This window comes from Apodemus sylvaticus, chromosome 21 (assembly GCF_947179515.1).
Source record: "Apodemus sylvaticus chromosome 21, mApoSyl1.1, whole genome shotgun sequence".
NCBI classification, from domain to species: Eukaryota; Metazoa; Chordata; class Mammalia; order Rodentia; family Muridae; genus Apodemus; species Apodemus sylvaticus.
In genome coordinates, this window is record NC_067492.1 from 4,508,649 (window position 1) to 4,579,597 (window position 70,949).

A 70,949-nucleotide genomic window follows, 5' to 3' on the forward strand; every position below is an offset into this window, starting at 1 on the left:
GTAGAGGTCAGCAAGCAGCCCCATGGGGCAGGGAAGCCAGTCCTCCAGAGGGTGAGAAAGCCCAGGGGGGTTAGCATGCTTAGGATTTTGACTGGTATCACACTTCCTGAGTTAGAACTCAGAAAAGCAGGCAGGCTAAACTGAGAATCCCCAAGCGCTGTCCCACCCTGTTTTTAAGTGTGAGATTGAAGGACTAGAACTGTGGTTCTTGTGCTTACGCATGTGTGTGCACACGTTGCCCCCCCCCCCCCTTTCTGGTCACTGCTGCGCTTAGTAGTCAGAGGACTGTGGCCATGACCAGTGTCCCTGTGAGTATGTGGGCATGGATAGAAGACACAGGCAGTGCTGAAAGACACTGGATTTGTTGAGGGGCTCTCGGCTTTCCTCAGTGAGAAATTCTCAGCCCTTAGAGATAAAGGGGATTCTCTTTAATTAGCATATCACTGTAGCCTCTAGCTATTGCCTAAATAGGTCCAGAGAGTCAAGGATTAGTAGGGTTGGGCATTGTGGTTATCTTAGGGTGCTTTTCTTATCCCCACCCCAAAGAGCACCAACTATTCTTCCAGAGGTCATTAGTTCAATTCCCTGCAACCACATGGTGGCTCACAACCATCTGTGACAGGATCTGATGCCCTCTTCTGGTCTGAAGAGAGCAACCATGTACTCACATACATAAAGTAAATGAATAAAAAAATCTTTTAAAATAAGAAGTGTTGCTGTTTTGTCTATGTGAGAGTGTCCCTGAATCTTGAGTTGGAGATGCTGCCATGTTTGGCTGGACTTGAACCTGGGTCCTCTGGAAGAGAAGCCAATTTTCTTAACCGCTAAGCCACCTCTCCAGCCCTTCTTATTCTTAAAGCCTTCCTTATTCGCACATAACCGAGTATTTCCCAAGTAAGCTCAGTAATCATAATGTTAAAGCTTGCTGTGTCCTCTTCTCCAGTGAGCTCAGCTGTAAGTGTCTGAGCAGGCCTTACGGGGGCGGCATCTCTGGCCTGGTCGTCACAGACTCACTCGGGTATTAATTCATGCTACACACTCAGGGTTCATGCTACAGAGCGCTGAAGCCTCACGGTGAACATGAGGTTATAGAGACCGACAACCCAGCAGGCAGCTGGGATGACGGGGTGGGGGTGGGGGGGTGAGGGGGTGGAGAGTGGGAGGTGGGAGGGGGGGGACCAGGACGGAGCTGGAGTGCCCAGACGTCAGAGAGCAGGGCGGAGCCACGGGGGCCAGCAGTCTTCAGAGAGCTAGCAATGGATGAGAATGGAGAGGACTCTTTGTTATGCCTTTTTGGTTTGCTTTGGATTTTTGAGACTGAGTTTCTCACTCTGTAGCTAAAAATGACTTGGATGTCACTACATAGCTTAGGCTGGCCTCAAACTCAGAGTGAACCTCTTCCTTAGCCTCCTGAGTGATAGGATATTATGGGAATAAACCACTGTGCTCAGCCTTTTATTGGGTCTTAATACCTCCCTTGTTGGCTTCTGCTTCCTTCTAAGATCACTCCTGGAAAATAAACTCCTTAAGAGCTTGCTTCCCTCAAAACCCAACCTAAAGCCACCCCACCCCATCTACTGAACCCCACTCACTAGTCTTAGGAACAATTGGACAGAGGAGAGGGCTATTTAGAGGTGGTACAGGCCTTTAATCCCAGCACTCAGGAGGCCAAGGTAGACAGATCTCCGTGAGTTCAAAGCCAGTGAGAGCCTGTCTCAAAAAAAAAAAAAAAAAAAAAAGTTTATAGCACAAGGAAGGACAGCGGTGAAGCTCTGGGCCGCTCTGCTGAAGGACAGGCTAGCCCTGACGCTCAGCTTGGGATGCCTGCTCGGAGCTGCCCCAGAGGCCAGGTCAGGTCTTTGTGGATTGATCTCGTTTCCACGGCTGGGTGTCACCGTATAGAACAGGCTTGAGCTCACTCAGGCATCAACCTCCCAGTGCTGATATCACACGTGTGAGCCACTGTGCCTGGCTTAATGCTGCTACCTATACCCAGTCATCTTGCCTTTTGCAAAAAACGAGTCCACAATTAGAGAGCTGGCTCAGTCGGCAGAGCTTGCTATGTAAGCATAAGAACCTTAGCATGAGCCGTAGGACCTACCCAAGAACAGGTGCACTAAGGATTCCAGCAGTGTGGACACAGAAAGGGAGAGTCCTGGGGCTTGCTGCCCAGCCTGTCTAGCCAGATTTGCAAGTGCTAGACTCATAAAAGAACCTGTCTGCTGGGCAATGGTGGTGCCTACCTTTGATCCCAGCACTCAGGAGGCAGAGGCAGGCAGATCTCTGTGAGCTCAAGGCCAGCCTTCTCTATAGAGTGAATTCTGGGACAGGATACACAGAGAAACCCTACTTGGAAAAAATTAAAAAAAAAAAAACCCATCTAAAAAAAAAAAAAAGCATCAGAACACACTTGAGGTGACCTACAACCTACACACACACACACACACACACACACACAATTTTTAAATGGAACTATAATTTCACCGTGGAGATGGTGCTTTGTAATTTGAAACCACATCTTTACTTTGATATTTAGGAGCTGACCAGTATTCAGCCAGGGCCAGTCTGTGGAAATTCGGAAGTGTCCCCTCACTAGTGACCACAGAGCACACCTGTCTTCACCAGTTGTTGGCAGTGTTAAAAGAATTTATTTCAAATCTGTTTAAGAATGTGGTAAAACTCAAGTTTTCCAAAAAGTAATACAGGAAGTTCAACCAACCCCCCAAGGACCAGAAAAACACAGTGTTTGCAATTCAAAAAATACAAACGCTTGTGGGTAGCTGTACAAAAATTAGAAAAAAATTACTTTCCTTACCACTGCCTACCCCTCCGTGTTTTCAGTGAGACATAAACAGCCACAGGACCAAGAGCTGCCACCAAATACCAACCACTGGGGACAGAATCGATTCGGTAGGGAGAGTGGGGAAAGAAGGCAAGGAAAGGCGGGGGAAACAACGCTACACAGCTTTCTGTTTCTGTTAAATTCCTTCGCCAACATTATACAAACACCATTCATGCTCAGTGCGCCGTGCAGTGCAAAGGAGGCGATTCTACATCATGCATTCACGGTTTTTCTGTTGTGTCTACACCCCAGTCTCCGCTGGTGCTGAGAAACTGGGGTGCTTAGGAAGTCCAATCTCCTGGGGCTTGGGGTCGGAAAGGCCATTGCAGGCAACTCCCGTGGCTCCAGCAGCTGTCTCAGGGCCTGCGTAGCCTCTGCTCACCGCTGTGCCCAGTGGTGCCCAGGGTACCCCCCAGCCCTCTGACTCTGGGACCTTCCCCAGAGCTGAGTTGACCATGGGGCTCTCAGTGAGCATCACCACTAGAGGGAGGCATTTCACCCAGAGTCGGGTCTCAGCTCCTCCCCCTGAGTTCAGCCCAGTCCTTGGAAAAGGTCATGCTACCACCCTTCTTAGCTTATGCCAGGAAGTCCTGGCAGCAGTCAGTTGTCTAAAAATGACTTGTGACCAGCCATCCCCTCGAGGTCCTAATTCGGCTGTATGTCATAACACTCTCAGGTGACTTCCAAAGCCATCCCCACTGTTGGAAAACAAAAGTCAAATGCCATGGGGGCGGGCGGGGCGCAGGGGGGAGTCCTAGAGACCGGAACTGAAGGAATGGGAGGCAAAGGGCTGGCTAATTTGTGTGCTTGGCTTAGCGGATACCACATGCAGACGCCGTTAGCACTCAGGAGGTGGCTGCTGATAGGCTTGGCCCGTCCAAGGCCCTGGAACATTACACTAACTCAGGCTCTCCACTAACGGAATGCGCTTGCCGGGGTCACGTGAACTGTCCGAAATGCCAGGCAGCAGTGTGGAAAGTACTGCCCTGGTCACAGGAAGCTTAGGCAAAAATATTGTGGCTAGAGGACATAGTAACGATCACCGGGGCTAGATCCACTGAAGGCTGGTTTAACCTGGGCCTTATTGTTAAGACTGTGCCAGGATCCACACACTGCAGAGAGGAGGTAGGTTGGTATGACCAGCCCTGTTGCAAGGAGGGATACTGAGGCACAGAACAGTTAGGAGATCCATCCCATGCATACCATGAGCCAACGCCAAAGCCAGCTTAAGGGGTAAGCGGTGAGGGAGACTGCACGCTGGCCTCTGGCCATGCCTCAAGCCTCCTCTTTCCCTCAGTTTGCCTCTTCACCTCTTTCCCTCAACAGTCAGGACCCCTGTCAGTCAGGAGCCCATACCACACTGGCAGTGACAACTGGCTTTTCTTGGGGTACCAGAATTCCCAGGACTAGTGTGGTCTTTGAAAGTCTTTTAACAATATATGTAAGAATTATTTAACCCCTTGAAGCCCCAAATCCATTAAGGTGTCCCTGCTCCTGCCAGTAAACTGTGGCCTAGAAAAGGGACATTTTCCTTTGCAAGAACGGAGGAAGGAGCTGGCAGAAAGGTGAGCCCTTTGTTCTTCACCGAAGACCTGTGAAGAATTCTTAGGTTGGGTTGACACCAGGCTAATGGCTTTGGGACAGATCTACGTGACACTGGAAGGGGTACCCACCAACACTGTGAATGTTAACATCTAATGAATCGTCATGACCCAGATCCCAGGTTAGCCCCAAGGGGATCTGGATGTCTTTGGGTATTTAGGGTATTTAGGGTTGTCACACTAACTGGGGGTGCTCTTGGCATCCTGAGAGTAGAGACCAGGGGTGCTTAATGCTCTCCAACACTCAAGCCCCACCCAAAATCAGGAGACAAACAAAGCCCCAGGTTCACCCCCACAGTCCTCTGAAGGTATTCTTTGAGATCCCAAAATGGTTTCATCCTCCACCACCACCCCTGCCCCACACCCCCTCTGCAGAAGACCGTAGGGCGAAAGGCAAGCCCAGGCCACCTGCACTGACCCTTGTCGAGCCTTTCACTGTCAGAATGAAGGCTGGCATGCTGCCCTGGGGAAGGTCACACACACGGATGCTGACGTGAGAGGGGTTAGGGAGCCTTAAACGAAAGAAAGGGCTTAGGAATGTGGGCACCTCCATCTCTCACGGAGATGGCCCCATGTTTCAGGGCTCACCCTGCCACTAGCATATTGCTTTTCCGGCTCTGGATTCCTTTGGGCTACAAGGGCAGCTAAGGACATTTTGGAACCACAGAGCACATAAAGATCTGAAGGTACAGCCTGGACCACGTACAGTGTGAGACTGCCAAGGTTGGTACTTGTCTTCTAAAACGGGGGCTGTGTTCCCAGACAGGACGGAGGAGGGCAAGCCAGCTCAGTGGGCGCTGATGTCCTGCTGTGAGGGAGGAGGTGCCGTGTGAAGGGCAGTGCCAGTGGGTACTTGTCAGGACATTCATTCAGAAGGGACTGGCAGTCACAGGTGCACCCGAGAAGAGGCTCCAGAGCTGAACTTCTTTCTCGCAGACATTTGACAGACTTGCCCTGAGGTCCTTCTCCGCGGCTCACCAAGGCCTTACACTGATTCCGTTTATATAGAGAGGTGGCACCTCAGCTGCTAAGGACTCCGTGTGAGAGAACCCCACCATCCCAGGGCTTCGCCACCTTTCCAGTTGCCCCACCCCGCTCTACCCTCCTCCTTGCATTCTTGTCCCTGAAAGGTGCCCTGTGCAGAAGGCAGGGGAGAGGTGGCTGTGCAGGGCTGCCTGCGCTGTCCCCGCACCAGCCACCAGCGTATTGCTTCTGGGATCTAGGGAGCAAAGAGACAGCTAGCCCCACCCACTTACTCTGCTGTGGGGGGATGGGGAGCTGGCTCTGGCTTGCCCAACCCTCCTTAAAGAGGTCACCTGAGCTGGGTGTGGTGCTCACCTCTGTAATCCCAGTACTCAGGAGGCTGAGGCAGGAAGATTGCTGTGAGTTCAAGGCTAGCCTGAGCTGTATAGTGAATTCCAGGCCAGCCTGGGCTACAATGTGAGACCATGTCTCAAACAAAAGAAGAAAAAAGAGGAGGAGGAAGAAGAGGAGAAGGAGGAGGAAGAGGAAGATGAGAAGAGGAGAGGAGTAGGAGGAAGAAGTAAAAGAAAAGGAGGAAGAGGAGGAGGAAGAAAAGGAGGAGGAAGAGGAGGACGAGGAAAAGGAGGAGGAAGAGGAGGAGGAGGAAAAGGGGGAGGAAGAGGAGGAGGAAAGTGGCCTCCTGAAGATCTGGAGGCTCAGCGGTGGAGCTCTTTCCTGGCATGTGCGTTGGGCTCTCCGGCACCAAAAAAAAGGCCACCTGGGATTGTGGTCACTTTCTCATCTCCCCAAAGCCACCCACAGGTGCAGATATGCTCAAGTGACTCCCGCTTCCCAGGAAGGTGATTGGCCCGGGCTTTGAGACTGTAAAGACCCCCGTGGCCAGCCTTTCTGCCCCATTCTTACTCCAGGTTCTCCAGTTTCTCTCTTCCACCAGACAGCCAAACGCCTGGTCCAGCCCTGACCATGGTGACACGTGCCTTCTCGGGCCAGGAAGGCAGAGGTTCCTCCATGTTCTTCCCTTTGAAGTACCTGTCTCTCCTTCCGGAGCTATAGCTGTGGCCAAAGCTGTAGGAAAGGGACAACAGAAGCTGCCGAGCAACCGAAGACATGGCGGCCGGGGTTCCGAGGCTGCCCCAAGGCCTCTAGATGGAGTCCTGAGCTGGAGACCACTTAGCAGGAAGAGGCCAGAGAGGCCAAGGCTGTGCCTGCACAATGAAGATGGCCCCAGGGCCCGCTGGGGAGGCTGGCGAGTGCTGAACGGCTCCCGGTGACATCGGAGTATTTGAGGAAACAAGGACCATTAGAAAGGATTCTGAGGTAGGACTGGCAGGTCTGTGCAGCCCAGTGGTGGGGACTTGGGAACCGGTGCAGGGCCTGAGCACAGAGTCAGAAAGGAAGCACAGTTGGGGTCGGCGTGCAGGTACATCTGATAAAAACAGCCCAGCTGACAGGCAAGTCATTTCTCTGTGTAAAATGAAACGCCCATGAGATGAATTCTTCCCAAGGGACTGAGCAGGGTTGCTGCCAGGGAGAGCTGGAGATGGCAGGAGACGGGAGGTGAGCGCACGGAGACGGGAGGCAGGGCGGCTCCGTGTGGACACCCCGGCCAGGGCAGCGCTCCCTGGAAGGAAGACTTAGCCGCATTGCGGGGGAACCCCAGCTCATTGTGGGAAGAGAAGTTGTAGGGTGTCACCATCTAGTTTCAGCCTTTCTCTGGGGTCTCGTCTGTCTCATCATGACAGAGCCATCCGTTACCACCAGGGTCGCTTCTCGAGTTCATGGTGCTTCAAAGAGGGCATTGGGTGAAGCCGTAAGGGCTTACTGAGATGCAAGGGCTTCCCAGGAAGGCCCAGCCCAGGAAGGCGGTGCAGACATTTGTCCATCAATTTCTGTGGAAGTGGGTCCTAGAAAAAGCCACTGCTGTGCAAAGACCTGTCTCTGTCTTGGATTCCAGTGTTTCCATTCATAACTAAAAACTGAATGAATAAAATGTAATAGATTGTTACACATACACGTGTATGTGTGTGTGTGTGAGAGAGTGAGTGAGAGAGAGAGAGAGAGAGAGAGAGAGAGCGTGCACGTGGATAATACAGACCCTAAGGACGCCTTTCTAAAGGCGTCATTAGCAGTTCACTAATGATTAATGTCCTTTCCGAATTAGTTTGCAGTGTATTGAAAACCGCTCATCCCCAAGGCTCAAGGTCAGTTTCTTCCTGCAGAGGTCACAAGCTGCCAGCCTGGACTCCAAAAGGAGTAGAGTCCCAGCAATGGTTTACACGCAGGCATGGAGTAACACCATGGCAATACCGGTCTTAGAGTTGGCCTTCCTCTCTCCCTCTGGGGGGGAAAAACTTAAGAGGAAGTTAAAGTTTTCAAACAGATGTCAGAAAACATAAGACAGAAACAAAAGGTGTCAGCCTGGAGCACTGTCTTGCGGGCACCCTGGGGGCCAAAGCCTTGTGGCATGGAGGTGAAAGGCCACTCCTGACAGGCGGCCACAGTGTGGTGGTGTGGCTCGCATTCCATTCATTCTCAGTTCCCTCTAAAAAGCATCTTCAGATGTCCGCTGGCTGCTGGCACCCAGGACTGTCTGTTATGTCCTGGTCTTCCATGAGGCTCTCCATCGCGGCCAGCTAGGCAGCGGGAGCCACCAGGCTAGTTGCCCGACAGCTTTGGCCGTCCCAGGTTTGTTGGCACCTCCAGTCCCGTGTGCAGGGTGACCTGGAAAAGATGAAACCAGCATGGGTTGGCTCGGTGGCAGAGAGCTCGCACCGTAAGCACAAGCCCCTGGGTCCCGTCCCTACCACCGGAGGAAGAGGCAGGAAATGGAGGAGATAGAGGAGCGGGAAGAGGGGGCCGGAGAGGCTGCCTGGAGCACGAAGCACCGAGGTCACACCATGATCATGTCCTGGAGAACTCGTGCTATGGATTTTATTACTTATCTGTCCACCCCACATTGCTAAGGCCCATGGCGTCTTGTGCTTCCTGCCTCATAATGGGAGCTCCAGTGATGAGCAGCTGGGTTCACTGGCTGGAGCCGCGGAGCCCTGTGGCAAGGAGGCTCTGCTTCCTGCAGCTGAGTCTCTGCGCCTGCTGCTGTCTTTCCCAGCTCACACTGTGATCCTCAAATCCCCCTTTCAAGTAACCAACAAGGACCAGAGGCAAGGCAGTAAAGACATGGCAGGTCCCTTGATAGCTCCAGGGACAGAAAGAATCTGTTAGAAGGGAAGGATGCTCCTGGCTGGCGTGTGTCAGGAGCTCCTGTGCTCCCCATTTCCCCTGAAGCACTGAGCCCCCACTCCTTCCTGGAGCCCCATGGAGCCCATTTGCTCCAAGTGATCATAAGTACAGTCCTTAGCTCCCCAACCCCAACAGTGCTCATAGAGGCAGACAGACAGACAGATGGCCTATCTGACGAACGAGGTGGCCCATTATCATCACAGGACTCATTGTTCAGGAAGCAGGGATGTGGCGGGGACTGGGCGGGCCATCTGCGGCTCTGAGGGTACCTGCACGTTTCGGTTGAGGCTGAGGGCAGGCATGAAGACCCCGTCCACGTGGCTGAAGGCTGTGGGGCCCTGCTGTTGGCCATTGATGAAGAAGGTCAGGGTGTGCTTGTTCAGGTCCAGCAGCACACCCACGGTGGCTCCCTTGTGTACACCGCCCTCGGTCCTGGCAAGACAAGCCAGGAAAACCCGCCATCACACCCAGGTCATGATGGGACAGTGACTCAGGACACCCCAAAGGATGTTGAGGACACCTTCATTCAAACCTAGCCACCAAATGTGTGTGTGTGTGTGTGTGTGTGTGTGTGTGAGTCACAAGAGAAGACAGCCCTAAGAGACCAAGGCTATGCAGCCCTTCTTATCCACAGCATCTGAGACCTGCACACCAGGGAATGAGATTGTGGCTAAGTGGATCTCCCCTGAAACTACAGGGTACCAAGCATGGGCACAGAAGAGAACGAACGTGGTCATTTGTGGTCCTGTGATGATCCTGAGCGGATGGAGTCGCAGATACCAAGGCCCAGAGATATTTGGAAGGACATGCCCACCCCTTCCGTTCCCTTGCCCAGAACCATACCAGGAAACTGTCAGCACGAGGTGGGAGAGGCATGCAGAACTGCGAGAACAAGTTCTCTCTCTCAGCACTCCATGGGGGACCGCTCTAGCTTTTGGAATGCTTGACGAATGTCTGGCATTTCTGGGATGGTAAACTCTGTCTTTGAGTGTGGAGGAACTTTGAGTAATGGACCTGGAGGACTGTGCTTGAATCCTCTGTGCCCTTAGGCAGACTTTCCCTTCACTAGCTAAGGGCTCCCTTGACATTACCTTGTTCAGCCCTGGGAGGAAACCGAGTCCTCGGTTAGGACTGAGCCCGGGGCAGAAGTGAGAAGAGACCCTGACACGAATTCTTTACAAGGACCTGGTGGGCCAAGCAGGAGCATGTTGCGACTCAAGAGAGCAGGTGTCCTGGAGGTGCCTGGAGGCCAGATGGAAAAGCAACCAACAGTCTGGGATGTTGGTGCAATTCTAATGCTGGCCACCAGGTGGCAGTCGTGACAAGCCCGACCTGCCAGCTTTCAATGAACCCACCCCATAGGATCAAGGTCAGGTCTGGGAGCAGGGTCAGGCTTCTGAGGAAGCTTTTGCTTCACCCTGGAGACATGGGAGAAGTGCAAACAGATGTAGTTCCTCCCTCTGCTATCTTTTGGCGCCCTCGGTCCTCTGGTCCTCTCTTGGGAAGCCAAGGAGCTGGCTGGCAAGGGCTCCAGCGCATTTGGGGAATATGGCAGCTTCTGCCCTGGGCATTGCGGGGTTCCCACCATGGCGTCCTCCACTGGGGTCCTCTCTGAATCTCAAAATGCCTTTCATTCCCCCCTCCCATTTCTGAGCGAAGTCCCACTTAACCCTGAAGTCTAACCCTGCCTCATAACCTGCAACAGAAACAGGCTTTTATAAAGATTAAGGACGCTTGGGTAGCTTCCATGCACCCTACTGTGCCCAGCCCCCGATGCATGTCTGGCTTCCTCACTGCCCCCATCCGAATGTCTGGTACTGGGCTTGCTCAAGCTCACAGGTGTGGAACTGGTAGTCGAGGGTGGTCTTGGCCCCTCTGTGCGTTAGAGGTGGAGGGAGGCCACCTGGTCGGCCTCATCTCTTAGTCTGCAGTACCTGGCCAGACTGCTTTACTCAGTCAACCTGCAGTGCCTTGTAAGTTCCATGGACCAGCTTCAGAGCCTAGCTGCTGCCCCTCCCATAATCCTTTGGGGCAGAGAACATTACCAGTGAAAAGATAGTGGTCAGAAAGGGACCTGAGGGTCCTCAGGCAAGTTCCTGGCCAAACTAGACCTGGCTTTCCTGGGAGAAAAGCTGCGCTACTCATGGTGAAGAAATCAGAGCTGCTTGGAAGAGCAGAAAGAACACAGGAGCCCTGGGGCAGAGCCCAGTGAGGTCGGCTCCTGGAGGCTGCGGTTCTTGAGTCTTTCCCTGGGGTAGTGCCAGGGTCATTCCAGGCAAAGCAGCAGCCGTGACAATGGCTTCTGCTCCCTCTGCAGGAGACAAGTAATCCCATTAGCTCTGTGCAGTGACTCAGGCTTAGCTTGATGGTGGCAGAGAAAACTGGAACAAGATCGGGAGGAAAACCTCCATGGAAAGCCACTGTGAGGCCAGCCCAGGGACGGAGAGCCACTGCGCCAGACTGCCTGCCCCCCCCACCCCCACCATGCTATCAGGTGCTTTCAGTTATGCCACAGACAAATGGTTCACTTCTCCCAGTCTTTCTCCAACCCCCTGGACTGCAGAACAAAGTACCTAAAAATGGCTCCTCCCAGCCGGCACTTGGGAGGCAGAGGCAGACGGATTTCTGAGTTTGAGGCCAGCCTGGTTTACAGAGTTCATTCCAGGACAGCCAGGGCTACACAAGAAACCCTGCCTGGAAAAAGCCAAAATCAAAATAAATAAATAAATAAATAAATAAATAAATAAATAAAGGCTCCTGGCTCCTCCCACTGACCAACCGGACAGTGGGCTGATGTGGCGGGGCCCACTGAGAGTGAGCAGAGGTCCTGAAGTCAATTCCCAGCAACCACGTGATGGCTCATCCATCTGTACAGCTAGAGTGTACTCATACACATAAAATAAATGAGTAAGTCTTTTTTAAAAAAGGGCTCCTTCCCCAACACCTGGGGATAAGCAAAGGGTCTGCAGGATGCTTGTCTCCACCCCTGAATATGCAGGGGTGGGGGTGGGTGGGGGTGCGGGGCACACGCACCTGTTGGTGTGGGAGTTGCAGTGCATGAACCAGCTGCGGTTGCTGTCCACGTACATGGCCCAGGCCTTGTCGTCCTTGCCCAGCATTGTGTCCTTGACCACACTGGCCCTGGCCACCCCGAAGGCAGGGTCCGGGTGGTTGTCATACCGGTCCACGTGCAGCTCCCAGTAGTGCACGCCTTTGGAGAAGGCGGCTGTGCCTAGCACCACGCGGTCGTCATAGCTGCTGCAGGTGGCTGTCTGGTTGTCGTTGGATAAGATGATGTCCCGGTGGCCAGAGTTGGGGTCAAAAGTGAACCAGGCCACTGGGAAGGGAGAAGGCACAAAGAGCAAGCTCAAGAACCTCTCCATTTCTTCCTCCCTCTCCCCCCATTTTCCCCACAACACAAAACAAAATATTCTGTGTAACCAAGGTGACTGACGGTCTTATTTGCTTCTAAGAGTCAATTCATTGATGCCAATGGTCTATGTGGGACACACACTCACATATACATAGTCACACTCTGCTAATTAGTTTTTGTCAACTTGACAGAAATCTAGATTGTCTGGGAGGAGAGAACCTTGATTCAGAAAACGCCTCTATAAGATTTGCCCATAGGCAAGTCTATGGGGGTATGGTCCTGACTCATGATTGACAGGGCGGGCCTGTCCACTGTGGGCGGTGCTGACCCTAGGCAGGTGGTGCTGAGTTATATTAGAAAGTAGGTTGGGCAAGCCAGTAAGCAGCACCCCTCCGCGGCCTCTGTTTCAGTTCCTGCTCTTCTATCAGTGATGCTGTGCAGCCTGAGAGTTGTAAGATGACATAAATCCTTTCCTTCCCAGGGTGATTTTGGTCATAGTCTTTGTCACAGCAATAGAAACATCTCTCTCTCTCTCTCTCTCTCTCTCTCTCTCTCTCTCTCTCCTGCCCCTCCCCCCTTGCCTGCTCTGTGTTGCCCAAGTTTCCCTTCCACAGATGCAGCCTCGCTAAGGAGCAGACATGTAGGCTGATTGGCCCCACAGCCAGGTATATTTCCTGGGGCTCTGACTCCTACCATCTCCCCAGATGATCCAGGCACTGTTAGAAGTGACAGATGAAGTGGCTATCCGTGGCCTGTCTTGTAGGTAGGAGATTGAAACACAAAGGGGAGACGCATTGTGGCCAAGGCCCCAGTAAATGGTGGCACGGGCTTCTTCCCGCCCCGTCCCACCCCCAGGATATGGGCAGTGAGGCCGACTGAGGAGTGCTCACCATCAGAGGTCTGCAGGACCACAGTCTTGCTGTAGGGCCCAACACCAGAGGAGTTGAAGGCTTTGACTCTGGCGTTGTAGGTGCTGTTAAAGTGGAGCCCGTCGATAGTGCACAGGGTCTCCTTGCCAACGTACACTTCCTGAAGGAGCAAGGACACTCACTCAGCCTCAGAGCTTCCAGAAATTCCCGAGGTACACGTTGAGAGCAGAAGCGCCCCCACGCTAACTGGAGTACCAGATGAGAGAAGTTCCAACCTGTGCTGTCTACTTCATGGGGCCCAGGCTTTGCAGTCCTCTCAGATTGCTGGCCCCTCTGTCAGGGCACCAGGAAGATGGGGTTGCAGGGGTGAAGCTATCCTAGGATGTTCCCTGGAAGCGCTCTGCCTCCACCATCAGACTGTCAGAAGCCAAGGGGATGCCTGCAGTGTCCTGCCCCTGAGATATGCATCTCCTGCTCTGTGAGCCTGCCTCTGCTGGCACCAAGTGGATAGCCACGACAGGAGCCCGCCCAGCCACCCTGGTGTCAAAGCCAGAAAGTCAGGTTAAAACAGGGAGCCCAGCAGCCAGGCGGTGGTGGTGTGGCGCACGCCTGTAATCCCAGCACTCTGAGAGGCAGAGGCAGGAGGATTTCTAAGTTCTAGGCCAGCCTCCCAAGGGCCCAGGCTGGCACACCCTCTGTCTTTGTAGTCAAGGTGCTCGTCTTAGGGTAGCACCCTCACAGGCCGGTCCTGCAGGGGTCTCAAACAGCACAGGCCTCCCTGGAAACTGCCCCTGAAGGGCAGCAGCTGGCTCACCCGGAACTGCCCTCCGTCTCCGTCATCCAGCTCCAGGATGTAGCCGTCCGCGGGGCTGTGGGTGAAGGGCGGAGTCCTCCAGGCCAGGGTGACACTGTTGTTACGGGTGCAGCACTTCTCCAGCTGCAGCAGGGGTACCGGTGGCACTGTGACAGGGGTCATTCTGGTGAGAGCACAGAACCCTCCTGCAGGCCCCAGGCCGCCCCAACCCATCCGAACCCTGGGACCTGTGACCCGAGGAGGGAAGTCCTCCTTTCCGTCTGCCCACCGAGAGCCCTGGGGTTGGCTCCTGGGTCACATGGCACACCACATGACCTCAGCATGGTCCATACCCCCTAAGTTACAGGTTGTACAGTCATCTGTGTGGGTGGGCTCAGATGTCAGATGTCAGGAAACCAAGTGAGAGTCAGTCTGCAATTCACGCTCAACCTGGGAACGGAGGTCTGTGGCTCGGATTTAATGCCCCCTAAACGCCCGTGTCTCTCTCTCTCTCTCTCTCTCTCTCTCTCTCTCTGTGTGTGTGTGTGTGTGTGTGTGTGTGTGTGTACCATTAATATTCCAGGATGAAAGACATACACGCAGCCTTTACATTTTAATACGCCTTAAACGGCACAACGGCTGGGTAGCTGCCTTCCCTCCATGCTATTAGAGTCCACCTCCCACCGACAACTCAGTTACTACTTACTAATTTCTGTGTTCCATCTTGGCTGCTCTTGACCAGGCTGAGCAGCCCTGTGGACCACGTTCTCTTGGCCTTTATACATGGCGGCCCTGCTTCTCCCTCCCGCACGTTCTTCCATGGTGCTCTTTTCTCTCCTGCACACACTCCTAAGGCATGGCGGTAGCCTCTGCCCTGCACACTCCTAAGGCATGGTGTCTCCTCTCCCCACTTCCTCTAAGTCCCAAGTCCCGGAACCCTAAATCCTGCCTCTGTCTCTCCTCCACAGCTATTGGCTGCTGGAGTCTCTATTTACCAATCAGAATTAACCGGGTGGGGGGCAGGTTCCCCGAAGCTACTGCAGACCCTCTCCTGCAAACAGTTTTGGGGGCCCAATTAGCATTAGCATACAAGCAGCTGCACCTGTCTGTTAAAGGTTTGCTCTCCAGGACGGTCCACGCTTTTAAGGGGTGGGGACGAATGGTCACATCGGTGGCGGGCACGTGAAGGATTCACGTGAAGGATTTGTTAAGACCCTGGCTGCTTCTTCTTTCTCCTTCGGTGAGGGGCTGGGCTCTGTGGTGACTTGCTCGCCAAAGCAACGGGCCAATCACAGACTAACACTTTTGTCCTAAAATCTTGGTCTTGTATAAATTGATCATCTCAGGTGTGACATACAGGGGAGGAGCCAACAGCTCCGGCAGTTGGAACTTTGATGGAAGCTTTGCAAGATCTGGGGACCAGACATGTCACCAGGTGTGACCTCAGAGGGCTGGGTAGCCAACCCACGGACGAGGAATTGAATCGGGCATGCTCTGAGGTCACTAAAGCCAGACAGGAGAACCTGAAAACACCCAGTCCTGCTCAGGCTCAAGAGGGTCTAGATGGTGACACGGGCCATTCTGGCCTGATTTAGAAGGGAAGACGGCAAGACTTGATCAATAAACCTGCAAGTCTCATCCTCACTCAGAATGAACTCATTGTCTTTTCAGGGCTAGCTGATGCGGTGTGTGTGTGTGTGTGTGTGTGTGTGTGTGTGTGTGTGAGTCTCTGTCAAGGACAGGTAATTGATTTCAGCCTATCCCTCCATCTTTCGGCTGAGGGAGACCTTTGCCACCCGCTTATTCCTCCCACAGCCTAAAATTCAGACCTACACCCACAAGCTTCTTGCCCTGGAGACCCCAGTTTCCAGGACTACCCTGCCCAGCCACAGCTCCCCCATCCCCCCTGCCCCCCCCAGCCACAGCTCCCCCATCCCCCCTGCCCCCCCCAGCCACAGCTCCCCCATCCCCCCTGCCCCCCCCAGCCACAGCTCCCCCATCCCCCACCCCCACCCCACCCTGTGCCAGACACCTGCACCTTGCAACAGTGTCTCATTTACTCCTGGGCAGGTGGAAGTTCCAAACCTTACCCAGGTGCAGCTTGCACTGGAGTGAGCCTCAGGATGGCCTGAGGTCCCCGACACGGTTCCTTCCCCCACACAGCACTGCCTGCCTTCCCTTCTGAATGAGCCCTGGGCATCTTGGGGAAGATGGTGCCTAGGATAGGAGCCCAGTTCTGGCCACATTTGTTTTAAGCTCTGGGACTAGCCAAGCTGTTCAAACATCTCTGACCTTGGCTGTGGTTCCTGTTGGCTCCCTGACCCCGGCTCCCACGGTCCCCCACTTGTCCACACTCCTTTCCCTGTCCTCAGAGGATTGTGCCTGCCCTCGGCCACCTGCACAGGTCTTCCCTGCAGCCTCTCCTGCCCTCTTCCCTTCATCCTTTGCTTCCTTTCCTCTCTTCTCCCCTCCCTCCTCTTCTCCTCTCCCTCCTCTTCTCCCCTCCCTCCTCTTCTCCCCTCCCTCCTCTTCTCCCCTCCCTCCTCTTCTCCCCTCCCTCCTCTTCTCCCCTCCCTCCTCTTCTCCCCTCCCTCCTCTTCTCCCCTCTCTGCTCTTCTCCCCTCCCTCCTCTTCTCCCCTCCCTCCTCTTCTCCCCTCCCTCCTCTTCTTCCCTCCCTCCTCTTCTCCCCTCCCTCCTCTTCTCCCCTTCCCCTCTTTTCCCCTCCCTCCTCTTCTCCCCTTCCCTCTCTTCTCCCCTCCCTCCTCTTCTCCCCTTCCCTCTCTTCTCCCCTCCCTCCTCTTCTCCCCTTCCCTCTCTTTTCCCCTCCCTCCTCTTCTCCCCTTCCCTCTCTTCTCCCCTCCCTCCTCTTCTCCCCTTCCCTCTCTTTTCCCCTCCCTCCTCTTCTCCCCTCCCTCCTCTTCTCCCCCTTCCCTCTCTTCTCCCCTCCCTCCTCTTCTCCCCTTCCCTCTCTTTTCCCCTCCCTCCTCTTCTCCCCTTCCCTCTCTTCTCCCCTCCCTCCTCTTCTCCCCTTCCCTCTCTTTTCCCCTCCCTCCTCTTCTCCCCTCCCTCCTCTTCTCCCCCTTCCCTCTCTTCTCCCCTCCCTCCTCTTCTCCCCTTCCCTCTCTTCTCCCCTCTCTCCTTCTCCTTCCTCCCCTCCCTCTTCCCTCCTCCTCTTTCCTTCTCTCCTCCCTCCTCCTCTTTCCTCCTCTCCTCCTTCCTCCCCTACTTCCTCCCCTCCCTCCTCCTTTCCCTCCTCCCCTCCCTCTTCCCTCCTCTTCTCCCTCCTCCCCTCTCTCCTCTTTCTTCTGCTCCTCCCCTCCCTCCCCTCCTCCTCTTTCTTCCTCCCCTCCCTCCTCCTCTTCCTTCATCTCCTCCTCCCCTCCCTCCTCCTCTCCCTTCTCCCAACTTCCACTCTTCCCCCTCCTTTTTCCTTTTCTCCTTCCTCTTCCTCCCTGTTACTTTTCTCCTTGCCCCCTTCTCCTTTTCTTCCTCCTCTTCTTTTGCTCAGGTTACAGGAGGATGCTGCCCCTGTCCATTCTGCTTCCTACCCTTGATCCTTGGTCTACGAAAGGCAGCTCAAGTTCAGCCACCGCCCCCTAGCTTGGACCTAGGATCCTCATCCTTCCCTCTGCCACCCTGCATGACCGGGCCCCGCCACCACCATCCAGCTGCCCCCAGCCTGTGTACCCCCAGGGGAGGCAGCACCCCTGAGTGGGTCCGATCACGGTTCACCCCTACATTTCATCTGCACGAAATCCAGCTGGTGGATGGCTTGCAGCAGCGGCTCGCTGTCCAGAGTCAGGTCAAATTCCGCAGACACTTTGGGCTCCAGGGCACCTTTGACCCACTGCTCCTGTGAGGTCTGCACGCGCTTGATCAGGGCGTCTGAGATCTTAAAGGGAGCACAGACAGAAGGGTTGGGTCTGCAGAGGAAGAGCTGCCAGCCATTGTGGGGAAGGGCTCAGCTTTGTCTCCAGCTCAGTGGAGGGACGAGGAGGTGGACGAGCCTGGACCGTTGAGCCACGGCCAGGCTTAAGTGAACCCTGACCGCCTAGACAAGCTGTGTTGTCTCAGTCACAGCTCACCCACACAGGCATGGCGTGTGTGTGTGTGTGTGTGTGTGTGTGTGTGTGTGTGTGTGTTAGAGTTGGCAAACTCTACTATGAAGTCATGGTGGCTTTTCCGATATGCAAACATATCTGTCATACATCTGTCTGGCCAAGCCTCTCACTTTGCAAAGTGAGACACACTAGCCATCTGTTCCCGAGTGGGAAGGAAGTACTTCCCGTGTCCCCAGGTCCTGAGGCCCATGTCTTCCTGCTGTGTCTCCTTCCAGCCATTCCACAGCTTCCTCGGCAAGTCCTTGCCTGACTTCCTGTGTCACGCCTGTGGCTTTGCCTTCCTTTGATGCAAAATCCTGCTTTTGAGACCCGCATAGGTGTCCCCACAGAGCCATGATGCTATGCATATTCTTTTTCTCCTTGTCCTCCTCTTCTTTTTAGATTTATTTTTTCTCTTATGTATATGGATGCTGTGCCTGCATGTTTGTCTGTGCAGTGAGTGTGTGCCTGGTGCCCAAGGAGATTAGAAAAGAGCGAGAGTTCTCCTGAAACTGGAGTTAAGGATCATTGTGTATCAGCATGTGGATGCTTGGGACCAAACTCACATCTTCTGCAAGGACAACACATGTTCTCAAATGCTGAGCCATCTCTTCAGCCCCTCATGTGCCCTCTAGAGAGTAAGCATCAGAGCCACTACTCTCCCACAGGTAGCTTGACACATGACCATGTTTCCAGGAATGCATGTCCTCGACTTAGCCTAAATGCTGGAGCAATGGCTCCAACAAGACTGCACTCTCTCTGTGGGAAAATGGATTCTGCCCCTCACCTCTATGTGCAGTCTGTCCAGCTCATTTGGCATGGACCGTTCTCCCTCCACTGGGAGGAATACTGAAGTTTAGTGCCTAGAGATGAGGCCTGTCCACTTCTCCTTTATGGCTGATGCAGAATTAGGGGTTCCTGTTAGGGAAGGTCAGAGCTATGATGATAGCCCAGGTCTTCTGTCCTCACAGAGCAAAGGAGGAGCTGTTCAGGTCCCAGCCTGAGAGGGACAGAGCCTAGAGCTGGTTCAGGAAGGGCAGGGAGCATTGGGGGAAGGGTGTGGTCTGTGACAGTCCCCGGGGGGGGGGGCGGGGATGCCCACCTGCAGGAACCCGGAGGGGTCATCCTCCCTGATCACCTCCAGGCAGTACTCCATCAGGCCTGTGGACTGGCGTAGCTTCAGTGTGCAGTGATTGATCTGGTCCCAAACCATCTGCAGTGGAGGGGGTGGGAGGGAATGAGAGGGAGAGAGAGAGAGAGAGAGAGAGAGAGAGAGAGAGAGAGAGAGAGAGAGAGAGAAGAGCCCACTTGTAAGTAAAGACAGTCGGAAGGGCAGTGTTGAGCTACCCCACCCACAGCTGCCACTCTCCTCTGCTCGTGAGTTTTATAGTCATCCCTGAGGAATTAACAGGCCCACTTCCAATACAGCGAAGAATCCTGAGCTCTGGACAGCCATGCACACAAAGGGCATGATGGCCCCCATGATGCAGCCAGCCTCCTGTCTGTCTCGGACTTACCACTGATCAGGGATGGCTGGGGGGGGGGGTGTCTGTACCTGCTTCCTGGTACCCATGGTTCCTTTCCAACATACAACCTTTTCTCTTTAAAGTCCTGCTTTGTGAGCCAGGCCAGGTCCTCGGGAAGGCTGGGATGGATACTGAGTTTCACAGTTTGCAGCCACCCAAGACTACATAGCAAGTCCCTACCTCAAAAAAATCAGATACACTAAAATGGTATTTTCTGAGATGTGGATGTAGCTCTGTTGGTGAAGCGCTTCATCTAGCATGTCCGAAGCACCAAACAAACCTAGAATCATGGTACATACCTAGAATTCTAGCACTCAGAAGTGGAAGCAGGAGTTTCACTAGTTCAAGGTCATCCTCAGCTATGTATCAAGTTTAAGCCAGCCTGGGCTACCTGTTTGAGGCCAGCCTGGGCAACCTGAGACCCTCTCTAAATGGAAAACAAACAACAACAACAACAACAACAAAAAAAAAAAACCCCAAAAAATAGTGTTTGCTAATTGTGTTGGACGTCTCTACCACAGAGCTCCTTGGAACCACCCCAGGGCATTCTGAGCCTTTGCCCGAGCCAGGAACTTAATGTGTGACAAGGAACAGGACTCAGTGTTCCTTGGCAGAATCCAGCCTCACTCACTGCCAACTATAGGTGCATGAGATATCAGAGTCTGAAGGAGACAGAGCCGGAGACCTGAGCCAGGCCAGACTGTTTCTGTCGCTGTCCCATGAATTAGGCAAGATGAACGAGGATCCCCCAACCTCCCATCCTGCCCCTTAACAGACCCAAGAGTCCAGAGCAAATGGGAGAAGACAGGCTGATTTGAAGGCAGCAGGAAGCTGCAGAGCCCCTGTCTTTAGAGACTGCTGGAAACTCCCCTGCCTCCTGAGTGCATCTGGACCAGCCAACTCAGAGCCACACCCATGCAGCACTGCTTAATGCATCCTGTGTCGGGTGCCGACAGCACAGTAGGGACAGAGAAAGAGGTCCTCACCTTCAGCTTCTGCTCCCTCTCTTTGGTCACCTTGGTGAGCAGCTTGGCTTTCTGCCGAGTCAGCGCGTCCACCAGGGCGTCACACTGAGCCACCAGGCAGGCTTCGTAGTCCAGTCCGTTCTCCTAGGGAAGCAGAGGGCTGTGATGAGCCGCCGCCGGCCTCTGTGGTCCAGAGGAATCAGCGTGAACCCTGATTGTGCACCAGGGAGGGTTCCATGAACCGTGGCATGTCTGTATGGTGAGACAATCTGTGGTCTGTTCACAGAATGCTGAACGCCACGGGAAAGTGATAACGAAAGACAGATAAAGAGGAACAAGCCTGGGTGAGACCTGGCGCGCCTGTCATCCCAGCACCCGAGAGCTGAGGCAGGAGGACAGTGATCTGAAGGCTAGCCCAGAGACTTTGTCTTGAAAAATGAGGGGGAGGAGGAGGAAGAGGAGAAGGGAGAGAAAGAAAGAAAACAGGACATAAGTTGTTTACAGAATGATCCCATATAAAATGAGTGTCTGTGTCTGTGTGTGTGTGTGTGTGTGTGTGTGTGTGAGAGAGAGAGAGAGAGAGAGAGAGAGAGAGAGAGAGAGAGAGAGAGAAGTGTGGTCACCTCTCAGATGAGGGATTTGGTGGGCTTCTTCCCAGTTCTATCTCTATCTTCCGGACTCTAAAATCTCTGTAACAGACACTTTGCTTTTTGTAATCAGAAAAGGTAAATCAAGCAAAGTAGTGTGAGTCTGTTTGTCTGTCTGCCAGCCTGCCTCTGTTTCCAGACCTCTAGGATCTGGGTAGATAATGGTTCCTGGCTACAAGCTAAGTTGTCCCATGGGATCCATTCTGAATCATAAGCCCCAGGACCACGCAGTGTGGCTGTGTCTATACCCAGAAGTTAAAATGAGGCCATCAGGGTGGCCCCAGTCCAACCTGACTGGTGTCCTTATAAGAAGAAAAAAAAATCAGGACACAGACACACACAGAGGGACAACCACACGAGGACACAAAGAGCTGCCTGCCATCTGCCAGCCAAGCAGAGGCGCCTCGGGAGGAGCCGGCCAGTGACCTTCTGCTTTGCGGCCTCTGAACTGAAGCCATTTCTGTTGCCGGCTCTGCTCCATCTCTGATCTCTTGTGGTGGCGTCCAGAGAAAATGGATACATCTGTGTGCACGGAACATCAGACTTAAGTGATGTTGAGACTGCCTGTGGGGATCGGGCGGTGGGCATTACATGGCTATCATCCTAGCCCTTGAAAGGCTGAGGCAGGGGTATTGAGAGTCTGAGGCCAGCTTGGGTTTCTTTTTTTCTTTTTTTAAAAATTATTTATTTATTATATATAAGTACACTGTAGCTGTTTTCAGACACACCAGAAGAGGTCATCTGATCTCATTACAGATGTTTGTGAGCCACACCATGTGGTTGCTGGGATTTGAACTCAGGGCCTCCGGAAGAGCAGTCGGTGCTCTTAACAGTTGAGCCATCTCTCCAGCCCCAGCTTGGGACTCATAATGAGACCATATATGATATATGGTCTCACTATATATATGAGTGTATGTACTATAATACATATATAATATATATGTGTATATATGTATGTATATATTATATATGTATATATTTATGAATATATATGTATGTATGTATGTGTTATATATGTATGTATATATGTGTGTGTATATATTATATATATGTATAATACACACACACACACACACACACACACACACACACCTATATGATGAGGAAAGGTATAGGAGGATAAAGAAGAAGAAAGTATCAGGGCCCTCAGTCCTTTTCTCCAGCAAGGCCTGCAAATGCTCCGGGCCTCCCTCTGTGCAGGTTCAAGCAGAGCACAGGTTTGAACTCTCTCCCCCTTGTATACAGTTCACTGAAGCAAGACTCACTAATTTCTGTATGTTTGTCGGGCTCAGCATGAGGCATTGTGTAGACACTCAGATAACATATTTATTTAGGAAATGAGGTGTTTATATTTTGATTTGAATACACAGGCCTGCCTAAGTACCAATGGTGCTACCTGCATGTAAACAGGCTGAGAGTGGCCCCTTCAGCACCCACAACTGTACAACCAGACAGGTCAACCGTCTTAAAAAAATCATTGTGGATAACCATTTATTCCCAAGCCTTGCCCTCCTCCTTTCTGTGTTAGACAAACAGCCACACTGTCTGTCTAGCACCAGAGCCCACTGACCTGGATCTGCTGTAGTATGTTCTTGAGCTGAACCAGAAACTCTTTCGCTTCCTTGGCCTTATCTGAAACCCCATTTAAGGCCTGAGACAGCTGGGCCTGGAAAAGACATAATGGAGACGTTGGTTAGTATGGAAGGCGTGCCCCTGAATCAGTCAAGGTTGCAATCCGGTCCCACTGAGTTGTTTTCACTTAAAACACGGCCTCGACTGACTCACAGGCTAGATGATACATGGTTGCTTTCCCTTTGCTCTTGCTGTTGTTTCCTTGAGGGGCTGGGAGGGAAACTGGGGAGCTCAGGCATGCTGGGTAGATACTCTGCGTCACCGAGCTGCTGCCCCGACCAACACGTGTCTGTTTCCCAGCACACCTTGGTGAGTTACTTCAGTTTCATTTCTATTGCCATGATAAGATAACCCAACAACAAGCAATTTAAGGGAGAAAGCATTTGGCAATTCCAGGTTACAGCCTGTTAGTTGCTATAGGGAAGTTGAGGCAGGAACTCAGAACACCACCGCCACAGTTAGGAGCTCAGAGATTGATAAATGCATGGATCCGTGCTCACTTGCTTTTGTCTAGCTTCTTCCTCTTTTATACAGTTCAGGACTACTTGTCTAGGAAATGGTGCCACCCACAGTAGACTAACTCTTCTCAGGATAATTAGTTTAATCAAAACACCACCTGAGCAGAGGATCAGCCTCCAGGAACTTCCTTAGAAATACACTCCTCTATTCCATCCTAAAGACACTGGAGAGAAGCCCAAGACTCTGGGCCTAGCACTTCCTTCAGCAGCTTCTGCTTCTGACTCAGACTTTGCAGCCCATGCAGCTGTGGCCTCAAGAAACCTCTTATAAAGCAACATTGGAAGCAGATCTAGAGACACAGGATAACGCACAGAAAGCAGAAGCACCTCGTCACAAGAGCTCAAGCCAAGCGAAGGTGTGGGCTGTGGCCCTCTCAGAGAATTCTGGAAGCTGCCTTCGAGATATAAACCTGGCTTGGCATGGTGGCCCATGCCTAGGATTCATAGGATGAGGCTGGAGGATCACAAGTTCAAGACCAGCCTGGTATATATTGTGACACTGTCTCAGTAATAGCATAAGTTCATTAAAACAAAACAAAGAAAAGAACAAACAAACAAAACACAGGGCTCCAAGTAGAACAACTTTGGCAAACACCTTAAACCGACCATCAAGGAGATAAATGGCTCTTTAGTTATTTAACTGAGACCAGCTACATCTGGCCTGGAAACTGTCTGTCATGTCCTTCCTCACACTGTGTCCGCATGAGCAGCCACCTATGTCCTGCGGTCCCAAGACTAGTGACCCACTGGGCCACTGCAGGGGGTCAGTGGTCGGGCAGCTGCAGGGCAGGCTTTGAGGAGGACCAGTGCTGAGGCTTGAGTGCAGGTGTTTTGGAGGGTCACCATAGGAATCAAGACCAAATAGAGCTTACACCTGTAAGTCTACCACTCAGGAAGCTGAGACAGGAGAATAGCTATGAGTTCAATGCTAGTTTGGGTTACATGAGTTCCGGGCAGCCTGAGTTATAGAATAAGACACAGTTTCAACCAGCAGATCAACCAAATAAACAAACAAACAGAGGCAGCCAGTTTTGCACACTCCCTCCTCCCACGTCTGATATGTCCAAGTGTATCAAGGATCTGCTGTTACCTGAAACAGTTTCTTTTCTCCCTGTTCTGGGTTCTGGGCCTGGTTCTCCCTGCAGTGTGGTTGAGGGGACTCTGATCTCGGCAGTCCTTACCTTCACTCTGCTACCCTCCCTCGATGACTTTTCCTGTGACTAAATTGACTAAATTGTTTGGTCTTGAGAGATGGAGACATTGCTTGGCTCGTCTATTAAATATTTGCTAAACAGATGGTTTATTTTTGCTTGGCCAACAGGTCACGGAAGTTTCTAAATTGTACAGAGACCCAGCACCAAGGAGCTGACCTCTGTAGCAGTGTTCCAGCCAGCATTAGTATTACGATGGCCTGAGTTCCCCTTTTGACAATGTGAGGGAGCTTACCCAAGGGCCCTCACTAACCCTCAGGCTGCTGAAAACATTACCAGGCATATATGCCCGGAGAGGTGCTGGTGATACCTCAGCCTTCCTATACAGTCCGCATGTGGTGGTGGTCCCCGACCATAAAATTATCTTCAAGGCTGCTTCATAACTGTAATAATGCCACTGCTATGATTGTGATGTAAATATCATATATGCAGGGTATCTGATATGCTAGCCCTGTGAAAGCGTCACTCGACCCCAAGTGAGTTGAGACCCATAGGTTGAGAACTGCTGTTAAGACCATCACCGCCAAAGGCCTTTGACACATTTCCCTGAAGCAAAAGAAACAGATTTTAAGCAAACTCCAACAACCTAGAAAAATGCCCAGAATGTAGACGCATGCAGCCACGCCATTCTTGGATGCCAGGATTCCAGCTCAGGTCCTCATGCTCACACAATGAGCGTCACCCACTCGGCCGCTCCCTAGTCACAATCTCTCCCCCCCCCCCTTTTTTTTCTTTCAGGAGTTTGTCACAGTGACAAAAAGTCTGACACAGTCACAATGGAGAATTGCATAAAAATTGAGTTACAGAACTACCATACATGGAATTACTGGACCATATCCTACCTGGATCCTCGGCGGACATGTGCCTGCTGATGCCTTGGTTTCAGCCTCCAGCCCCAGCAATGTGGAGGATGGATCTATTAGATATTTTCTTTATTTACATTTCAAATGGTTTCCCCTTTACAGGTTTCCCCTCCGGAAACCCCCTATCCCTTCTTCCTCTGCCTCTATGAGGGTGCTCCCCTACCCATCTACCCACTCCCACCTCCCCCCCCCCCCCGCATGCCCCTACACTGGGGCATTGAACCCCCTCAGGCTCAAGGGCTGCTCCTCCTACTGATGTCCAACAAGGCCATCCTCTGCCACATATGTGGCTGGAGCCCTGGGTCCGTCCATGTGCACTCTGGCTGGTGGTCCAGTCCCTGGGAGCTCCATGGGGTATGGCCTGTTGACACTGTTGTTCCCCCCATGATGCTGCAAACCCCTTCAGCCCTTCAGTCCCTTCTCTAACTCCTCCATCAGGGACCCCATGTTCAGTCCAATGGTTGGCTGTGAGCATCTGCTTCTGTAGTGGTCAGGCTCTGGAAGAGCCTCTCAGGAGACAGCTATATCAGGCTCCAGTCAGCGGGCATGTTCTGGCATCTGCAATAGCATGTGGGTTTGTTGACTCTCTATGGGATGGATCCCCCGGTGGGGCAGTCTCTGGGTGGCCTTTGGATCTGTTGTTTTAAGCCACCTGGTTCGCACTGACTTATCAGGGCAACTCCAGGCAATGAACAGTCTTTTCTTCTAGCACTAGCCCTTCATGAATATTCATGGATTGGATCACAGCACACGTGCATTTTGTCCTCTTAACATGAGCTTTTCAGAGGAGAGGCAGGCCAAGTGCTAGCACCGTTGACAGCACCCTGCCAACTCTATTTATTTATTTATTTATTTATTTATTTATTTATTTATTTATTGGTTGGTTTTTGTTTTTTTTTTTTCCAGACAGGATTTCTCTGTATAGCCCTGGCTGTCCTGGAACTCACTCTGTAGACCAGGCTGGCCTCGAACTCAGAAATCCACCTGCCTCTGCCTCCCAAGTGCTGGGATTCATGTGCAACCACCGCCCTGGACTGCCAACTCTTTCTGATCAATCCACACGAGCCTTTCCTGAGGCACACAGAGGCTAAGAAACTTACTTAAAGACACAGTTTCAAATGAACCAGATCTTTTGGGTTTGATACTGTTTCCTGTTCAGTGGCAGACCATGTGGTTGGAACAGCTTTCTCTAGGCCAGCAGTTTTCAAGTTGTGGGTTGTGACCCTTTTTGAGGGGGAGTCAAATGACCCTTTCACAGAGGTCACTTAAAACCATCAAAAAAACATAGATATTTACATTACAATTCATAACAGTAGCAAAATGAAAGTAACAGCAAAAGTTAGTTCATGGTTGGGGTTCACCAGGACTTGAGGAACTGTACTAAAGGGTCACAGCACTAGGAAGGCTGAGAACCAGTGGCCTAGATATTCACTGAATGTGGCATGGCCCCCAAGTCAGCCAAGGGAACGAGACAATTAGGACATGCTTCTAATTATCACAAGAGGGCAGTTACGACAGATGTCCAGTCCAAACCCCACCAAGCCCCACCACCAGAGGGCGCTGAGGCCAGATTGTGCTCTCCTGTGGCACCAGGCAGGAAAGCAGTCTCCAGCACCCTGAGCCTTTATTCCTGTAGTCATAATTGTGACAATGGCTGGAGGCAGACATTGTGTAAAGTCATTCAAGCACATTGTCTCTGGGCTAGGGAGATGGCTCAGTGCCAGCACCGGGCCCTGGAGTTTGGGTCCCCAGCACCTATGGAGTGAAAGGCAGATTCCTGAAGCTCATTGGCCAAGCAACCCCATCAATAGGATGCAGGCTCAGTCAGTGGTCTCAAAAAAACAAAAGTGGAGAGACCTCTGGCTTCTCTACTCACCCCAATAAAAGTGTGCTCACATAGACACGGGCATGCAAGGAAAAGCACATTATCGTGTTAATACAAATAGTGACTGCATTCACCATCTCTGTAACCTGCTTCCTCTGCCTGCCCAGCCTCCTCTACCCAGGGCCATTCCAATAAGCACGTTTATACCCAGTGTGTTCTCTGGGTCAAGAAGACAGAAAAGTCACATCGGCCTTTCCCAGCTGCCTCCCGTCCTCTGGTGAGATCAACTGATTGCTTCTGACACAGAAAAATAATCAGAGGCAGCAAGCAGGAACAGAAGGAGAGAGAGGGAAAGACGGAGGGAGGGAGGGGAGAGGGAGACAGAGAGGGGCAGGCAGGAAGTGGAGAGAGAGAGAGAAGGAGGGGGGAGGGAGAAAGTACAAGAGAGAGGGGGAAGGGGAGGAAGAGAGGAGAAAGAGAGAGGGGGGGAGGGAGGGAGGGAGGGAGGACAGGCCAGCAGTGTGCTCCCACTGCACTGAAACATGCACCTGGAAAGATGTCCAACTGTCCCCTTGTCTTCTCACACCCTGTCCTGTGATGACCCTCCCTTTGTGAGTCTCTCTGCCCCAGGAGTCAATGAGCAGTTAATAGTGTCTACTCTGAGAGAATAATCTATGGTATTGACATTAGCATACATTCTAGGGTTACAACTTATTCACCACTCAATAACGGTTCTCGTGGTCTCCTGAGTGTCAACTGCCCTGCTGGGTGCTGGAGTACAAAGGCACAACAGGGCTTGATCTTTGCTCACAGGATTCTTGAAATACACTCTTATTTATGTGTGTGCTGTGTAAAGATGACTCGGAAATGAAGAGATCACACCAGGCTCTGTTAGCAGCGCGGCATCATTGACAGGTGTGGATAATAAGAGTCTAATTAAGATGGAATCCTATTTTTAAAGCCGGTTCTAGTGTTAGACTAGCTGCCCACTGGAGACCTTGAGAGTATTCCAATGGTGGGAAAGCAAAGTGAGAATGAGCACACATCACACTTGCAGACCAGAGAGTAGCTCAGGTCATTCCCCACCAGCAACAAGAACAAGCGTGGAGAGGGAGTGTCAGGCACAGACCCCACACCAGAATCTCCACAGCCATAGCTAGACCACATGCCAAGCAGAGCTAGGTGGGGGTCCTCATCACCTGCAAACCAAAACAGCTGCCCTAGGACCAGGCAGGTTATAGTTTTAGTACCAAATACCCACTTGGATCAGGTTTTGAAAACTGTAACAGAATTGCTTCTGTGACAATAATGACTAATGAGACTTTGTTGCAGTTCATCTCCGTGATCAAATTACCTAAGTAAATAAATAAGTAAATAGCACCTGCCTTTCTGCTTAGACAACTCCATCCCTCACAATCCGCCTCCCCCTGCTCCACCGCACTGGCTTCCTCCCGACTCCCTTGCCCCTCTCTTGTTTTACCCCAAGGACTGGACTCCACGCATGTTCAGTAGTACGTGGAATGCTGCTGATCTTTCTTTCTTTCCTCCTTCTTCCTCTTCTTACTATTATTATTACTTATTTATTTATTTTTGGTTTTTAAAGACAGGGTTTCTCTATGTAGCCCTGGCTGTCCTGGAACTGCTCTGTAGGTCAGGCTGGCCTTGAACTCAGAGATCCACCTGCCTCTGCCTCCCTAGAGCTGGGATTAACAGCGTGCGCCACCCTGCTTGGGTTCGCTACTGTTCTTGGTTTCTTGTCTGCACTGGGACATGAGCTTCTTGGTCACTTAAGTGACCAGAGCTAACAACTATTTAAAATCAACCTCTCTGTGGCCGGTCTTTTTCTACTTTGTGGGTTCTTCTCTCGTCCACCCTTCTCCACCCTTCACTAGTAGAGATATAGAAAGGAAAGGTGGGGGAACTATCCTTATATGCTTCCTGCTGACTAGTGGCTTTGACTGAGTTCCCCAGAGCAAGTTTCATCTTCACCATCAAGATATCTAATTTTTTTTTTGCACAGTTACTTAACAAACCACAGCCAACACCAAACAACAGCGATCAACCAGTAACCAACAGCCCACCACCCTGCCTACCAGGGCTCTGGCAATTATATACCCTCTGAAAAGCCCCCCAGAAGTCCAAGCAACACACAGTCTTAGAAATTATCTGCCACTGGCAAAATCACACCCCTGCTAGAGCACAAGGCAATCTACAGTCAGCTGCTGTGCTCCATATCCCACACCTAGGATTAAAATGAAAACATAGTCTCATAATATTTCTGTCTTTTAAAAGAAACCAAAATTTCCAAATTGACACTATACCATCAATATCTTAGGTCCCTCTCCCCATTTTCTCATGGAGTCCCCTTTTCTTAGGTTCCCCTCTGCCATTTCCTCATGGTGTCCCTTTTTCTTGGGTCCCCCTCTGCCATTTCCTCAGAGTCCCCTTTTCTTAGGTCCCCCTCTGTCATTTCTTCATGGAGTCCCCTTTCTTAGGTCCCCCTCTGCCATTTCCTCATGGAGTCCCCTTTCTTAGGTCCCCCTCTGCCATTTCCTCATGGAGTCCCCTTTTCTTGGGTCCCCCTCTGCCATTTCCTCATGGAGTCCCCTTTTCTTGGGTCCCCCTCTGCCATTTCCTCATGGAGTCCCCTTTTCTTGGGTCCCCCTCTACCATTTCCTCATAGATCACCCTTTTCTTGCTTCTTTTCTCTCTACGTCTGCTCCAGTAGCTTGAAAAGTGACTGAGCCATTCAAAAGGGGTCTTCTGCAAAGCTGAGCAAACTAGTGAGAACGTGTAAGAATTCCACAGACACTAGCTAGGCTCTGTCTGTTCTCCAGTGACGTTTAAGCAGGGATAACGATCTATCTTCCTTTGTCTCTCAAGTTGGACGTCCCTTCCACGTGGCCCTTGGTCTCTTTCTTCCGTCAGTCTTTTTCATCATCTGCGGACATTTATGTAAGTTCCAGGTGCTAGAAGGGTGGATGATAACTCAAGTTTTCTCGTTTCTGTTAGACACAGTGTCATATTTTTAAAGTAGGTGGTTTTAGTAAGGTACAGGTATGGAGCCTGGCTGGGCAAAGAGGGTTGTGTTATGACCAATGCTCAGCAGTGATGGTTACAGTAAAATAAGATTCATCTGGGGAGGCCCAAGTCTCCCCTCCAAACACGCTGATGGGCTGCAGGGACAGCATGACACGTGTGATGTCAGATGGTGACATGCCATCTGTACCGGCACAACTGTTATTTTAGATTCTGGTACCGACTGCTGGAAAGAATAGCTTTTCCCAGTGACAGTAAAGATCCTGGCTTCCTGTTGTAAACATTCCTAGTGTATATATGTATGTATGTATGTATATGTGTATGTGTATATATGTATGTGTGTGTATGTGTTTGTGTATGTTTTGTGACGGCCCCTGGGGTGCTGCTAGGGAGTAGGAACCCCTAAGTTCAGAGGACTCCTTACAAGCTCTGGTTCCCTGCAAGCTCACGGCAAGTTTTGGGTATTGGTTCATCTGTTTTCTTCAGAGGGAGTTTAAGGCAGACTGTAAGAATCTGTACAATTCAGGAGAGCATAACCGCTCAGGAGCAGAGAGAAGACCCCCTCATCGCTGAGGGAGGAGAGAAGCAAGGCCCCCTCTTTCTGGGTAAGAAGCAGAGATTGTCTTGGCAGCATACCCCGAGAGGCTCCTAGCTGTGAAAAGTGGGCAGACCAACGCTTCAAGGTAGGAGGGGTTAAGGCTTGTCGGATGCCAATCCGAAGGCTTGACACAGCCTGGGAAAGAAGCAGTCATCCGCAGATGTTACCCAGTACATAATACAAAAGACCAGGAGAAACAGAACCACGCATCTGAGAAACACAAGGCACTAGCAAACCATCCAATACTCATGCCATTGGAATCCAACAGGGAGGAGAGACGTGTGGGGACGGAAATATAAGAATGTAGAAGAGTAATCGGAAGACATTGTAGATAACAGGTCTACAACACAATAAGGCTTCAGAGCACAAGCCCAAGATGCCAAGGGCATCCCCGCAGGGACAAATGTAAACACAACACAAAAACTTCCCTGTCTGTGCTCTTTCTCCTGACACACTCTCCCACCTGCAACTGCATCCATTGCAACAGCCCCTAACTAGACTTCCTGCTTTCTTATTCTTCCCAAACGGAGATCAGAATGACCTTCTTAGTAATAAACGTCACAGGGATGGAGAGATGGCTCCGCAGTTAAGAGCACTTGCTGTTCTTTCAAAGGACCCCAGTTCTGTTACTGGCACTCTTGTCTGGTGGCTCCCAACCATCTATAACTTCTGCTTCAGGGAACCTGATGCCCTCTTCTGGCACCACCTGCATGTACACACACACACACACACACACACACACACACACACACATGCATGCACGCAGGCAGACAGACAAAGACAGAGAGAATACCTATTTTAAACAAATAAACACCACTACCCAGCTTATGCCCTTCCAGTGGCTTCCACAAGCCCATTATACTGTATCTCGGTCCTTTCCCTTCCAAACCCTCAGCCTTACATCTTCCGACTCCTGCCTGTTTCTCTCTGCCCTGCTACCTGTCCACACACACTGCAGACATCTTCCGACTCCTGCCTGTCTCTCTCTGCCCTGCTACCTGTCCACACACACTGCAGACATCTTCCTGCCTCTGGTTAGGCTCTTGCTTCCAGATCCCTGCTGCTTTCTAGTGGCCAGAACTCCTTTTCCTTTGTTTTCAAACCCCAGGTCCTACCTGAAATTCAGCATCCTTGGGATGATTTTTTTCTCCCCACCTTCTCCACCAAAGCAGCCCACTGAGGTGTTTGTGAATTATTTTATTCATGCTTTGGGACATATCATGGATCCAAAATTGCTCAGTGTATTTATCCACTTGATTATCTGCTTGTTTTGTTTTTGCTGTGATAGATGTGTGTGTGTATGTGTGTCTGTGTGAATGTATGTGTGTATGTATGAGTGTGTGTGTGTCTGTGTATCTATGTGTGTCTGTGTGAATGTATGTGTGTATGTATGAGTGTGTGTGTGTCTGTGTATCTATGTGTATGTATATATGTATGTGTGTCTGTGTGAATGTATGTGTGTGCACACAGAGGTCAGAGGACAAACTGGAGTGTCCCTCTTCAGGCACCTTCCTCTCTTCCACGCCTTCGTTTGAGACAGAGTCTCCTATTGGCCTGGACCTTTGTTCAGACCTGGCTGGCTAAGGGACCTGCCTCTCTCAGCACCCCCCCCCCCACAACTGCTAGCATTACAAATATGAGCCACCAGATCAACTTTTAATGTGGATTCTGCAGATTAAATTCAGGTTCTTGGCTTCGAAAAGTGAGTCCCTTAGTGACTGAGCCACCTCCCGGGCTGTGTACCAAGGGAAGACCAACAGTGCGCCCTGAAGCCTTGGCGCTGATGACCCTGGAGGGCACAACTCTCTCATGAGCAGATTGTATCGTAGCGGCCCCCAAGGGGCATAAACTCAGAGGAGGAGGTGCGGTGCAGAGCTACAGTCTGCTCTGCTTGACACAGGAAGTGGCAGCAGCGGCTGATAGCTCAGTGCCTAAGCGATCATCCAGACAGTGAGGATCTGCTGAGTGACAACCGGGCTTCTTTCTCCCGCTAGGAAACCTTCCTGGTCAATCACAGTTCATTAATCTCCTAGTTTCCTAGACATTACCTAACCAACTAGGATCAAAGACTGCAGGATTGGGTTAAGTCCAAGAATTTGCCTAGCACAGCCTTGACCTAATTTTTAAAGAGGTTACTGTTATTATTAGTGTGTACTGTGTGTATCTGAATGTGTTTATGTGTGAGTGAGTGTGGGTGCCCAAGGAGGTCAGAAGAAGTTGTCAGATGGCCCAGAGTGACAGATGTTTGTGGGCCACTGAATGGAAATGCTGAGAACCAAGCTCTGGTCCTCTGCCAGAGGAAGGGAGAAAGGGGCTCTTAATCTCTGAGCCCTGTCCCCTGCCCTTTGACCTATTTTTTTAAAGCCCTCCCCTTTGACCTATTTTTTTTTTAAAGCTATGCACCACCTGGGCAGACTTTCAGACAACAGGTATGTGAAGACCACCTGCTCTCTCCTGTCCTGCTGAATAAAGGCGAGAGCACTCACACCTGCTCCCACCCTTTAGCTTGGTCTCTGCTAACCCTTTATCCCTCTCATCCATTCAGGGATGTCGGACACATCTATTCTCTCATCAAGTAAATCTACTTGCTCTTGCTGCTGCTCATGCATCCATAGCTTTCTGGTTACTTTTTATTGTAATTCAAATGTCTCTGGAGAAATGATAGAGAAACTGCTTTGTTCTTGAAGTTTCTGTTGTCATTGTGTGGTACTAGGGTTACACCCAGGGCAAACACTAGACCATTGAGCTGGGCCCTGGCCTTGATGGTCCGTTGTTTGTTTGTCTTGGGGTTTTTTGTTTGTTTGTTTTTTTGGTTTGTTTGGTTTTTTTGTTTTGAGTCAGAGTTTCTCTGTGTAGCCCTGGCTGTCCTGGAACTAGCGCTGTACACCAGGCTGGCCTCGAGCTCACAGGGATCGGCTCATCTCTGCCTTCTAGGTGCTGGCTTAAAGGCTGCACTGCCAACACCTGGCTTCTTGATGGGTCATTTCTTTTTTGTTTTTTTTTTTTGTTTGTTTGTTTGTTTTTGTTTTTGTTTTCGAGACAGGGTTTCTCTGTGTAGCCCTGGCTGTCCTGGAACTCACTCTGTAGACCAGGCTGGTCTCGAACTCAGAAATCCACCTGCCTCTACCTCTGCCTCCCGAGTGCTGGGATTACAGGTGTGCACCACCATTGTCTGGCTCCATAGGCCATTTTTAAACAAACATATTTTACGACTTGCCATCCAGGTTTGCTAAGCACCTTTCCCTCATGCTTCCTTGTCTGAAAGCAAAGAGGCCGCGGCTTGTGAGTTTGGGAAGACCTGCCTAGGAAATACAGCTAAAGCGAGGCAGCTCGGTGGATAAGAGTGCTTGCCTAGTGCGCTCAAGCCCCAGCACCCCCAAAAAGTAAGTGTGGTAGCCCAAACCCGTTGTTCAAGCTCTCAGAAGGGGATGCGGGAGGATCAGGGGTTCAAGGCCATCCTCAGCTGTATACTGAGTTTGAGGTCCGCCTAAGACACATGAGATGCTGCTGTCAGTCCACAGTGTGTGGTAAAGTCTGTGTGCGGGTCAGGCTTCCCAGTCCGGCAGAGCGAGCTGGCCTTCTCCACTGTTGGAATTTTCTGACCTGCCGATTGAGGCTGTGACCTCTGAGACTTCTCCCAGCATTGGGAAGCCTTCTCACAGTGGGTGGGCATTTTCTCTGTTGCTTCCTAAGACAACTGAGGTGCAGGTGAAAGGCAGTTCAAGCACCCATAGCAGACTGATTCTGTTCAATCCCGGGAAGGCAGCCGAAGTCACTGGGCAGTAGCACTGCCCACCCTCTCCAGCCAGGAGGCCCTGAACTCCCAGCACCCAGAGCCAGCAGAACACGGGTCAAAACTCCCAGAAGCCCAGGGGCCCAGGAGCCGGTTTCTAAAGGACATACTTCCCATGTGACCTGCAGGGACAGTCACAGATCAGACACTTTTGAGCCCCATGGGGGTTTCTGAGACATAAATTCTGACTAGGCCAGGCTTCAGTGGGGCCTTGCACGTCTAACAAGTTCCCAGGACAGACGACTGTGCAGCGCTGAGGGCTGCTTTACCCATAACCAGGTCAGAACATGTTCTTCTGAAAAGGCCACACGCTGACTAGTTCAGTTTCACAGGCCATCTGGCATCTACTGTTCCCACTCAAGCCATCCAAAGTCAATGATCATAGGTCAACAAGCATAGCTGTTACAACAAAGCCTGCTCCACATCCCATAATGCCTGTGGTGCTTCCCAGAGCTATTCCTTCATATCCCATAATGCCTAGGGTGGTCCCCAGAGCCATTGCTCCATATCCCATAATGCCTAGGGTGGTTCCCAGAGCCATTGCTCCATATCCCATAATGCCTAGGGTGGTCCCCAGAGCCATTGCTCCATATCCCATAATGCCTAGGGTGGTTCCCAGAGCCTTTGCTCCATATCCCATAATGCCTAGGGTGGTCTGCAGAGCTATTGCTTTTTCGTAGGCTCTCTCCTGTTTCTGCCACCGTGGCACACACTCCAGACTGGTTGGTCTGTGGGGGTCTCAAGTGATTCTCCTGCCTCTCTGTCTCCTCTTGCCCATTTGAGTGCTGGGATTATTATACGCGGCATGTGACCTTGTGCTCATAATCTTAACCTATGGGAGTAATCAATATGTATGCAGAGAGGTTAAGTAAGAGAATGTTCATGGTTGTAGTGGCATTCACCTGCAATCTCAGCACTCAAGAGGCTGAGGCAGGAGGATTGACATGAGTTTGAAAAATCAACCTGGGCTTGCAGCTTGTTTCTTGTCCTGGCAATGCTGGCCAACTTCTGCCCTGTATGTAAAACTCTTTCACTGCACTGATCAGACCAGGCGCTGAGGACCCCATGCCCTTGGAAGAGTGCCAAGGCCAGAGAGGATAAATCCTAGTGTTTCCTGGGTTTTGTAGATCACACTGTCCCTTGCTCTGTGGTGGCCAGGTCAACAGGCATCAACGATGTGTTCTCTGTTGCAATTCTGTCTCGCAGCTATCCAAGAACTCTTTTTTTCCCCCTCCAAGACAGGGTTTTTCTATGTAGTCCTGGCTGTCCTGGAACTTACTCTGTAGACCAGGCTGGCTTCAAACTCAGAAATCCGCCTGCCTCTGCCTCCCAAGTGCTGGGATTAAAGGCGTGCTATCCAAGAACTCCTGACCAGACCTCACCAGCATTCTGCAACCTTACAATCTCTGCTCAGGAATCACCATCTACCTTTTCCCTTCTCCTTTGAGACCGGTCTCGAATACCAGGATGACCTTGAACGTCTGGTCTTCCCTCTGCCCCTCCCACATACTGAGATTACAGGCTTGCGTTAATCTAACCAGCTGTGTGGTGCTCAGGACAGAACCCAGGGGCTTGTGGGTGGTAAGCAAGAACTCTGACTGAAATATAGATCCAGTCTGGTCTGGTCTGGTCTGGTCTGTTCTCTCTCTCTCTCCCCTCTCTCCCTCCCTTTCCCCCTTTCCCTTCCCTCTTTCCCCTCCCCCTCCCCCCTCTCTCTCCGGGGTCTCTCAATGGCTGGCCCTGTTACATCCAATGTTTTCAAGCAGGGCTGACCACCTGCATCCCTCAGCACAATGTTCTCCTTGAAGTGGGGATTTCAGATGCAGCTAGGAAGCACTGAGGCCAGTCACGACCTTTTCAGATCTTGCAGAAGTGGGATGGTGGCGCAGGGTAGATAGAGTTCCACTCCAATAGACAGAAGGGCAGCAGCCCTCCCTCCGTTAGATGCCTTCACATCAGAAGGTCCTTGAAAGGGTTAATCCACTCCCAGGAGAGCCATTTAAAAACGTGTTTCGACAAGACCTACAGGTTCTATGCTGTTTTTAAAAGGTGATAATCAGCAGATCTCAGTGTCACCTAAAGTCTCCTGACTTTGGATCACTAATCAGGTGACAAGCCTCAGTTCTGGCGGCCCACCCAGGCTGGGATGTGGATTCTGTGATGTTTAGACAAGAACAGGAAAGAGCCTAGACTCTAAGGCTCACTGGGAAACTTACACCACGGAGGGAGTCTGAAGTAGAGGTCCTGGTTTTTCTTTCTTTCTTTTTTAAAAAGATTCATTTATTGTTATATGTGAGTACACTGTAGCTGTCTTCAGACACACCAGAAGAGGGCATCAGATCTCATTACAAATGGTTGTGAGCCACCATGTGGTTGCTGGGATTTGAACTCAGGACCATTTGGAAGAGCAGTCAGTGCTCTTAACCGCTGAGCCATCTCTCCAGCCCCCTGGTTGATCTTTCAAAAGCAGCCCTCACGGTTCAGCTGGTGGTCTCAGGCCCAAGGTCATACTGCGATCAGCTGTGGTCTCTCTCAGTCCCGCTCCAGCCCCAAGTTAGATTCTCATCTGGAAGTGTTTGTGTTTCCATACAGATGTGTACCATGCTTATATGGATGTGTATGAAAGTGTGTGGAGGCCAGACGTCAACACTGGGCTTCCTTGACTATGCTCCACATAGTCTGGAATTAACTGGTTTGACTTGGCTAAGTGGCCATCCAGCCCTAGGACCCTCCCATCTCTACCTTCCTAGTGATGTAGAGATCACAGGGGTCTGCAGGGGTCTGCTGCTGTGCCTTTTTTTTAAACCCAGGTGCTGAGGATCTCAACTCAAGTCCTGAAGCCTTCACAGACCCACATCTCCAGCTGGCTGTTTTGTTTTGGACTGTTCGTGTGTTTGTGTATACAGGTATATGAAAAGGGGGTATATATACACATGTGTGCATGCAAGTCATGGGTATTTGTGTACGTGTGTGTGTGTGTGTGTGTGTGTGTGTGCATGCAGGTGGGGAGGGGTATATATGCATGTGTGCATTCAGGTGGTGGTGAGTATATACATGTGTGTGCATGCAGGTGGTGGGTGTATACATATGTGTGTGCATGCAGGTGGGGAGGGGATATATATGCATGTGTGTGCATTCAGGTGGTAGTTGGTATATACATATGTGTGTGCATGCAGGTGGGGAGGGGTATATATGCTTGTGTGTGTGCATTCAGGTGGTAGTAGGTATATACGTATGTGTGTGCATGCAGGTGGTAGGTATATACATATGTGTGTGCATGCAGGTGGGGGAGGGGTATATATGCATGTGTGTGTGCATTCAGGTGGTAGTAGGTATATACATATGTATGTGCATGCAGGTGGTGGGTGTATACATATGTGTGTGCATGCAGGTGGGGGAGGGGATATATATGCATGTGTGTGCATTCAGGTGGTAGTTGGTATATACATATGTGTGTGCATGCAGGTGGTGGGTGTATACATATGTGTGTGCATGCAGGTGGGGGAGGGATATATATGCATGTGTGTGTACATTCAGGTGGTGGTAGGTATATACATATGTGTGTGCATGCAGGTGGTGGGTATATACATATGTGTGTGCCTGCAGGTGGGGGAGGGAGATATATGCATGTGTGTGTACATTCAGGTGGTGGTAGGTATATACATATGTGTGTGCATGCAGGTGGTGGGTATATACATATGTGTGTGCCTGCAGGTGGGGGAGGGAGATATATGCATGTGTGTGTGCATGCAGGTGGGGGAGGGATATATATGCATGTGTGTGTGCATGTAATTGGAGGCTGGAGGACAACCTCAGGTTTCATTCTCAGGAGCCTTCCTCCCTGTTTTATGCTAGGCTAGCTGGTCAGGGAGCTCCAGGGATCTTCTTATCTCCACCTTCCCTATCCCCCAGTGCTGGGATCGCAGGTGTGGACCCCCATGCCTGGTTTTTTATGTTGGGTGCTGGGGATCAAACCCAGGTCCTCATAGTCTCAAAGCAAGCACTTTGACCATGAGCTGTCCCTTTCCAGCCACTCCTGCTCCCCCGGTGAGATGCTTCATACTCTAGTTTCCCTTGAAGGTGGAAAGGAGAACCTGCTTGCTCTGTCTTTCTCTTTGTCTCTCTGTCTCTGTCTGTCTCTCTGTCTCTGTCTCTTTCTCTGTTTCTGTCTCTTTGTTTATCTCTGTCTCTCGGTCTCTGTCTCTCCGTCTCTGTCTCTTTCTCTGTTTCTGTCTCTCTGTTTGTCACTGTCTCTCTGTCTCTCTCTCATTGTGTCTCGTCTGGTTTCAGGAGGGTGCCCTAGCTCTAAGAGGCTGGAGTACAAGATTCAAACTCAAGATCCGCACAATTGTATTCCCACAGGTGGTGCTGCCCATGGCGTCGCTACCCGCAGTGCGGGGCAGAGATCTATGTGGTTCTCTGGTTTTCTCATTTCCAAGCAGAGTAATTGAGGTTGACAAGAGAAACATTTATTAAACTGGTTGCCACTAAGCCAGGGATGACCACTAATTTTTCACTGCATGACCGTGGATCCTGGAACCTTAGCCCGTTATCAAACTCATTTTTCTATGCAACATGTTTCCTCTCTCATATGAATTCAAATACACACTTCAGCTCTCTGGTTTGCAATCTTTAATACTATAAATGTTTGGGTAACAGGACCCTGAATTAGTCTTGGCCCTCTAGACTATGAAACTATTACAGCTAATGAAATCTGAATGGGAGATTTCAAACCTAAATTTCTATTTTTAATTGGTGTATGTGTGTCTCACTCGTGTGTGCATAGATGCACGTGGATATGTGTGTGAGTGTCAGTGACTAACAAGGCCAGAAGAGGGCTCTGGATTCCCAAGAGCTGAAGACCAATATGGGTGCTGGGAACCAAATTCTGATCCTCTGCAAGAACAACACAGTCTTACCCACAGAGCCATCTCAAGGTCCTCTGCAAGAGCAACAGGTGTTCTTAACAGCTGGACCATCTCTTCATGCCAGTTTTTTTAAACTTATAAAATGACATCTACTCAAGAGATGAAACAAGTCAGCTGCACTGACTACCATGCAATATGCCACAGAATGCGGCATGTGGGACAGTAATTTGGGGCAAATATTCTCAGTCATTAAAATATAAACAATATCCCAAAGAGCTAAGGAGATGGCTCAGTAGGTAAAGCACCTGCTACCCAAACAAGATCCCCAGAACCTATATAGGCTGAGTATGGGGTCACTACTTGTCTGTGATCCCAGTGTGAGGCAGACAGAGACAGGAGGATCCCAGGGACTTGATGACCAGCCATCCATCTTGGTCCATCTGTGAACTCCAGATTCAGTAAAAGACCTTGTCTCAGAATGTAAGGTGGAATTCTATGGAGGAGATCACTGGACAACAACTTTCACCCTCTACAAGTGCATGCACAGGTGTGCACCCACACACATGTGCACACACATGGACAACACACACACACACACACACACATTCAATAAAATAAATGAAACAAAAATCAAAAGGAAGCACATGAAGGCCAGCATGCTGGCAAACGGCTCGGTGAGTAAAGGTGTTTCCTGCCGAGCTTTATAACCTAACTAAGCTTCATCCAAGGAACCCAGACGGCAGGAGAGACCCAACTCCTAAACGTTCTCATGCCGACACGCTTGCACGGTGGCACACAAAAGTGCATACACACACCAAGAACAACAGCCGAGAGTTTAGAAAGCATACCAATTAAACTGAAATAAATTCAGAAAGACATATGCACAGTCACCAGATGCTACTTTCTCCAAGTCAACAAGGCTTGAAAGAACAGGGTGCTGCCCCCTGTAGCCTTCCACAAATCCAGGGGTTAGGCATAAATACCATAAAACGGTAAGTAACATTTGATGGTTTGAGTCCCACACAGGGGGCTGTGCACAGAGCAGGATACTTACTCCTTCCCACAAGAATCCAAGCTAGGTGTTACTTACAGTGGGTTCAAAGTTAAAGTAGCTTAAGCACGCATACACAGCTAGTGACTCGCAAGGCTGAGATGTGGAACCAAGGCTGTGGGACCCTACAGCCGGGCTTCTCTGCAGGGGGAAGGTTCGAGACAGAGAGATGGATTCTCAATTGTACTGCAGGATCACTAGTGTTGCTGGCCAAATCTCCAGACCTTTCAGAGTGCCAGGGGAAGCTGAGAGAGAGTGCACATTACCCTGTGCTGAGGACCCCACTCTAGGACGTCAAACACGATTCCTGTTCCAACACAGATTTCCAAAGGGTTCTCTGGACCTTTTCATATATATATATATTTGGATTTGGTTTTTTCGAGACAGGGTTTCTCTGTGTAGCCCTGGCTGTCCTGGAACTCACTCTGTAGACCAGGCTGACCTTGAACTCAGAGATCCACCTGCCTCTGCCTCCCAGAGTGCTGGGATTACAAGCGTGCGCCACCACCACCCAGCTCCCCTATATTTTTCATTTAAAAAAATATAGCTGTGTGTTTCGGCTTACATCTGTAACCCCAGCATTTAAGAGGCTGAGAAGGAGGGTGGTTGTGAGTTCGATGCCAGCCTGAACTATACAATAAGTAAAAGAGGATCTCTAAAAAAATAAAATTAAACTTCCTCTAAATATTAAATTATTATTGCAATGTATGTTTACTGTAGCAGATGAAAGTATGTAAAGTAAACACAGACAAGCTACGTCTGTATCTGTCTGCAGTTTGTCTGACTGAGCTACCTCGGCAAGCTGCCTTGGCTTCCCATGGCTCCACTGTATGTAATTACAGGCGATAATTCTTGCTGGACCGCCTGAGTACCCCTTACACCTTCTAGTGGGTTTCTGAAGGAGGGGTGTGAAATGCACCATGAACAAGCGGCTCTAACCTGCTCGTCTAAGGAGGCTCGTCCTGCCACACACGGATAGAATGTCAGGTGAGGACTGCCCTGACCTTGTCTTGAGGGCTGGCGGAGGGCCAGGCAGACGGTCATGGCTTTAGGAAAAGAGGAGAGCAAAGTACTGGGTCTACGCTGCTAAGAGTAGCATTACCCCCAGGCCAGTGCCCAGTCGGGGAGGCTGTAGGCAGTGGTGCTTGGTCTCTTAGTAAAAACTTGGTCTGAGGCTCCTCCAGAGCTTCAGTAGCAGAGCCTCGGGCAAGGGAAGCACTCTGGGGGGGGGGGGGAAACACACTCCTTTCCTGAAAGGACAAACACCTCCCTGCACCCCCTCCTTCCCCCCCAAATCTATTGCATAGCCCAAGAGACATTGCCTCTTCTCTTCAGATTTAGTGGAATTCTGGGCATAGAACTAGCTGGAAACTAAGTAAAGGAGGAGCCATTTCTTCTCTGGGAGTTGAAAAGGGACAAGCCTTTTCTGTTGGGTGAAGCTGACGGAGGCTAAGATAGAAGAAGAACAAGGCTCCAGGGTGCTTGAGCAGGGGTGCTGCCTCCCGGCCTTGGCAACGGAGTCAGGGAAGACTTCAGATGGGTCCCTATGGCCGGCTGATAACGGTTTCACGTTAGAACCTGTCTCTCCCTTACAAGGGGGAAAGGGAGCTCTGACAGAGTGCCTCAGGCTTTGGATGAGAGCCCTGCTTTTGTGCTTCGGCAACCCTTTGTCTCAGAAAGGAAACTTGACAAGACGTTTTCATAACCCACCAATCCAATGCCCAGTGCAGGGCACGTGTCCACTGAGCGTAGGTCAGCTAGTGACTGCTGGCATCCTTGGGTGGATGCATGCATGCTTGTATGAACATATAGATCCATGACCGTACTGGTGACAGACAGATGTGTGCATGCATAGACGAATGAATGCATAGACGCATGAAGGGCTGGATGGAAGCCTGGGTGAATATGTAGTCCAATGTATGGATAGTATGTATACATCAGTGGAAAGATGAACACGTGTGTGGATGCATGAACGTATGTATGTATGTGTGGATGGATGGATGGACCGATGGATGGATGATGGATGATGGATGGATGATGGAGTGATTGTCCGGAGACTCTTGACTTCCACCCTGACTGGCATCCCCGCACAGCCAACGCTCACCTTGTGCTGCTTCCACGTTGCCCCCAGCTGCTTCACCTCGTGCTTGCCATGCCTTCCTTCTTCCAGGCACATGTAGCACACCGGGCTCCGACAGCTCACGCAGTACATGCTGTAGTTCTCCATCTCGTGCTCCGGGCATGTGGGGAACTTTCGCGGCGCGCTGGCCCCGGCACCCCCTGGGCTCCTGCATCCTCCTGCGCTGGAGGCGGTAGAAGTGCCGGCTGGAGCAGAGGTAGCCTCTGGGGGTGCGGGCGGCGGCGGCGGCTGAACTAGTCGATGCTTAGCGAAGGGGCCCCGGGACGGGTGGCACTTGAGTTGGCAGGTGGCGCAATAGAGCACGTCGCATTGCTCGCAGAGAGTGGCTGCCGGCTCCGGTGGGGTGCGGTCGCACAGCTGGCAGATGGCCACCGCCGGGGCTGCAGACGCCCCCGCAGCAACCCCACGGCCCTGCTGGTACCGTTGCACAATGCCCTCCAGTAGCCGGTTACGCTGGAAGCCTCGCAGGCCGCGGTGATCCAGGGATGCGCTGCGGTGGCACTGCGGGCAGGTGATGGAGCTGGAGGACGAGCAGAGCGAGGAGCAGGCGGCGCCTCGGGCTGCGGCGGCCGAAGAGCCCGGGGGCGCAGGCACCATGGGCAGCACGCGAACTCCATTGGGGGACTTGAGGCTGGGAGTGTAGGAGCCGTAGCCGCTGTCAGTCTCGCTGTACAAGCTCAGCTTGTCCGCGTGGTCTCCGCCACCGGGCGCCCCGCCGCCCAGGCCTCCGGCTGTGCTAGCTCCCGCGCCTCCGCCGGTCGCGCCGGCAGCTGCGTCCTGATCCGGAGGGGGCGCGGCGGCGGCGGCACCCCGCGAAAGAAGGAGCGGCGGGGGCAAGTGCTGCTCGCCGTCCGGTGTCTGAACCGCTATGGTGCGGGCGCACGGCAAGCAGACATTGTGAGAGCAGGGCAGGATGATGGGTTCCCGGAACAGGGATCCGCACACTGGGCACTTCAGCTCCTCCTCCATCGCCGCGCCCGCGGCCGGAGCCGCTCGGGACCAGCCTAGAATGGTCAAGGCTCCGAAGGCAAGCGCAGCTGGGCGGGCGATGTCAGCGCTCTTGATCAGAAGGCGGGGGTATTACACGGCCATGCTGTCTTCACCCGAGGGTGGCACGCCCCCTCTCTGTCCTCAGGCCACCGCCCTAAGACGCTTGGCCGCCAGAGAAAGGAGGGGTCCTCACCTCCTGAGGGCGAGGCTTCCTCACCAGAGGCGGCTGTCTGAAGGTGGCAGGCAGCCCTAGCGGTGGCTTCCGAGGTTGTTCAGGTGGTGAATAGGCAGCAGCAGCAGCGCCGTCCGGGGAACCTCGTGCCTCCACTCCACGAAGGACCAGTGACACGCTGCTGTGAGCCAGAAAGGCTACTGAGCCCGACTCCGCAGCGCCGCTGCCCAGAGTCTTCCTTCTGCACGCGCCCCGCCCCTACCCAGCTCTGGGCCAGTGCCCGAGCGGCGGGGCCAGGGCTGGTTCAGCACCACCAGACGGCGGACAGCGCCCGCGAGCGGATGGGCAGGGAGCCCGCGCTGTCCCCCGCCCCGGTGCGCACCCCCCGCCAGGCTGCTGTGCCGCCGCGGCCACCTCGGCATCCCCCGGCCCGGAAACCTTCGCCGTCCCGCTGCTCGGGCCGCTGCTCTCGAAGCTGCCTCCTCGCAGGCCGGTATCGAGCAGCCTCGCCGGCTCCGGATCCTGCGGCGCCCCTGACCTTGGCCGCGCCACGCCGCAGCGGCGGGTGGGGGGCGAGCACCCGCTGGCTCGGGAATCCCCTCCCGGCCCCGCCGCCTCCCGCGCCCGCCCGCCCGCCGCGCCGCGCAGCGCCGCGCGCCCAGGAGTTGTAATTTCCAGAGCGAGAGTAACGGGGCGGGGGGCGGGGAGGCAGGCGTCAGCTCAGCGAATGAGGGCTCGCCTCTCGCGGCTGGCAGTCAGGGGCGGGTCGGAGGGCTTCGCGGGGAGGATCATTGTAGAGAGCTGCTGCGATTCGGATGGAGACTGCACGGTGAATTAGCACGGCGCCCCGCCCCGCTTGCCAGAGCATCCGCTCCCGTCCTGCCCACTCCCCGCCACCATGAAAGCGTAAACAGCGGTCTCTAAAAGGCCAGTCGCTTGGAAAAGGCCTCGCAGCACAGCGCGACAGTCGGTTCCTAAATCTATTTCCCCGCAGAAAGCTTTCAAGGCACAAAATGTCGGACAGCCTCTCGCCAAAGGGCGAGGTATGATTTACTAATGGTTCCACAAGCCTTTTTTGTCTCCTCGGTTCTACTGGGGCTGGTCGTGGACGATGAGACCCGGAGCGGCGGCGACTTGGCGAGGACACCGTGAAGGTTGCCAAATACAACCTCCCCAGGCTGCTCGCAAGTGGGAGAAGCTGCGAGCAGGTGTTTGCTTTATGAATGGGAGCTTCCTGCTACGTCGCCGCCCGCCCGCGCTCCTGGCTGCCTGGCTTTTCCCGCCGTCTGCCCGGCTGTTCCGCGCCGGGTAGTGCCGGCTGCCCTGAGAAGAGAAAGGCCGCTGGGCATGGAGCTAAGGGCGGGCCGGGGAAGGGAAGAGCGCGCTACGGAGGGAAGCGCGCATGGAGCGAAATGCGCGCCACGCGGCCTTTTCTTCCTGTACTATTCACGCTGGCTTGGAACAGACAAGGAAACTGTCGATTTAAAAAGGATGTGTCAGCCAGCCTGCTGGCTCTTGCTTGTAATTCTAGCACTTGGGAAGCCGAGGCAGAAGGATTGCTATGAGTTCGAGGCCAGCTTGGGGCACATAGTGATTTCCAAGCTAGTCTGGACTAGCTTGTAAGACTCTGCCGGACGAAAACAAACAAAAACAGCGACCGTGGCGCAGACTCGGTAAATGCTGTGGACGACTTTCTAAGCATCTTGGTTCAGCCGCGTGGCTTACAGAAGCCTGGCTCCGTGTTTAAGGGTAGGCTCCTGCGAAACCACAGACACCAAATGAGCCCTGCTTCAAGAAGCAGTGCTGTGCCCAGGGGGGAGATGGAGGCAGCACTGTCCCAATCCACTCTCTGTAGATTTTTTAGATCTGTAGGTGCCTTAGTCACCTGGTCCTGCCCGCAATACATTGAAAAAAGTCTTCAGAAAGTCGCTATTGAACCCAAGGTCTAGGAGAGTCACAGCACAGGTTACTGAAAGCTCTTCGAGCTAGACCCAGGCTCTGCCAAGTGGCGGTCAGGCTTCCTGCTGTTCACTCAGCCTGTGAGTCTCTGTTCCAGCCAGTTCTGGTGTTTCTCACACACAGCTGTAGTCACTGCTGATTGTCACTGTTGTCTATTAAAAGTCCTGTGTGCTGCAGCAATTCCACATGTATACACAGAGTGTCATGTGTATACACAGAGTGTCATATGTATACACACAGTGTCATATGTATACACAGAGTGTCATGTGTATACACACAGAGTGCACTTTAGAAGCCAGTGAGCAGAGAGCCCTTGCTGAGTTTGAGCCTTAGAATCCAGGGAAAGGTGGGCAGAGGGATCCAGCTCCACAAAGTTGTCTTCTTACTCCACAAAAGCACTTACACACATATACACACACATGCACACACACATAGAGTGACATACATGCACACACATACAAACATGCATACACATACACACATACACACATATGCACACATACACACATGTGCACACTCGTGCATGTGCGCACATATACACACACACACAGAGTTAAAAACATTTGCTGCTTTTGCAGGGGATGCTGGTTCAGTTCCTAACACCCAGGTTGAAGTGCTCACAACTGCCTAGAACTCAGAGCTGAACCTCTAGTCTCTTCATCCGCTTACCCATACCCATAATATCTTTTAAGTGATTGATCCCACTTTATTTGTTTGTTTTCTGTTTTTGTTTTTCTTTTTTTCTGAGACAGGGTTTCTCTGTGTAGCCCTGGCTGTCCTAGAACTCACACTATAGACCAGGCTGGCCTCAAACTCAGAAATCCACCTGCCTCTGCCTCCCAAGTGCTGGGATTAAAGACGAGTGCCACCACTGCCTGGCTGATCCTACTTTAAAAATTGCTTTCAGCTCAAGGTTAGAGGCTCACACCTGTAATCCCAGGAAGCAAGAGGCTTACGGTGTAGGGTTGCTGTGATTTTTAAGTCAGTCTGGTCCACACAATGAATTCCAATCTATCTCAAATACCACCACCACCAACAACAATAATTACTTTCACAAAGAAATTCCACCCAGTATTAATATTATAATCCATTTCCCAAAAAATATTTTATTTTTAATGTATATGAGTGATTTGCCTGCATGTCTACAAGTGTGTCGTATGTATGCACTGCCCATGGGGACCAGAAAAGGGTATCGGAGGTCCTGGAACTGAAGCTAGAATTGGTTGTGAACCACTTTGTGGGAGCTGGGAACTGATTGCATTTTCTGTAAAGGCAGCCAGTGCTCTTAGCCACTGAGCAACCTCTCCAGCTCTGGCTAGCCTGCAACTCACGCTGTAGACCAGGCTAGGTCCTCAAACTCAGAGATCTGCCTACCTCTGCCTCCTGAGTGCTGAGATTAAAGGCCTGAACCGCCACCACCTGTCTTTCTAGTGTGTTTTTAAAGTCTGGGCTTTGTAGCAGTGGATGCAAGTAACAATACTCACATGGGTAATTCTCAACAGTAACAATACTCACATGGGTAAGTCTCAACAGTAACAATACTCACATGGGTAATTCTCAACAGTAACAATACTCACATGGGTAATTCTCAACAGTAACAATACTCACATGGGTAAGTCTCAACAGTAACAATACTCACATGGGTAATTCTCAACAGTAACAATACTCACATGGGTAATTCTCAACAGTAACAATACTCACATGGGTAATTCTCAACAGTAACAATACTCACATGGGTAAGTCTCAACAGTAACAATACTCACATGGGTAATTCTCAACAGTAACAATACTCACATGGGTAATTCTCAACAGTAACAATAATCACATGGGTAATTCTCAACAGTAACAATACTCACATGGGTAATTCTCAACAGTAACAATACTCACATGGGTAAGTCTCAACAGTAACAATACTCACATGGGTAATTTTCAGCAGTAACAATACTCACATGGGTAAGTCTCAACAGTAACAATACTCACATGGGTAATTCTCAACAGTAACAATACTCACATGGGTAATTCTCAACAGTAACAATATTCACATGGGTAATTCTCAACAGTGTGGAACCATATTCTCAGATGGAACGCTATCTCCTCCTTACAACATGGGGGAGCAGACACCCCCATCCTTCCAAAGTGTTCAGATATGCGTAGTTTTACATATTGATGTTGACAAAGGAAATATTCAACAAATGACCCACACTTATTTCCCCACCTTTATCTGGGCCATTTCTTGGTGAATGGTTGTGCAAATCACATTAGTAATTAACACTTCACAACCCATAGTCACCACAGCAGAGGAAAGTAGACTCTGATCACTTCAGATAACATGGTTTTCACTCTCAAGTGTCCCACTAACCCTCAAGAGACAGGCTCCTGTTACCTCCTTTATAAAAATAGCACAGATAACTTAAATAATGTACCCTAGCCAACACAGCAGAGATAAAATGCTCCTACTGTGTTGCGTTCAGAACTTTTTCAGATTCAAGTTGCAGTTGAATGGAATTTAAGTCTTCCTCCGTAGAAACTGATGTTGTGGTCTCAACTATAAATTCTAAATTCTAAAACAAAATTTAAGTGAAAATGTATGGTTTCACTCTTTGGAGTTTCAGTTTTACAGTTATTGTTTGGTTTTGTTGCAGAGTGGGGGGATTCAGGGGAATCAGGGACCTCTCTATCCCAGCAATCAGTGCCTTATAGTGGCTTGTCTAAGCTCTTCACAGGTGCCTGTCTGTGCCTTGGAAGCCACAACAGCTCCTCTGTAGCAGACCTACACCATCACTGGGTACACAGAGAGCAGCCGACATCGTTTCCAGATAACAGACTCTAGTAAATAAGTTTACAGTTTAGCCACCTACCTCTAAACATTGTTGACTAGTGCCTAAGCATCTTATTTTAAGAGTTTTAAATTTCCAATTATGTGTATGCATGTAAATGCTTGTAAATGCCAGCAACTGTACTCACTGGAGTTCACTGGACCCCCTGGATCTGGAGTTATAGGTAGCTATGAGCTGCCTGACGCGGGTGCTGGGAACCAAACCCTAGTCCTCTACAAGAATAAACAAACTCTTTTTTTTTTTTTTTAAAGATTTATTTATTATTATATCTAAGTACACTGAAGCTGTCTTCAGACACACCAGAAGAAGGTGTCAGATCTCTTTACGGATGGATGGTTGTGAGCTACCATGTGGCTGCTGGGATTTGAACTCAGGACCTTTGGAAGAGCAGTCGGTGCTCTTAACCCGCTGAGCCATCTCTCCAGCCCCCTCTTTTTTTTTTAATTGCTATTCGTTTTTTGTTTGTTTGCTTTTGGTTTTTCATGTTTTTTGTTTATTGTTTGTTTGTTTGTTTTTTTGAGACAACGTTTTTCTGGGTAGCCCTGGATGTCCTGGGAGTCACTTCGTAGACTAGGATAGTCTTAAACTGACAGATATCCACCTGCCTCTGCCTCCCAAGTGCTGGGATTGGTGAGCACACACAACTCTTAACCACTGAGCCACCCTTCTAGCCCCAAGAACCATATTTTAATTTTGTGTATGCTTGTGCATATTGTGTGAGCTGGCCCATAGTGTGCTCACAGAGACAGAGATTAATTCAGGTATCTCTTTCAGTTGCTTTTTTGTTGTTGTTGTTGTTGTTAAAGATTTATTCATTTATTATATGTAAGTACCCTGCAGCTATCTTCAGACACTCCAGAAGAGGGCATCAGATCTCATGACGGATGATTGTGAGCCACCATGTGGCTGCTGGGATTTGAACTCAGGACCTCCGGAAGAGCAGTCAGTGCCCTTAACCACTGAGCCATCTCTCCAGCCCCCCCCCTTTTTTTGAGAAGATCTGTAACCGGCACCTGTGGGCCAGTTAGCTCCAGAGTCCTTCTGTCTCTACCTCCCCAGTGATGGGGTTATAAGCATGTCATCATTCCTAGATTTTTTTTTTTTAATGTAGGTCCTGGGGATCACTCTGAGGTCCTCATGCTTTTGTGGAAAGTATTTTACCGATGCAATCATTTCTTCAGACCATCCATTACTAAGCCAGTCTGGGATCCTTGTTCTTTGTGAACCTGGAGATCTGGCTTCAGAACACCTGTGTCTCCTGCAGCATCTTCTGAAATTTGGAACCAGATCCCAGGGGAAAGAAAGACATTTCTGTTTTCCTATATGCCCCCAGAGCATCTCTCTGCTGCATAGAAGCTAACATTACTAATGTCAGAGCATTGGCACAGCTCTGCTCTTCCAACCGCAGAGGTTGGCAGGAAGGGCTGCAGGAGCCCCCGTGTCTTCATGGTACTCCTGCATTTCTCTCGTTTGATCTCCACACAACACAGCTTGGCCTGGGAGATGGTGAAGTGTGGGTCCTGACCCTGGTTAAGTTCTTGCCAGCCAACCTACATGTAACTGACAACCTACCTAGATGGTTTCAATCAAGGGCAGGGACCTGGCGCAGGTAGGCCAGTCAGAATCCTCTCTTGCACAGGGTTAGAAATTTCTGTCTGGGGTGGGGGAGGGGTGCAGAAGAAATGCAGATATGGTGGTGCATGCCTGTAATCCCAGCACTTGGATGGTTGAAGCAGAAGGAGTGCCACACATTCGAGCCTGGCCTGAGCTGCAGGTGTCAAGCCTGGCCTCAAAAGGTAAAGCGGCGGTAGTGTGGCTGGGCGTGGTAGTGTGGCTGGGCGTGTGAGCATGGGGATCTGCATTCAGATCTCAAGCACTGAGTAAAGAACAGATTGTGGCAGAGATGCCTGCGATCTAAGCTTTGGGGAAGCGAAGATAAGGAGCTTCCTGAGGCTTGAGCCAGTCAAGTCTAGCTGAATCTGTGAGAGAAAAGAGGGGCCTCCTTTCCCTGCATGTCTCGGAGACCATCAAAGTCCTCAGGTCTGTGATGCCTCCCCCCACGCACATCTCTCCTTGGCCTGGGTCAGAATGTCAGAGGCTCTGCTCAAGCTGCGTCTGTTAGTTTTTGACCTTGACTCTTGCACGGTTTGCCCTGTTCCTTTCTGCACGCTGCTCCTCTCCCTCACCCCCGCCACAGCTTCCTGGCTCCCCTTTGTGCCAGTCTGACCACTCACTTTAATGGAAAAGCATTTGCTGTGCTGGGCTTCCGGCTTCCTCTCCCTGACCACACCAGGCGCCTGGCTTCACCATATCCTTGCCTCCTCTCAGGGTCCTCTTTGACAGGAAATCAATGAGATCTTAGGATGTATTTGGGAGTGTCTGTGGGTCTGCGCACCTTCATTAAAACAAAGAGCGAACCCTGAGATTGCAAGCTGTGGGGGTGTGGGGGGTGGACCTATTGCAGGGGCACCAGCTACTCCTTCCCTTGTAGGAATAACAGTAATGAGAGTGTAAAGCGACTACGTTTTGTTTGTTTTGTTTTGTTTTTAGAGACAGGATTTCTCTTTGTAGCCCTGGCTGTCCTGGAACTCACTCTGAAATCCACCTTACCTGCCTCTGCCTCCCAAGGGCTAGGATTAAAAGTGTGTGCCACTACTGCCTGGCTGTGAAGCGACTACTTTACCTGACTGCTTCCTCTACAAGGCTCTACCACAGGGATAGATCCCTTGTGCCATCTGCCAGAGTGATAAAGACTATGAAGAATCAACTAGCCAACAGCACAAACCTCCATGGTAAGGAAGTCACCACACATTCCAACAGATGGACAATAGGGAGGTCCTCAATGTCAATCACATTTGCCTGATTTCTGCCCAAGGACCCTCAGGCTTTGCTGAGAACCTGACTGCCACCATCCCCCATCCCAGGCCTGGAGGCAATATGGAGGCAGAGACACTGGAACTCTGGCCTTATTGCTCACCAGCCCGGAACCTTTCGGCAGGATGCTGAGCCTCTAAGAGACTTTGCTTCCTCAGCTATAAAACGCAGGCAATAACAAATAACTATATCAGGAGTTGGGACATTTGGGCAACATGATTTAGGAACTGGAGATCTGCGTGTGCTGTAGAGGTAAGGAAGTGCCTCTTAGCTCCCCACCCTGTGTGGTGGGAACTGTCGAATGGCGGAATGTCAAAGGCTATGCACACATCAATCAAGCGTGCAGCAATTCCTTGAGTTGTAGAACTGTGCTTGCTTTACATTGATCTTCAGTCTAAATGTAAGTCCTTGTGCTAGAATGACGAGGGGAAAAGAGCTTTGAGATTTTTCACAGAGAAGATAGCAAAGCCTGCGTGGCTTTAGAAGAAATAATGCCCGAGATTGGCTGTTATCACAATTTAGAATTTCCTGTTTCTCAAAAGGCACGGGTTTGGTTTTATTGGTATGTTTGTTTAATGGAGAAACTCGAGGTACAGTGGCGCACATTTGTAATCCAGCACTTGGGAGACAGAGGCAGGAGGTTGAGGAGTTCAAGGCCAGCCTGGGCTACACAGCAAGATTTGGTCAGCAAAATTCAAGGCCTTGGGAGGTCCTTCAGCAGTGCCCAGCATGTGGGCTCCACCCTCTACTACCACAAACTAAACAAACAGAACAAACTATGAAACAGTAAAAACAGTTACACAGCAGCCCTGGGACTGAGCTCATCCAGGAGGTAGGGTCTGGGTTATTTGGTCTGTCACAGTAACTGGCTAACTCTTTCCTTAAACACTAGGTGTCAAGTATTACACATTTACACTGTTGCTCTTTTAAAAAGGATACAACTATCTAATTTGGCATCCTCTTGAAACCTTGTCGTCACAGGATCTCATGGCTTTGTGCTATATGTTGGCACGGGATGAGGAGGCACCAGGCCAGCATAGTTTGAAAGGCTACCGGTGCCAGACACATGCCAGACATCTCACACATACGAGTGTCAGAGGCAGCTGATCTACAGGATGTGGTGGGAGGAGCGGAGCCAGACAGGGACAGATCCAGTGCATAGAGATGTGGGGAGGATCAGAATACAAAGCTGGTGCCTCTGGATTTCTGTCCCCGACACAACAAAAGAGACGCAAAAATATGGGTGACAACCATGAGGAGTACTCCCTACTCAAGGTGAACATCCAGCTTTCTGCCTTCCCATGCTTAACCCAATTTTGGTGCACAGAATGAGACAGTCTTTTGTGCAGGTGAGAAGGAGCACTGGGAACCCTTTCCCAGCAGGGCCACACCTACCTAGAAAGGTTTCCGGGGACGAAATTACTGTCCTAGGTCCCCAGGGATGATCACCTTGTCTTTTAAAATATTATTGCGTTTGTATTGTGTGAGCATTCCTCTGTGTGTGTGTGTGTGTGTGTGTGTGTGCGCGCGCGCGCACACACACACACTTGTCTGTGGAAGTCAGAAGACAGCTTCTTCTCCTTCTGCCTTGTGGGTCCTAGGGATCCAACTCAAGTTGTCGGTAAACAGTATCTCTGTGTGCTGAGCCATCCCGCCAGCCCTAAGTAATTTTTTATTTTATTTTATTTCTTTTATTATTTTAACAGTTTAGTCATTAACCCCCCTCCCAGTCTGCCCTACCATACTTCCTCATCCTATTCCTCCTCCTCCCTTTCTTCAAGAGGACGTCCCCACCCCCATCCCCACCCCTCATCCCCTGCCAAGCCTCCCCACTTCCAGTAATCTTAAATTATTATTATTATTTTTGTTTGTTTGTTTTTTTGGATTTGGTTTTTTTCGAGATAGGGTTTCTCTGTATAGCCCTGGCTGTTCTGGAACTCACTTGGTAGACCAGGCTGGCCTCGAACTCAGAAATCCGCCTGCCTCTGCCTCCCAGAGTGCTGGGATTACAGGCGTGCGCCACCACCGCCCAGCAAATCATTTTTTATAAACTGGCAAAATGGGAGTTTTGTCATTTATGACATGGGACCTGATATTTTTGGTATGCATTATCCCTCATTTAACGAGGTATATCCAGACCCACAGCGGGCCCCTGAAACAGCGCAGTGGTGGTGAGCTCTGCACATAGTGGCTTTCCTAGACAGTACAATATTGCCCTGGAGCTGGGTCTATACTGAATACAGACTCTTGTTATATTTTCCAGGAGCCATGGGTCCTCATTCCTTCCTGATTCCACCTCAGCGCGCGCGCGCGCACACACACACACACACACACACACACACACACACACACGTACACACCTCAAAAGCGGGCTCAACAATCCCGTGTCCGTACAGCCTCTACCTCCTCCGGGCAGAAATGCCGGCTAGTGGGCAGTAGCCACCCTGAGCGCATGTCTTAGCTTTGTTGCCATGCTTCACACTGTGATGGCTACTCTGCTCTGTCTTCTTGGCTGGATTTAGGAACACCCAGAAGACACAGACCTACGCCCGTGTAAGAGAGTGTCCAGAGAGGTTTAACTGAGGAGGGACGACCACCTGCTAAAGGTGGGAGCATCATCACATAGGTGACTAAATAAATAGGAGACAGTTGCGGGGGGCGGGGGGGGGGGGGCACCAGCATACATTTCTCTCTGCTTCCTGTCTGCTGTCTGTGGATGCCGCGTGACCAGATGGTTCCTGTCTGTGGATGCCACGTGACCAGCTGCCTCTGCTGCCTCACGCTACCGCTGGCCTTGAGGTTCATGCGCAGGGATCACTCCCCTCCTCTTCTCCCATTATCTGTCTCAGGAAGGAGAAAAGGAGCAAGTGCTTTTTTTCCTTAGGGACTTTGCATCGCCTACTGTTCCGGCTTTCCTGTGATTTGTTTCCTGACAAGAAAACACCTTTTGGAGAGTAAAGACTTTGTTGGGCTGTGGTTTCAGGGAGTGTGTGGACAGGAGTGGGTCCTTGGCACTGAGACTAAGGAAACGTGGGTGTTCCTGTGGATAAGTCAGAAGGCACCGCCCTCCAGCCTGGCTTGGGACTGGAACACTGGTCCCTGCAATTTAAGGTGGGCTTAGGAAGATGCCGAGGCTAGTGATGCCTAAGCCTTCCAGAGGTGCAGGGCATCCTCCGGCATCACGAGCCAGGCAAAAGAAAACTCTTCAGGACAACACCCAGGCAGAGATGGGAGCTTGGCCCTTCAGAGCCCCGCTGTGCTGTTCATCCCCGAGTCGGCTTCTGCGGTCTTCTAAATACCTTATAAGATGCCACTCACCTTTTTCTTTGGTCTCCAGTGACAAACTTATACGGATATCTCTCCCCACAGGGTTGCATTCTGTGTCCCAGTTCAAGGCTTATTAAGCAAAGTCGGAACAAGCCACATTTCATCGCTGATGTGAGTCTAGGTTGACAGCTTCTGGCCTTGGCTTTGGGTGGAGGACACTGGCCAAACTTCAGCTCTTAGAGCCCTGGGTGAATCTGTAAGTGTGGCTTCAGAGATGCTCAATGCAGCTCCCTTCCTGTCTCAGCAAAGTTAAGATGCTCTTTACTCAAAGAAAATACCCACTTTATGCATAGCACCAAAGATCCACTAAAAACTGGGTTAAAACCAATAAATAAATTAACCAAAGATGGCAGGATACAGAAGTAACACACAACGGCTAGTTACATTTCTTCTTCTTCTTCTTCTTCTTCTTCTTCTTCTTCTTCTTCTTCTTCTTCTTCTTCTTCTTCTTCTTCTTGTTCTCTCTTCTTTCTTCTTCTATCTTTCCACCCTTTTCTCAGCTCAGGGCCCCCTTTTCTCACTCAGTGGTGGTTCCAGCCCACTCAGTGGCCTGTGCTGTGGAGCTGCTGACCAGTCCTCAGTGGCTGGCTGCACTCCAGTCTTCCGTGGGAACTGCTGGATGGGCACAGAGGGCACCTGCACACCCTCAGACCAGTCGGCCACCTCAGACTGGGCAACAGTGACCTCGGGAGCTGGTGTGGTCCATTCTCCCTGGAATTCCTCCTCGGTCACGGCCTTCTCGGCAGCAGCCTGCTCCTCCTTCTCAATCTCTCTGGGTGTCTGTAGAAGCAAAGGTCAGGCATAGCCTCCCATGGGTGCTCACGGGAGACAGTACCTCGAGTGCGGAGTACTTCCCGGGTCAGCATCCACCATGTCAGACCCACCAAGGGAGCTCCCTTATTGTTGCATAGGATGGCAAGTTTTAAAAAACTGTTTTTGTATTTATTTATTTATTTATTTATTTATTTATTTATAGAGAAAGAGAGCATGTGTGCATATGCACACCTGTGTCTACGGCGTCCCTGGAGGCCAAAAGAGGGTGGAACTAGAGTTACATACGTTTGTGAGCTGCTCAGTTCTGGGAAGTGAACTCCGTCCTCAGAAGAGCTGAAAGCACTCTTACACGTGGAGTCATCTCTCCAGGCTCCCTCTGCCCAACAGCATTTTTACATAAATAGAAACAATCTAAAATTCATATGAAATCTCAAGAAATTCTGAGCAGTCAAAACAATCTTGGAAAAGAACAGCTTGATGTCTTACATGTTCTAACTTCGAAACTTAACTACACAGCTACATAAGTCAAAACAAAGTAGTGTTGGCAAAAAGACAGAACAGAAAGATGGGCACCAGGGACTGGGCGGGGGAGGCGCCTCCCCTACCACACAGGTAGGTCACACAGATTGAGAGGCTCCCTGAGCCTTGGGGATCCAGTGTGGAGCTGGAGCAGTGCCCCGTGTGAGCCATGCGTGCTCCGCTCAGCTGCGTTTCCTACACTGTTTTCTGCTGCTCCCTGTTCTTGTCACAATCCTCCTGCCCCTTGTACAGGAAGGAATGTACAAAGTCCTCAGAAAGCCAACTGTGAGCCAGGCTCCTCATGAGGCACCCTGTAACCTGAGGCAAGGCCCCCTATCTGTGGTCTAAGGTGACGGAAACCTTAGGGGCCACATCACCAGAGAGCAAGTGTACAAGCGAAGACAAAGGAGGCAAAAAAGGGAGAGAAAGTGTATGTAGGGAGTGGGGGAGGGGGACAGAGCCAGGCACACGGAGGGAGTGGGGGGGAGACAGAGACAGGCACACGGTGGGGGGGGGGGACAGAGACAGGCACACAGAGGGAGTGGGGGGGAGACGGACAGAGACAGGCACACAGAGGGGGAGCAGAGACAGGCACACAGAGGGAGGGGGGACAGAGACAGGCACACGGGGGGGGGGGAACAGAGACAGGCACACAGAGGGAGTGGGGGGAGACAGAGACAGGCACACGGTGGGGGGGGACAGAGACACAGAGGGAGGGGGGACAGAGACAGGCACACGGGGGTGGGGGTGGGGGGGGGACAGAGACAGGCACACAGAGGCCATGAGACAGACACACAAAAAGAGGGAGAGAGAAAGAAGAACAGACAGAGGCAAAGAGAAAGAAACAGAGACAGGGAGACAAATGCAAAGACAGAATAGAGACACATACTGGAGAGAGAGAACTAGAAAGAGGGTGTGGCTAGCATTAGCCACTTCTCTGGCTTGCAAGGGCCTGAGTTCCACTCCCAAAGCCATAAAAACAGAAGCACACAGGGAAGGAGACAAAGATGAAAACAGGAATAGACAAAGATAAACACACAGACAGGAGGAACAGTCCGAGACAGCAGGCCAAGCCAAGGGGGTGTGGAGCAGTTCTGAGAAGCCTGGGCGATTCCGCGGCGCTCCCTCATCATCACAGAGGGACCAAGTCTGGATTTAGAGCAGCAGAGCCTTCAAGAGGAGAAAGCTGCTGACTGGGGAATGACCTCATTGAGAAGCTGCTGTCTGAGGCAGGCTGCTATTTATAGCTGAGCCTGAACCTTCCTGACAGGGAGACAAATCGCAGCCCCTGTGTCACCAGGGAGGCCAAGCATGCTTCCCAAGTCAGGGCTAGAGATGAAGCCAATCTCTCTTTGATTGGCAAGGCACTCCCTTTCTCTGCCTGAGATGGTACCCAGGGGATGCAGTCGTTACATGGAAATGAGAGACTACAGAACCCTCTGCATAGCATCTTAGCTAAACACACACAGACACAGACACACACAGGCACAGACACACAGACACAGACATGCACAGACACACAGACATGCACAGACACACATATGCACAGACACACACAGACACAGACACACACACAAACAGACACACACATGCACAGATACACACACAGACATACACATATGCATAGACACACACACATGCACAGACACATAAACAGACACACATGCATAGATACACAGACACACACATGTACAGACACACACACAGACACACACAGACACACACATGCACAGACACACACAGACACACACATGCACAGACACACACACAGACATATACACACATGCATAGACACACAAACAGACACACACATGCACAGACACATAAACAGACACAGACACATACAGACACAGACACACACAGACACACACATGCACAAACACACACACAGACATACACACACATGCATAGACACACAGACACATAAACAGACACACACACACACACACACACACACACACGAGAGCTCCAAGATGCACACCAACCTTGGTGCTCCCACGTCAGGCTGTGTCTTCTCTTATAGAGGTCACTTTTAACAATCTCCTATCTTCACTGAAACAACTGATCCCTTATCCACAGGAAAAAAGGAATTCTGAAGAACCACTTGCAAAGGTCAAAAGAAAAGACTGAGTCTGGGAGAGGGTGCAGTCTCCGGGGGCTCTTGCAGGAAGCTTGATGACCTAAGTTCAATTCTAGGACCAACAAGGTTGAAGGAAAGAACTGGCTCCCCTAAGTTGTCACCTTAGACCAGCATGTATGTGAAACATGGCACATGCATGATTACATAGCTGCATACACACAAGGGCAGACAGTCATGTACATGCATACACAGAAGCATACATGTATACTGATGTATTGCATGCATTTACATACATATGCATGTATTCTTACACATGTACAAGCAAAGCTCTCATGTAGAAAACATATGTGCACATAAACACACATATGTGAACACACATGAACACTTGCACAAACACGTGTGTACACATATGTATATCTGCTGTTGCATACATGCTATCACATACATGTTTACATATGTTCACATGCACTCACACTCCTCCATACTCATGTACATTCACACACATGCACATACCTAATCCAGCACATTGAGCAGTGCACACACCACCTGATTGTCTCCACTGCCTTTCCAAGGAAATCTTGGTTTTGAAAGGTTTTAAAGGTTTGGTTTTCCCATCTGGACATCCTTCAACATGCTACAGAATGCTAAACAGCTTCAGCCCAGCATGGTGACCGCCAGCCAGGCCTTGCCCTCCCTGCCCAGCATCTTATGGGAATTTCTATCACAATTGGACCTCAGGATCCAAAGGGTTCTGCCAAAGGGTCACCATTGTGGAGGAAGGAGCGGTGAGCAGGGACCGACTGGCTGAGCTTGTCCTGAAAGAGCTCCTAGGAGATGGCAGCAGGCTCTGCTGAGCACTGAGCAGCTGTCCCTTCTTTTATTCTCTGTCTTCTGTGAAGGTGTTCTTGGAGGAGGGCTCTCCTGGACGAACTGTGCACCATTTCCTAGATCTGGGAGTCAGATGACCCAGCTGGGGACAGGAGTTTGGGAAATCATGTGATTGTTTTAGCAACGTTACTTCTGTAGCAGTCTCCTCCAGGATGAGGGAGAACCAGTGAGGAGTGAACCCGTGTTTAGCTACAGCAAAGCAGTGTCCTTTGAAATTGACCCAGGCTGGGGGTGTGGCTCACTGGGAGCATGCCTGTCCACATATTTGGAACCTTGGTTTTGATGTCTGGAACTGCACAAAACTAAGCTGCAGGGCTGGGGGGTGGCTCAGTTGGCAAAGAGCTTGTATGAGGGCACAAGGACCCAAGCTCAGCCCCTAGCGCTGATATAAAAAGCTGGGCATGGTCAGGTACACTTGTAATCTCAGTACTGGGGAGAGAGCATCCCAGCAGACAGGAGGGTCCCTGGAACTCATAGGCCATACAACCTAATGGAATTGGCAAGTCTTGCATCCCAGCAAAAGACCCTGTGTGAACAGCTTGTGAAAGATGGCATGAATTTGATTTCTGACTTCCACATGCATATGCATGCAACACACACACATACACACAAGCATTCACAGACAAAATAAGTTAACAAAAATTATTAGTTGCTTTTCTATGCTATGTTACTCTTTTTGCTATGAAGAGACACCATGTGTTAGTCAAGGTTTCTATTCCTGCACAAACATCACGATCAAGAAGCAAGTTGGAAAGGAAAGGGTTTATTCAGCTTACACTTCCACACTGCTGTTCATAACTAAAGGAAGTCAGGACTGGAATTCAAGCAGGTCAGGAAGCAGGAGCTGATGCAGAGGCCATGGAGGGATGTTACTTACTGGCTTGCTTCCCCTGGCTTGCTCAACTTGCTTTCTTATAGATCCCAGGACTACCAGCCCAGGGATGGTACCATCCACAAGGGGCCCTCCCCCTTTGATCACTAGTTGGGAAAATGCCCCACAGCTGGATCTCACGGAGGCACTTCCCCAACTGAAGCTCCTTTCTCTGTGACAACTTCAGCCTGTGTCAAGTTGACACACAAAACCAGCCAGTACACACCATGACCAAGGTCCCTTTGTATATGCCCTCCGCCCTTAGAACTTCTTCCAAAAGAAAACAAACAAGTCTCATATGGGCTGGAGAGGTGGCTCAGTGGTTAAGAGCACTGTCTGCTCTTCTGGAGATCCTGAGTTCAATTCCCAGCAGCCACATGGTGGCTCACAACCATTTGTAATGGGATCTGATGTCCTCTTCTGGTATGTCTGAAGACAGCAACAGTGTAGCCACATACATAAAATAAATGAATCTTTAAAAAGTCCCTTGTAGTGTGTCACAGTGTGCCACGTGGAATACTCTTTGTCCACAGGATTTTACTTGTATATGTTCATTGCAGTGAGCCACTGGTCTGCTTCAGGGTGTCTGGCTTTTGCTAGACTATCAACACCGGGTCCTCACCAGAACTTCTCTTGGATATCTTGTTACTGCCCTGTGTCATGGGGATCCTACAGCTTTGAATTTGCAGGGCCCTTTCGTGCGGTCCAGTGGTTCATAGAGGAGGTAGACATTGGGGTGGGCCAGCTCAGAACCCGAATCAGCCAGTCAGCTTTCCCACAGCCACACAACCAAGGGGAGCTCTGCAGCATTGCCCTGGCTAGCTCACCCAGTGGTGCAGCCTGCAAGGTACAGAGCCAGCTCACACCTGCCTCTGCCACCAGGGCAGGCTTTTCTGAGATACCCAGGTGATGTGCAGGGCCTGTCACCTCAAGGCTGGCTCTCCTGTTCTCATGATTTTGGGGTCATCTCTCCTGCCTGTTGCAAGCAGTGAAGGGGCGAGGGCGAGTCTCCCCTGCTCACATTACCACCACACTGCAGACCTCTCCCATGCTCCTTCACGGTTAGCACACCCTCAACTTCAGCACCGGGGCCAGGTCTACTGTGCTGCCCAGGGGTGGTGCAGAGCCTGCTCTTCAGTGTGCTACAACCAGTGAGAGGAGGGGCCAGCTATGCACAGCCTTTGGACATCAAAATGGTCCCAGGCAATAGCCCAGACCAGGGACATCTGCATGGCTTTAGGTGGTAATATGAGCCATGGACAGACCGACACAGACCCCTGCTGCTGCTGCATGGCCACAGACCCAGACGTGGCCCGCAGCAGCAGCAGCAGCAGCAGCAGCAGCACAGGCCAGGACTTCACCGTGGCCCCAGGTGACAAGGCCAGATGCTCATCACCTCGGGTCATTCCTCTTAACCCTTGTGTCTCCCATCTGCCTCTCCTAATGGAGTTCAAACAATTCTGCTTCTTTTTCTCTCCCATCTCCCTACCGCACAGTGGCTACTGCTGTAGATGGGCCACATTGGGTCCAGGCCTCTGGGTGTCTTCCTGGTGTGGACTTCTGAAACCCCCAAGCCCACTCCCAGTGACACATCTCCTTCAACAAGGCCATACTTCTAATCCTTCCCACCTGGGCACCAAATATTTGAGCATGTGAGGCTATGGGGACCACTCTCATCCAAACCACCACAGTGACACTGTCCAGAAGTTGTTCGATAAGAGGATTTGCTTAAGGTCCTTTGCCTGGGAGGTCACCAGATGTCTAACCATTCTATTCCCTCTCTCTGGAAACACCCACATGTGTGTGCATCCATACCATGTGACTTAAACTGCATCTCCACACAGGGAACCTGGGGCGCTTTGCCCACTAAGCAAGTTCTCTACAACCAATCCTCACGAAGCCTCTTTATTGTTTAGGAATCACATTGAGCCGGGCAGTGGTGGTGTATGCCTGTAATCCCAGTACTTGGAAGACAGGGGCAGGTGGATTCTGAGTTCAAGGCCAGTCTGGTCTACAGAGTGAGTTCTGGAAAGCCAGGGCTACACAGAGAAACCCTGTCTCATTAAAAAAAAAAAATCACATTGAATGAAAAAAAAGAATTTCATTTTGGGTCCAGAGAGATGCTCAGTGATTAAGAGTGCTTGCTGCTCTTGTAGAGGACCTGAGTTCGATTTCCAGCACCCATGTTGGGTGGACCCAAACATCTGTAAGTCCAGTTCCAGAGGAAATCAATGGAGATAATTATCCTCCGCCTCAGTCCCAAATGCTACAGGTGATACTTTTCAGAAGTGTAAATGAAGCATTTCCAACACTGTTTTACACTTGGAGGAAGCAGGGCAGATGATGATGAAAACAAAACTATAATGAGTTAGCTCCTAGGTTCACAGAGCTAATAGAAGCCAGGATTCAACTGGCAGTCCCTACCCGCGCTCTACCCTCTTCCTTACTACAGCACCGCATCCAGGTCTGACTCCTCCAATCCCTGCACATACTTGGCCTTTGCCATCCTAAATAGCCCGGAGACACACAGACATCTCAACCCCTCTCTTGCTTTCCAAAGGGAAAACCTTGACTTTGCCTGCGGGACCCTGAGCTATGAATCTGTGCTGTGAGCAGGGCAGCCTCCTAAAACCCCAGCAGGGGGCGCCCGCTAACACTTGCTCCAGGCAGCCCTCCCGCCTCATTGACTCCTACGCAAAGATCAACCAACCTACAGAAGGAAAGCAAGGGCTTCCTCCACCTGACCAAGTACCAGCCACCCACGGTTTGCTTGCTGGTCATTTGTGAAGATGGCCTGTGGCCTGACAAGGCTAGTTGCTCAGACTGTGCATTGACCCGCAGACCTTGCCTCGTCTGCTCCTCTCTGTGTGGGGTTTTGCAGCTGCCTCTCCTCTCCAGGGCCAATCTCCCAGCACCACCCTGGGCTAAAGAAAATACCGGGCTGTCCAGCAGGGTGCCTGGACACTGATCACAATCACAAGTGTTACTTTCAAATCCTAGAGGGAGAAGGTCACTTTCCTGTGTCTTCGCGGTTAGCATTCTGTCTAAACTCCACCCCAGAGTTACCTGGCAATAGCCAGGTAGGCCTGACCTACTCTAAAAGGGGCTGCTTGCCCCCTCCTCCCTCTCTTGCCTTCTTCTTTCTCCCTTTCTGTCCCCTCACCCCTTCCCCCCTCTCCCCATTCCCTCCCCCCCTTTCTCTGCCTCTACTACCCTCTTGACTCCCCTCCCCATGCCCTGAATAAACACTATTTTATCCTATACTGTTGTGTGGCTGGTCCATCAGTGGGAAGAGATGCCTCGATGTGGGCCCACAGAGGCACCCCCTTCCCCATACCTCACCACACCTCCATAGAACATATTCCTTCCCCTTTTATCTTTTTATAAACACAGCATTCGGGTCACGTGCAGCTGCTTGGAGGATGTTTATGCCCAAGTCTTTATCCTACTGGCTTGGGCAAGTTTGCTCTGTCCAGGGTCTTCCCTAGCCTGAGGCTCCTTTCCACCCAGGATGCTGAGGGTGTCTGGACTCCACACAGGTCTCTCCCTACTCTATGTGTCACCAAGTGCTGTGAGGCAGAGACAAAGGCTAGTGTTTGTTCGTTTTCGTTTGTTTGGGAGGGGCTGCCTGCCACTGCAAGTATAAAGTCCGAGAGATCTTTGAGGATTCAGTGCTTTTCCTCTTCCTACCTGGTGGAGTCTGGAGGTTGAACGTAGGTAGTGTTGCTTGGTGGCAAGTGCCTTTACCCACTGAGCAATCTCCAGGGAAAGGCTGGCTCCCTCGTGACCAGCAGCAGAGGAGATGGAGCGGCCGTGTGGATACAGCTGTGGAGTTGTTTACAGAGAGCAGTAGTTGACTTAGGAAGCCCCGGGGGCGTCGGGCTGGGCTTCTGCAGGAGCAGCTGTGGTCTTCCCTGCACTGAGGCTGGCCAGATCCCTGTCCTCCTGGGTTCCTCCTGGAGTCCTGTGGGGCTTGCCCTTATGACAAGTTTCATCTTGCATAGCCATTCCTCCGAGAACTTGTGGCAGGCCATTCCTGGGAGGGTCTCATCCACAACTGCTCCCTTTGCCCAGCTTTAATCCAAGCCCCCAAGAGTGGTTCAGAAAATACTGGAAAGGGTCCACTGTAAACAGGAGTTTGGTTTCAGAAGTCAGGTGAGGGTGTTGGCCCAGATCAGAAGAGAAGTGTTGGACCAGGAATCTAGCTCAGTGGACAGTGTGAACTGAAGTGCTCAGAAGAAACAGGTAGGGAGGAGGGAAAGGAAGGGGGGAGGAGGGAAAGGAAGGAGGAGGGAGGGAAGTAGGAAGAGCTCTAGTCATGTCAAAGTTTTTTTTTTAAATATTTTTATTTTCTATATTCTTTGTTTACATTCCAAATGATTTCCCCTTTCCCGGATCCCCCCCCCCCCATATGTCCCATAAACCTTCTTCTCTCCATCCATTCTCCGATCACCTCCCTCCTTTTTCTCTGTCCTTATCTTCCCCTCCAATGCTAGATCAATCCTTTCCAGGATCAGGAGCCTCTCCATACTTCTTCATGGGAGTTATTTGTTATGCGAATTGTGCCTTGGGTATTCAGGGCTTCTGGGCTAATTAATATCCACTTATCAGAGATTGCACTCCATGTGTATTCTTTTGTGATTGGGTTACCTCACTTAGGATGATATTTTCCAGATCAAAACATTTGCCTAAACATTTTGTGAATTCATTGTTTCTAATTGCAGAGTAGTATTCCATTGTGTAAATATACCACATTTTCTGTATCCATTCCTCCTTTGAGGATCTTGGTTCTTTCCAGCTTCTGGCTATTATAAATAAGACTGCTCTGAACATAATGGAGCATGTGTCTTTATTGCATGCTGGGGAATCCTTTGGGTATATGCCCAGGAGAGGTATAGCAGGGTCCTCCAGAAGTGTCATGTCCAGTTTTCTGAGGAACCGCCAGAATGATTTCCAAAGTGGTTGTACCATCTTACAGCCCCACCAGCAGTGGAGGAGTGTTCCTCTTCACATCCTTGCCAACACCTGCTGTCTCCTGAGTTTTTGACCTTAGCCATTCTGACTGGTGTGAGGTGAAATCTCAGGGTTGTTTTGATTTGCATTTCCCTAATGACTAATGAGGTTGAGCACTTCTTAAGGTGCCTCTCAGCCATCCAAATTTCTCCAGGTGAAAATTCTTTGTTTAGATCTGTACCCCATTTTTAATAGGGTTATTTGGTTCCCTGGGATCTAACTTCTTGAGTTCTTTGTATATATTGGATATTAGCCCTCTATCAGATGTAGGGTTGGTGAATATCCTTTCCCAATTTGATGGTTGCCATTTTGTCCTTTTAACAGTGTCCTTTGCCTTACAGAAACTTTGTAATTTTATGAGGTCCCATTTGTCAATTCTTGATCTTAGAGCATAAGCTATTGGTGATCTGTTCAGGAACTTTTCCCCTGTGCCCATGTCCTCAAGGGTCTTCCCCACTTTCTTTTCTATTAGTTTCAGTGTGTCTGGTTTTACATGGAGGTCCTTGATCCACTTGGAGTGAAATTTAGTACATGGAGATAAGAATGGATCAATTCGCATTCTTCTGCATGCTGACCTCCAATTGAACCAGCACCAGCTGTTGAAAAAGCTATCTTTTTTCCACTGGATGTTTTTGGCTCCTTTGTCGAAGATCAAGTGACCATAGGTGTGTGGATTCATTTCTGGATCTTCAATTCTATTCCATTGGTCCACTTGTCTGTCACTGTGCCAATACCATGCAGTTTTTAACACTATTGCTCTGTAGTATTGCTTGAAGTCAGGGATAGTGATTCCCCCAGAATTTCTTTTGTTGTTGAGAATAGTTTTAGCTATCCTGGGTTTTTTGTTATTCCAGATGAATTTGAGAATTGCTTTTTCTAACTCTGTGAAGAACTGAGTTGGGATTTTGATGGGGATTGCGTTGAATCTGTAGATCGCTTTTGGCAAGATGGCCATTTTAACTATATTAATCCTGCCAATCCATGAGCATGGCAGATTTTTCCATTTTCTGGGGTCTTCTTGATTTCCTTCTTCAGAGACCTGAAGTTCTTGTATAGATCTTTCACTTGTTTGGTTAGAGTCACACCAAGATACTTTATATTGTTTGTAGCTATTGTGAAGGGTGTCATTTCCCTAACTTCTTTCTCAGCCTGCTTATCCTTTGAGTATAGGAAGGCAACTGATTTGCTTGAGTTGATTTTATAACCAGCCACTTTGCTGAAGTTGTTTATCACCTCTCTGGTGGAGATTTTCGGGTCACTTAAGTAGACTATCATGTCATCTGCAAATAGTGATAATTTGACTTCTTCCTTTCCAATTTGTATCCCCTTGACCTCCTTATGTTGTCTAATTGCTCTAGCTAGAACTTCAAGTACTATATTGAAAAGATATGGAGAGAGAGGACAGCCTTGTCTAGTCCCTGATTTTAGTGGGATTGCTTCAAGTTTCTCTCCTGTTTAGTTTGATGTTGGCTACCGGTTTGCTGTATATTGCTTTAACGATGTTTAGATATGGGCCTTGAATTCCTGTTCTTTCCAAGACTTTTAGCATGAAAGGATGCTGAATTTTGTCAAATGCTTTTTCTGCATCGAATGAGATGATCATACGGTTTTTTTCTTTGAGTTTGTTTATGTAGTGGATAGCATTGATGGATTTCCTTATATTGAACCATCCCTGCATCCCGGGGATGAAGCCTACTTGATCATGGTGGATGATTGTTTTGATGTGTTCTTGGATTCGGTTGGCGAGAATTTTATTAAGTATTTTTGCATCAATATTCATAAGAGAAATTGGCCTGAAGTTCTCTTTCTTTGTTGAATCTTTGTGTGGTTTTGGTATCAGTGTAATTGTGGCTTCATAGAACGAGTTGGGTAGAGTTCCTTCTGTTTCTATTTTGTGGAATAGTTTGAAGAGTATTGGTGTTAGGTCTTCTATGAAGGTCTGATAGAATTCTGCACTGAAGCCATCTGGTCCCGTGCTTTTTTTGGTTGGGAGACCTTCTATGACCCTTTTTATTTCTTCGGGTGTTATGGGACTGTTTAGATGATCTATTTGATCCTGATTTAGTTTTGGTGTCGGATATCTGTCTAGGAAACTGTCCATTTCCTCCAGATTCTCCAGTTGTGTTGAGTATAGGCTTTTGTAGTAGGATCTAATGATTTTTTGGATTTCCTCAGCATCTGTTGTTATATCTCCCTTTTCATTTCTAAGTTTGTTAATCTGGATACTGTCTTTGTGCCCTTTAGCTAGTCTGGCAAAGGGTTTATCTATCTTGTTGATTTTCTCAAAGAACCAGCTCCTGGTTTTGTTGATTCTTTGTATGGTTCTCTTTGTTTCTACTTGATTGATTTCGGCCTTGAGTTTGATGATTTCCTGCCTTCTACTCCTCCTGGGTGAAATAGCTTCTTTTTGTTCCAGGGCTTTCAGGTGTGTCATTAAGCTGTTAGTGTATGCTCTCTCCATTTTCTTTTTGGAGGCACTCAGGGCTATGAGTTTTCCTCTTAGCACTGCTTTCATTGTGTCCCATAGATTTGGGTATGTTGTGTCTTCATTTTCATTAAGTTCTAAAAAGTCTTTAATTTCTTTCTTTATTTCTTCCTTGACCAAGGTATCATTGAGTAGAATATTGTTCAGTTTCCACATGTATGTGGGTTTTCTGTTGTTTTTGTTGCTATTAAAGACCACTTTTACTCCATAGTGATCTGATAGGAGGCATGGGATTAGTTCGATCTTCTTATATTTGTTGAGGTCTGTCTTGTGACCAATTTTATGGTCGATTTTGGAGAAGGTACCATGAGGTGCTGAGAAAAAGGTATATTCTTTTGCTTTAGGATAGAATGTTCTATATATATCTGTTAAATCTAATTGGTCCAAAGCTTCAATTAGTTTCACTGTGTCCCTGTTCAGTTTCTGTTTTCCTGATCGGTCCATTGAGGAAAGTGCAGTGTTGAAGTCACCCACAATTATTGTGTTAGGTGCAATGTGTGCTTTGAGCTTTAATAAAGTTTCTTTTATGAATGAGGGTGCCCTTGCATTTGGAGCATAGATGTTCAGGATTGAAAGTTCTTCTTGTTGTATTTTTCCTTTGACCAGCAAGAAGTGTCCCTCAGAGTCTCTTTTGATGACTTTGGGTTGAAAGTCAATTTTATCTGATATTAGAATGGCTACTCCAGCTTGTTTCCTGAGACCATTTGCTTGTAAAATTGTCTTCCAGCCTTTTACTCTAAGGTAGTATTTGTCTTTGACCCTGAGGTGTGTTTCCTGTATGCAGCAAAATGTAGGGTCCTGTTTACGTATCCAGTCAGTTAGTCTATGTCTTTTTATTGGGGCATTGAGTCCATTGGTGTTAAGAGATATTAAGGAATAGTGATTATTACTTCCTGTCATTTTTGATGTTATTTTTAAAATTTGATTGGTTAACTTCTTTTGGGTTTGATGAAAGAAGGTTACTATCTTCCTTTTTCCAGGGTGAAGATTCCCTCCTTGTATTGCTGTTTTCCTCCTATTATCCTTTGTAGGGCTGGGTTTGTGGATAGATATTGGGTAAACTTGGTTTTGTCATAGAATATCTTAGTTTCTCCATCTATGGTGATTGAGAGTTTTGCTGGGTATAGTAGTTTTGGCTGGCATTTGTGTTCTCTTAGAGTCTGCATGAGATCTGCCCAGGATCTTCTAGTTTTCATAGTCTCAGGTGAGAAGTCTGCTGTGATTCTGATAGGTCTTCCTTTATATGTTACTTGGCCTTTTTCTCTTACTGCCTTTAATATTCTTTCTTTGTTTAGTACATTTGGTGTTTTGATTATTATGTGACGGGAGGTATTTCTGTTCTGGTCCAGTCTGTTTGGAGTTCTGTAGGCTTCTTGTATATTCATGGGCATCTCTCTCTTTAGGTTAGGGAAGTTTTCTTCCATAATTTTATTGAATTGCTGGCCCTTTAAGTTGTAAATCTTCATTCTCATCTATGCCTATAATCCTTAGGTTTGGTCTTTTCATTGTGTCCTGGATTTCCTGGATGTTTTGGGTTACAAGCTTTTTGCATTTTGCATTTTCTTTAACTGTTAAGTCCATGGTTTCTATGGTATCTTCAGCATCTGAGATTCTTTCTTCTATCTCTTGTATTCTGTTATTGATATTTGCATCTATGTCCCCTGATTTCTTCCCAAGGTTTTCTATCTTCTCAAAGGTTGTCTCCCTTTGAGTTTTCTTAGTTGTTTCTACTTCTGATTTTAGATCCTGGATGGTTTTACTTAGCTCCTTCACTTGCTTGTTTGTGCTTTCCTGTAATTCTTTAAGAGATTTTTTTGTTTTCTCTTTTATGACCTCAGCCTGTTGACCAAAGTTTTCCTGTATTTCTTTAAGTGATTTTTGCATTTCCTCCTTATTGGCTTTTGTATTCTCCTGAATTTCTTTCAATGATTTTTGTGTTTCCCTTGTAAGGGCTTCTAACTTTTGATCCATTTTCTCCTGAATTTCTTTAAGTATGTCCTTCATGCGTTCCTCTACCAGCATCATGACCAGTGATTTTAAATCCAAATCTTGTTTTTCTGGTGTGATGGGGTATCCAGGACATGCTGTTAAAGGAGAATTGGGTTCAGATGCTACCATATTGCCTTGATTTCTGTTAGTGACTTTCCTGCATTTGCCTTTTGCCATCTAGTTCTCACTGGTGTTAGTTGGTCTTGTCAATACTGGACTCACCAGTGCAAGCTGCCTCTTCCCAGGTGGCCTCTGGTGCACAGCTGACCTCCTGCACTGCCTGGAGACATGGTGCTGTGGCCCAGGCTGTCCAGATCCTGAAGCAGAAACCTGAAGGCTCCTGCCAGGGCCTGCCCGACTCACCAGAGCACACTGACTCCTCCCAGCCGGCCTCCTAGGTGCCCCTCTGGCCTCCTGCAGGACCTGGAGATGTTTTGTTGTAGCCCAGGCTGTTCTGGATCCCGAAGAGGAGATCTGAAGGCTCCTGCCAGAGGCCTCAGGACTGGAACCTAAGCTCAGTGCCGCCGCCGCCGCCGCCGCCGCCGCCGCCGCCGCTGGAGCAAGCTGTGCCCATGTCAAAGTTTCTATATGGCCAAATGACCGAATTTAGGGATTTCAGGGCTTTAAAATGTTTCCAACCAGAGCCAAAGTATCTGGCTATTTTTATTTCCTTTTAAAGTCACCAACTGCCCATCCCTATGTCTGACTTAATATTGTCATGCCTGTTGTAGTCATAGCAGACCACACAGCTCACCAATAATCCAAAGAAGGTGGCCACTTGGCGCCTGAAACCTAAAACGAGACTGTTTTTGTTACTTTTCTATCACTGTGATAAAACACCAGGACCAGGGCAACATAGAGAAAAAAGGGTTTATTTAGACTTATGGCTCCTGTGGGACAAGAGTCTGTCACAACGGCAGCAAGGCGGCAGGCAGCAGGCAGGCAGAAGCTGCCTGAGAAGGGAGAACTCACTTCTTGAACCACAAGCTGGGTGGTCAGAGGCTTTGAAACATCAAAGCCTGCCCTCAGTATGGGACTTTCTCCTGCAAGACCACGCCTCCTAAGCCTCCTTGAAGAGCATCACCAACTGAGGACTGAGAGTATGGGGTACATCTCATTAAAATCTCCACCACTCAGAGACTTCCCTGCTTCACTCTAACTCGCCCGCCTGTGTCCTCCACAAACCAATGTGTTTGGCAAACTCTTTGATTTATGGCTTTTTATCTTTTATACCTAATAGGATCTAATGGAACCCCTTTCATGGGTGGAACATGAAATCTTAGGGAACCATGAGCCTGTATTCCCAGCCAGGAGCACTCATACTTGGCTCCAGAATAAACTCTCTGTTATCCACTGTAAAGTGAAGGCTGTGTTTTTGTACCACATGCCTGGCATACAGGAAGCCCTGGGATCTATCCCTAGGACTACATAAACCAGGTGTGGTTGTGCATGTCTGTGCAGGTTATTTCTCCATAGCTGAAAGGAGCCAATTCAAGCCAGATTAGATTACATTAAAGTCAGGTTTATTTGGAAGCTGCTCTCTGGTGAGTTCACAAGCCCCAAGGATTGAGGCCAGGGGAGTTGCCATGGAGAAGGTGGGGGAGGAAGAGAAAGAGAAAATGGGTGCAGTAAGGGAGAGAGAGAGAGAGAGAGAGAGAGAGAGAGGAGAGCATGATACTGTCTGGATTGTGA

General features: G+C 50.1%; 1 protein-coding gene across 7 annotated transcripts; it reads right to left on the bottom strand.

The window, feature by feature from the left end:
* Positions 1-2,666: 2,666 nt before the first annotated feature.
* Trim67 (tripartite motif containing 67) lies at positions 2,667-43,448 on the bottom strand. Of its 7 annotated transcripts, none has more exons than XM_052167060.1 (12): positions 43,321-43,448; positions 42,706-43,215; positions 42,444-42,627; positions 22,512-22,607; positions 20,316-20,438; positions 18,906-19,016; positions 17,442-17,595; positions 13,724-13,869; positions 12,931-13,069; positions 11,701-12,004; positions 8,937-9,099; positions 2,667-8,148 (listed from the first exon to the last, which is right to left on the bottom strand). In XM_052167060.1, the coding sequence occupies exons 1-12, from the start codon at positions 43,446-43,448 to the stop codon at positions 8,083-8,085; spliced, it is 2,124 nt and encodes a 707-aa protein (XP_052023020.1). In that variant the 3' UTR covers positions 2,667-8,082. The 7 variants fall into 7 exon arrangements, with proteins under 7 accessions (XP_052023020.1, XP_052023019.1, XP_052023023.1 ...); XM_052167059.1 differs by having other exon boundaries at positions 17,436-17,595; positions 42,444-42,642; positions 42,700-43,215; XM_052167063.1 differs by lacking the exons at positions 12,931-13,069; positions 13,724-13,869 and having other exon boundaries at positions 11,755-12,004.
* Between the last annotated feature and the right edge of the window lie 27,501 nt (positions 43,449-70,949).

Bases quoted from the DNA above. Each gene is read 5' to 3' on its own strand.
- Trim67 (XM_052167058.1), bottom strand. From the start codon at position 43,448: ATGGAGGAGGAGCTGAAGTGCCCAGTGTGCGGATCCCTGTTCCGGGAA. The intron at 19,017-20,315 runs GTGAGGACCTCT...CCTCCACTGCAG, and splicing joins AGAGGGAGCAGAAGCTGAAG to ATGGTTTGGGACCAGATCAA. The intron at 12,005-12,930 runs GTGAGCACTCCT...CTCCCTTCCCAG, and splicing joins GGTCCTGCAGACCTCTGATG to TGGCCTGGTTCACTTTTGAC.